This window comes from Neoarius graeffei, chromosome 6 (genome assembly GCF_027579695.1).
Source record: "Neoarius graeffei isolate fNeoGra1 chromosome 6, fNeoGra1.pri, whole genome shotgun sequence".
Classification (NCBI taxonomy): domain Eukaryota; kingdom Metazoa; phylum Chordata; class Actinopteri; order Siluriformes; family Ariidae; genus Neoarius; species Neoarius graeffei.
The window spans coordinates 1,732,900-1,804,420 of record NC_083574.1 but is presented as its reverse complement, the minus strand read 5'-3'; the positions used below and the strand labels follow the sequence as shown (position 1 = coordinate 1,804,420).

At 41.9% G+C, this 71,521-nt stretch overlaps 3 protein-coding genes across 7 annotated transcripts in view; 2 read left to right on the top strand and 1 right to left on the bottom strand.

The window, feature by feature from the left end:
- The window catches only part of b4galnt3b (beta-1,4-N-acetyl-galactosaminyl transferase 3b), a 65,271-nt gene extending 55,215 nt beyond the window's left edge, over positions 1-10,056 (top strand). The window contains exons 14-20 of one of the 2 annotated variants that reach the window (XM_060923176.1): positions 377-1,265; positions 1,974-2,215; positions 2,378-2,531; positions 2,623-2,695; positions 3,116-3,269; positions 6,290-6,416; positions 8,395-10,056. In XM_060923176.1, the coding sequence (XP_060779159.1) occupies positions 377-1,265; positions 1,974-2,215; positions 2,378-2,531; positions 2,623-2,695; positions 3,116-3,269; positions 6,290-6,416; positions 8,395-8,503 (1,748 nt within the window). In that variant the 3' untranslated portion in view covers positions 8,504-10,056. The other variant, XM_060923177.1, reaches the window with a different exon arrangement.
- Positions 10,057-13,724: 3,668 nt separating this feature from the next.
- On the bottom strand, positions 13,725-16,965 carry tnni1c (troponin I, skeletal, slow c). The gene is made up of 6 exons (XM_060923174.1): positions 16,919-16,965; positions 16,700-16,741; positions 15,895-16,026; positions 15,154-15,243; positions 14,857-15,039; positions 13,725-13,913 (listed from the first exon to the last, which is right to left on the bottom strand). Exons 1-6 carry the CDS (start codon positions 16,940-16,942, stop codon positions 13,812-13,814), a joined length of 573 nt encoding a protein of 190 aa, XP_060779157.1. The 5' UTR covers positions 16,943-16,965; the 3' UTR covers positions 13,725-13,811.
- A 5,018-nt stretch (positions 16,966-21,983) lies between these two features.
- On the top strand, positions 21,984-68,640 carry c2cd5 (C2 calcium dependent domain containing 5). Of its 4 annotated transcripts, XM_060923172.1 has the most exons (29): positions 21,984-22,324; positions 23,075-23,204; positions 27,566-27,675; positions 29,585-29,671; positions 29,781-29,952; positions 30,738-30,833; positions 30,999-31,154; positions 31,715-31,925; positions 36,519-36,692; positions 37,520-37,674; positions 40,399-40,487; positions 42,573-42,681; positions 49,724-49,838; positions 50,350-50,502; positions 51,006-51,197; positions 52,648-52,834; positions 53,163-53,327; positions 53,412-53,552; positions 56,729-56,792; positions 57,140-57,201; positions 57,284-57,382; positions 57,498-57,587; positions 57,868-57,955; positions 61,139-61,237; positions 62,332-62,370; positions 62,619-62,720; positions 63,927-64,120; positions 64,210-64,356; positions 67,081-68,640. In XM_060923172.1, exons 3-29 carry the CDS (start codon positions 27,586-27,588, stop codon positions 67,189-67,191), a joined length of 3,387 nt encoding a protein of 1,128 aa, XP_060779155.1. In that variant the 5' UTR covers positions 21,984-22,324; positions 23,075-23,204; positions 27,566-27,585; the 3' UTR covers positions 67,192-68,640. The 4 variants fall into 4 exon arrangements, with proteins under 4 accessions (XP_060779155.1, XP_060779156.1, XP_060779153.1 ...); XM_060923173.1 differs by lacking the exon at positions 36,519-36,692 and having other exon boundaries at positions 21,985-22,324; positions 50,350-50,439; positions 62,649-62,720; XM_060923170.1 differs by lacking the exons at positions 21,984-22,324; positions 36,519-36,692 and adding an exon at positions 22,695-22,909.
- The last annotated feature ends 2,881 nt before the right edge of the window (positions 68,641-71,521 follow it).

Sequence of the window (71,521 nt, the reverse complement as noted above, 5' to 3'; positions counted from 1 at the left end):
GAGGTTTGACAATTTATGTGAGTGTATTTATAACAATAGTATGTGGTTTGGGGTGTGTGTGCGTGTGTGTGTGTGTGTGTGTGTGTGTATGTGTGTGTGTGTGTGTGTGTGTGATCATGCTGTGTGTTGATTGGTCCAACAGGAACCAAATCACAGTAAACTATTTAAATAATTCTCCCATGCTGTAGATGAAGTCAGTGATTTTTAACACAGAGAGACTTTTGACTTTGCTTATGTTTATATTAGATTACAATGCACTGGATGATTTTATAGCAGAAAAAGTAGATTTCTTGACACAATATATACTTTTTTTTTTCGTCTGGTCCTCATTTGTCTCATAAAGTTCCTGACAGAGGTGTCACTCGTTCTCCTGCAGGTGATCCCAGAGCAGGATGGAATGACTTCAGAGTGATGGAGCGAGCAGGATGGGATAAAGAAATACGAGACAAGGAAGAAATTGACAACATTGATGAGTACAATCTGCACCAACAGAGGAAACTCTTATCTAACTCGCTGAAGAAGAAAAGCTCGAGGAGGAGAAGAAGGACAAATAAGCAAGATATGAACAGAAGAGAGCTGGTGCAGCAGGAGAACCTGGCACGAGATAATGACTTGGTACCAGAGAACAAGAACCGAGATAAACTGCAAAAACGAAACAAAATGGCTGACAAGAACCAGCAGATTGGATGGAAGGATGAAATTCCTGTTCAGAAAGAAGATAAAGAACCTGTTGGTCAGGTGAATTCTACGAAGCTAGAAGATAAAGCTCCAGTCCAGGATCAGAGGTCACGAGCAGAACTGCATGTTATTAACAGACTGAACAATGACACGGGAAATATTTTTCTTTCCACATCAAAGCACAAGAACCCTCATCCTCGTGAAGAACGTTTCATCAGTCAGAAACGTCCTCATGACATCGTTCATGACAAGATCCACCAGGACAAATCCGTCAACACTGATAAAGGCGGAGACTTTGTAAATAGGGGTGGAGCCATGACACATAAAAACCTGACTGACGCCGGCGCACAGCTGTGGGTGATGTACGGAGACTCGGAGACAGAGGCCGAGGTCACCAGCATGTCTGCGTACGACCCTGAGATCAGATGGAATCGGACGTTTCAGGTCGGTCAGATAGACTTTCAGATGCTGAGGGATGATTGGATAGACCTGAACTGTAACGTGAGTGGAAATCTGCTGATCAGCCAATCAGAAGCCACGGCTGTGGTGCAGGCTTTTATGGAGGAACTCGAGCTGAAGTATCCCAGGTACGATTCACTTCACACACGTTTTTAATCACGGCATGTAACCATGTGTCTGTAAGACACTATTATAAAGAAAATATTATTATTTGTTAGGAAATATTTTATATCAAAATAAAACTGGACACTTTTATTATTATAACTGATGGAAATAAAAACTACGGCATGGATGTTATTTGAAATAAAATTGACGCTGTTTTTCCATAACGAGTTGTAATGCTGATAAAATATCAAGGAATAAAAATAAATTTGAGCCTTATGTGATTTTTTTTAACAATTAGATTTTTTTGTTATAAAAAAAATAATAATTTAATTCCTAAATTAATTCTGTTAAAAACTTAATTTGGATAAAAATAAGAATTTGTACAATCATCTTTGAATTGTTACATAAAATTTACATCCTATTATTATTATTATTATTATTATTATTATTATGTAATTTATTTTTGCGTAACATTTTAATAAGGTCAGTTCCATTTATTTCAATTAAAACTACTTTTTATATTCTTCAATTTAAAAAATAAAATTTTTATAAAACATTACAATATCTACTATAAATTAATAATTAACTAAACAACAAAATTTATTCTTAGGGATTTTTTTACAATAAAATACTTTTAAAAAATGTTAAAAATATTAAAATATAGGTTAAATGCTGCATGTAATATTAATAATGATCAAAAAGGAAGTGTGTGTGTGTGTGTGTGTGTGTAGTCAGTTCTCTTTGCAGCGTATAATCAATGTCGAGAAGCGAATGGATCCGGGTCGGGGGAATCGATATCTCCTCGAGTTGGACCTGATGGAGTCTTCAGGACATCGAGTTCGTCTCGTTCACTACATTTACGTGCTGAAGTGGAGGAACGTCCAGCAGCCGAGTGTGAACAGTGAGCTGCTGCTGTGTAACCCACGCAACTTCCTGTGGAACCCTGACGCTACTATACACATCATCCTACCAGGTCTCATACACACACACACACACACACACACACACACACACACACACACACACACACACACACACACAAGCATTAGTGATGAACCTAGTTGAAACCTGGTTTCATTAAGTGTGTGTGTGTGTGTGTGTGTGTGTGTGTGTGTGTGTGTGTGTGTGTGTGTAGTGAAGAACCAGGCTCGTTGGGTGCAGAAGTTCATCACGGACATGGAGGAGCTTCACCGCGTCACAGGAGATGACAACGTTAACATCATCATCACCGATTACTCCAGCACTGATATGGATATAGAACAGGCTCTGAAGAACTCTCACCTCCCCAGGTACACACACACACACACACACACACACACACACACACACACACGGTCTGTTTATCTGATGTTATATAATCCTTCTCCACACTGTACTCAGGGCTCAGTACGTCAGACTGACGGGAGACTTTGAGAGATCAGCGGGTCTTCAGGCTGGAATCGACCTAGTCACCGTGAGTTTTACACACACACACACACACACACACACACACACACACACACACACACACACACACACCTTATACACTCACCAGCCACTTTATTAGGAACTTGTTCTTGTTTACCTGTGAACATAACTGTGAACACACAAGACTCGTTTATGATAAAAATGTCTCTCGTTATCGAATAAGTTCACTTTCCTTCAGCAGTCGGCAAATAAACAACCACAAGTGAGAGATGATTTTTTAAATATTTATGAATATTTATACTTTAGCTCCTATTGACACCCATGGCAGCGAACATCAGGGGGTTCCCCGGTCTCCCCTTTGAGACCCACGGCTCTAGTGCACTCCAGAGGTCTGACCCATGAACATGACGTTCTCTGGAGCAGGATGTGTTTATTCCCTGGAGCACATTGTGTTTGTTCTTCTCAGGATGATCACAGCATCGTGTTCCTGTGTGACCTGCACCTCCACTTCCCGCTGGGGTTATTCGACTCGGTGAGGAAACACTGTGTTGAAGGATACATGGCGTTCGCTCCTTTAGTGATGAGGCTTAACTGTGGAGCGACGCCTCAGGAACCTGATGGTACTCACACTCACGCTCGCGCAACACCGCTGCATTTCTGTCCTTCATTCTGTTTAATGAGGAAACACAGTTCAGAAATTATTATTATTATTATTATTATTATTATTATTATTATTATTATTATTAACACATGATTGTACTCAGAATCTCACACTGATTTCACTGATGAACAGCTTTCCTGGACATGTGGTTTAGATTTTTAGACGTAACATTGTGGAGGAGAATCAGAATAAAGACCAGTTATAACCTGGAATATCATCCGCCCTCCGGACAACAGAAAAAGTTCCTGATTCCTGAAGAATTTTAAACATAATTTTGTTTTCCATCTGAACCATCACAAGATGAATGAATTATTTTTACTGCATATTTATGATATTGCATCCAAAAACCTCATATTCACTCACATCACATCACTATGATGCTCTTTCAGAGATAAAGATCACAGAGTTGGTGTGTTGTTGTTGTGGTGGTGTTGTTGTGGTGGTGGTGGTGGTGGTGGTGGTGGTGGTGGTGGTGTTGATGTTGTTGTTGTGGTATTGTTGTGGTGGTGGTGTTGATGATGTTGTTGTGTTGTTGTTGTTGTTGTTGTTGTGGTGGTGGTGTTGATGTTGTTGTTGTGATGGTGTTGATGTTGTTGTGGTGGTGGTGGTGGTGGCGTTGATGTTGTTGTGGTGGTGGTGGTGTTGATGTTGTTGTTGTTGTGGTGGTGGTGGTGTTGTGGTGGTGGTGTTGATGTTGTTGTGGTGGTGGTGTTGATGATGTTGATGTTGTTGTTGTGTTGGTGGTGTTGATGTTGTTGTGGTGGTGGTGTTGATGTTGTTGTTGTGGTGGTGGTGTTGTGGTGGTGTTGTTGTTGGTGGTGGTGTTGATGTTGTGGTGGTGTTGATGTTGTTGTTGTTGATGTTGTTGTGGTGGTGGTGGTGGTGGTGGTGGTGTTGATGTTGTTGTTGTGGTATTGTTGTGGTAGTGGTGTTGATGATGTTGTTGTGTTGTTGTTGTTGTTGTTGTTGTTGTGGTGGTGGTGGTGTTGATGTTGTTGTTGTGATGGTGTTGATGTTGTTGTGGTGGTGGTGGTGGCGTTGATGTTGTTGTGGTGGTGGTGGTGTTGATGTTGTTGTTGTTGTGGTGGTGGTGGTGTTGTGGTGGTGGTGTTGATGTTGTTGTGGTGGTGGTGTTGATGATGTTGATGTTGTTGTTGTGTTGGTGGTGTTGATGTTGTTGTGGTGGTGGTGTTGATGTTGTTGTTGTGGTGGTGGTGTTGATGTTGTTGTGGTGGTGGTGTTGATGATGTTGATGTTGTTGTTGTGGTGGTGGTGTTGATGTTGTTGTTGTGGTGGTGGTGTTGATGTTGTTGTTGTGGTGGTGGTGTTGTGGTGGTGTTGTTGTTGTTGTTGGTGTTGATGTTGTGGTGGTGTTGATGTTGTTGTTGTTGTGGTGGTGGTGGTGGTGGTGGTGTTGATGTTGTTGTTGTGGTATTGTTGTGGTGGTGGTGTTGATGATGTTGTTGTGTTGTTGTTGTTGTTGTTGTTGTTGTTGTTGTTGTTGTTGTGGTGGTGGTGTTGATGTTGTTGTTGTGATGGTGTTGATGTTGTTGTGGTGGTGGTGGTGGCGTTGATGTTGTTGTGGTGGTGGTGGTGTTGATGTTGTTGTTGTTGTGGTGGTGGTGGTGTTGTGGTGGTGGTGTGATGTTGTTGTGGTGGTGGTGTTGATGATGTTGATGTTGTTGTTGTTGTGTTGGTGGTGTTGATGTTGTTGTGGCGGTGGTGTTGATGTTGTTGTTGTGGTGGTGGTGTTGATGATGTTGATGTTGTTGTTGTGTTGGTGGTGTTGATGTTGTTGTGGTGGTGGTGTTGATGTTGTTGTTGTGGTGGTGGTGTTGATGTTGTTGTTGTGGTGGTGGTGTTGATGATGTTGATGTTGTGGTGGTGTTGTTGTGGTGTTGTTGTTGTTGTTGTTGGTGGTGGTGGTGCTGTTGATGTTGTTGTTGTTGTGTTGTTGTTGTTGTTGTTGTGGGTGTGGTGGTGGTGATGTTGTTGTAGTGGTGGTGGTGTTAATGTTGTTGTTGTGGTGGTGGTGGTGGTGGTGGTGTTGATGTTGTTGGTGGTATTGTTGTTGTTGTTGTTGTGGGTGTGGTGGTGGTGATGTTGTTGTGGTGGTGGTGGTGATGTTGTTGTTGTAGTGGTGGTGGTGTTGATGTTGTTGTGGTGGTGTTGATCTTGTTGTTGTGGTGTTGGTGGTGGTGGTGTTGATGTTGTTGTTGGTGGTATTGTTGTTGTGGGTGTGGTGTTGTTGTTGTTGTTGTTGTTGTTGTGGTGGTGGTGGTGTTGATGTTGTAGTGGTGGTGGTGTTGATGTTGTTGTTGTGGTGTTGTTGTTGGTGGTATTGTTGTTGTGGGTGTGGTGGTGGTGATGTTGTTGTAGTGGTGTTGTTGTTGTTGTTGTGGTGGTGGTGGTGATGTTGTTGTTGTGGTGTTGGTGGTGGTGGTGTTGATGTTGTTGTTGTGGTGTTGTTGTTGTTGTTGTTGGTAGTGGTGTGTGAATAAAAAAATGATGAGTAATCCCATTATTTCTGAAGTTCGCTTTGAGGCTGCGTGATAAATGAACTTAAATGGCTTCATCAGTGGATTTTTTTAATTAATGTTTTATGCTATAAGTAAGTTTTATTTGTGTATTTGTTGTATTTTAATTTGCCTAAAGATTCAATGTACAATCTGATGGTCAGTTTATAATTTAAATAAAAGTATTTGTTGTGGGTTTTTTTGTCTGTTCTCATTATGGTGAGTTTATTTAATTAATGAATTAATTAATTTTGTGTGTTGTTACTACAGATTGGGTCTTAAACCAGATTTGAAAGAGTAATGAGAGAGTTTTATATGTAACATGATGATCTCGCTCTCTCTGTCTCTCACTCTCTCTCTCTGTCTGTCTCTCACTCTCTCTCTCTGTCTGTCTCTCACTCTCTCTGTCTGTCTCTCACTCTCTCTGTCTGTCTCTCACTCTCTGTGTTATTGCTCCGTACAGGTTACTGGGAGGTGAACGGTTTTGGTTTGCTGGCTATTTATAAATCTGACCTGGGCACTGTAGGAGGTATGAACACCAGAGAATTCACGAACCGCTGGGGAGGAGAGGACTGGGAGCTCCTGGACAGGTGAGACGCCGCACTGTGATGGACTTTAGTGACCTCAGTACTCGATATAGAACTAAACTTTTACACAGTCAGGAAAGTGCATCCTCAGGGCGAGACACCATCAGCCACTGAGGATAATGAACACGTAAGCAGGCGAGGTGTGTGTGCGTGCGTGTGTGTGTGTGTGTGTGTGTGTGTGTGTGTGTGTTGTGTGGGTTAAATGAGGAGAAAGTAAAGTGAATAATTTTTCAGTAAAGTAGATAACGTATGAAACATGAGTGTTTCAGTGTGCGGTGAGACGTCACCTGACTGTCCAGATCACACGCCTGTAAACAGGGTTACCAGGTTTGTGTGGCAAAAAGAAGCCCAGTGGACATTCCATATTAAATACTCAGAGTTTTCCTAAATATTCTTTTACCAAATTCCTAAAATGGTGCCACGTATTGGGCCTCATTTTTCAAGTGGATTCGAATGGATTTATTCATAAAAAAAATGTATAGGCATGATTACGCAAGAAGTTTGGTATTCCTGAAAATCCTGTAAATTATCAAACAGAAAAATGTTCGTAGTCTAACTCGTGCTCCTGAGGGTGTAAATTCACACAGAAGACGAACTAATGTAAACCTCGACTTGATCGACTGCAAATCGTATAATCTGCATGGATTTCATTCTGGAATATACTGTGGAGTTGGTGTGTAATGATTTATCCAATTCATGATTCGATTTGATTTACAATATTTTTGAATAATATTTTTGAGAATTTTATTCAGGGCGGCACGGTGGTGTAGTGGTTAGCGCTGTCACCTCACAGCAAGAAGGTCCGGGTTCGAGCCCCGTGGCCGGCGAGGGCCTTTCTGTGCGGAGTTTGCATGTTCTCCCCGTGTCCGCGTGGGTTTCCTCCGGGTGCTCCAGTTTCCCCCACAGTCCAAAGACATGCAGGTTAGGTTAACTGGTGACTCTAAATTGAGCGTAGGTGTGAATGTGAGTGTGAATGGTTGTCTGTGTCTATGTGTCAGCCCTGTGATGACCTGGCGACTTGTCCAGGGTGAACCCCGCCTTTCACCCGTAGTCAGCTGGGATAGGATCCAGCTCGCCTGCGACCCTGTAGGACAGGATAAAGCAGCTACAGATGATGAGATGAGATGAGAATTTTATTCAAAAATATGCAACATTTATTTTCCTTTTTTATCAACTTAAATATTCATTTTGTTAAGTTAAAAAACAACTTTTATTTCATTTTCTTTTGAACTAAATATAATTATTTCTCTACATTTGTAAATGGAGTAAAATATAATCGCCTATTAACTAAAATAGTCCTTTTAATAAAAATGTAAAAGTTAATTACAAATAGTCCTTTTCTTAATAAACTTATGAACATTTGTATTTCCTCCATTTGCTTCTCTTCTTTATCATTCAGCAGTCTGTAAAAAGAGAGAGAGCGATGATTTCTTGCTAAATCTGTTTGTACAGAACCACACGGCAGCTATTTCACATTTTACATCTGATTTTGTGTTTTGTGGTATTAGAGCTGTGCTACTTCTGTCGACAGTGAAGTCACATGTATTCCAGCTATTGCACATATATTGTACATCTCCCTTTACTGTCTAAACAATACAGTTACAGCCAGGAAAAATTAAGAGATTACGCAACCTGATGATAATCACACTTTGTTTTTTATTTCGTCAATTTGAGTTGTCATAATTTTGTACCACAATTTATAGTCACACAATATATCATTACATATAATTTACAATGTACTTCCATCTAGATGTTAAACTGTAGGAGGAACTAAAATGTAAAATCCTTCTGTAATTACATCATGCAAACTAAAACACTTCAGCGCTGCTTTCAGACTTGGTTTTTGTCATCAATCCTGCAAGAGAAAACTTGTACTGAACTTGTTCTTTGAACTTCATCATCATTCCAGCGTGGCCTGAAGCCGAGCTCAGCGCTGTACATTAACGCACTTGTGTCATGTTAATGATCTGACGTGTTATAGGATCGTGGAGGCGGGGTTAGAGGTGGAGCGTCTGCACTTGAGGAATTTCTTCCACTATCACCACTCCAGACGTGGCATGTGGAACCGCAAAACAGGACGGAACACGTAGATCTGGCAATCCTACTTCCTCTAAAACTGACACTCCCTGTGGGGTTTTAACCCACCTTCACCTTCAGCGGGTGTGTCGCAACTGTGGGTGGAGCTATGGGACAATGCTGAGGTTTGACTGGTTGATCTTCAGTGGTCATCACTCACAGGATTTACAACCCCACATCAGTGATTTCTAAATGCACTTTTAGAGTTACACCCATGGGGGCGGAGTTTGCCTATAATGGAGGCGTGTCTCAGTTACGCCTGATTCTGATCTTAAACTCAAGCATAATGTTCTTGCGTGATCTCTCGTGGCTCGAGTGCGGAGCAGGGTGCAGGGTTAAACCCAGGAGTTTGATGTCGCCACAAAACGTCACGCTGAAATGTATATTTTGGCTGTAAATCCACTCAGCGATCTTAAAGACAGACATCACAGTATCATCCCTTTAGAGTCCTGAGGACATCAGAGGAGATCTTACCTTCATCAGACACATGGACGAGTGTTTGGTGTTTTATCGTTGGTTGTGTGTTAAACTGTAAATGAAAGCATTATTACTATACAGGGAAAAGTTTACTCAGGAAAATTAAACCAAAACCATATCAGCTTTAAAGTGCCTTTAATTTTTAATTCTAAACAGGGAAAAGAAATGCAACAGGAACATTTGGATATTGGATAAACCGCTGATCTGAAGTTATTACCCAGGATGCAGTGTTTTTATGCCAATTATGCAAATTTAAATGCAATCTTTTTATATCTACGGGAAAAGTGTGATGTGGCGAATGTGCTGTAATTTACGGAAGCCGAGGATGGACGCACTTACAATATTCTTTTTCTTCTGTTTTTTTTATGACGTGATCACAAGTTAATTATTAATGAGCCATTTTATTTTTCTTTATTAATTATTTATTCATTTTGTTTAATGTAATTATGGCACTCCTGATCTCATGAACATAAATAGACCGAATAAAAGGAAACGACCTTTTGTTTTCTGGTGATAATGAAATAAATAATTAATAATATAATTAACTCCTGATCTTGAGAAACCGCGTTGTCCTTCTCAGCTTCCATAATAATCGATGTTTGTTTATGTGTGGAATATTTTTGACTCTGGGATTTGGAATTAAATTTTGAACGTGTATATAAAGTTGTGAAATTTGATTCAGCCAATTGAGTTACTCTGCTGTGTGATATTTGAATTTGCACTTAAAACATATTTTTAAATAAATAAAATCCATTTTAAAATTATTAAATAATTTGGAAGCACAATACATTTCAAATACAAGCAAATAAATTCATATTAAAAATCATATTCAACAATGTGAACACTTGTATTTCTATATTTCACTACATTTTAATGTAAATTTGATTTGAACCTTGAAAAAGGACAAGCAAGAAAAAAACACTTTAGGTTTGAGGGATTTTGCTGCTCTCGTCTCATAAATGACTTTTTTATTTTAATTTTATGGTAAATGTTTGTATGTATATATTTGTATATACCGTACTGTATGTATGGAGGTCTCTTGTAATTTTTTATTTAAATAAAGGCAATATCTGGTTAAATAAAACCATAACTTCTTGGTTGATTATGATTATTTTTGCATTTTTTATTTCTGGCAAAAAAAAAAACCCCAAAACATCACTTTATTTAAAAAACAAACAAACCACACGCACACATTCATCTTGTTACGTCATAAAGTTTGCATGCCAAAGACTTTGAATTATTTGAAATATTCTTCCCTGAGATGCTTTTGTAAAGTTTGGGGTTTTTGTTTTTCGTTTTTTTTTAAACTATGGTATAAAACCCCTGAGGATAAAACAAGCTGATTTTGGATGTCCCTTTAAATTTAAACATGTAAATAGCATTTGCTCTAATCGGCTCAGAGTAAAGCTATTTACATATTTAAAATCCATGCTAAAACAAAACATTACTTTGTGTTCACTATCATTTCCGGGGTGCCAATAATAGTGGCACATGTGTTTTTCTTGAAAATAATAATTTCTTGATGAGGGATTTATTTTTCTTTGAATAAATTTATTTCCACTAAAGGTTGGGGGCAGGTGTGTGTGTGTGTGTGTGAGTGAAATTAATTAAACAGTTAGTTAGTTAGTTAGTTAGTTAATTAATTCATTAATTAATTGAATTAAATGTATTCATCATAATGAAATAATAAATTCCTAATCAATCAGCTATTAATTAAAATTAGTACTAAATAAATAACCTGTGTATAGTGAGTTAAATTAATTTATATAAATTTGAAAAATGATAATTAAATAATGAATCATACATTGAATATCAAATATAGGATATGAATTAATCTACAGTGCATTATGTAAATTAGATGAATAATTAGATGACAAATGTATTCAGAAACTTTATGATTTGCATATAATTAATTAATGAATAAATAATGAGTAATTATTGTGGTTTATTACCGGGTTAAACCTGAACAGGAAGTACAGGATATCAGTTGGATATAAGTTTTTTGTCTTTGATTGATGTCCCTTTATTTTTGTCCTTTTCCAGGTACGTGTACATGTTTGACTTTTTTAGAAATAGATACAATCCTCTCTCTCTCTCACACACACACACACACACACACACACACACACACACACACACACCATCAATCAGAGCCTTTAACAGAGCACATGTCTGTGGCAGTAAATCACACTGCTGTGTTTCAGACAGGTGCGTTTTTATTTTTTATTCCTGTCCTTGAACAGAAGTGTTCACACACACACACACACACACTCTCTCTCTCTCACACACACACACACACACACACACACACACACACACACACACACACACACACAGTGACCCAATCAGATATGATATTTCACTGATCCTGTGTTAACACTGTCGAGTTCTTTGCCGGCTGATGGTTGAATATTTCTAGAAAGTTCTGTTGGGAGTGTGAAGGTTAAAGGGGCCCGTCGGGTTCCACAGGGAGCCGGGAAAGGACAAACAGGAGAACTCATTCAGGTGCTTTCTCTCAGGGTGTCTAAAGTCTAATCTGATATTCTGATTGTGTTTTGATCTTCTGGAAATAGTGAGTCACTTTTATTAGAAAGCACGCACGTGCACACACACACACACAAAATGATTGTACTTTAGACATAAAATCAAGTGATAAAAATTGAAGTGATTCATTGTGGCAACATGATGATGATCCATGGTGTGAAAAACAGGAACACAAACCACAGAACACTGAAAAGTCACAAATAGAACAGTGTAACGGAGGGAACAGTGTAGTAGGCAGAACAGTGTAACGGAGGGAACAGTGTAATAGGCAGAACAGTGTAACGGAGGGAACAGTGTAATAGGCGGAACAATGTAACGGAGGGAACAGTGTAATAGGCGGAACAATGTAACGGAGGGAACAGTGTAATAGGTGGAACAGTGTAACGGAGGGAACAGTGTAGTAGGCAGAACAGTGTAACGGAGGGAACAGTGTAATAGGCGGAACAGTGTAACAGAGGGAACAGTGTAATGGAGGGAACAGTGTAATAGGCGGAACAGTGTAACAGAAGGAACAGTGTAACAGAGGGAACAGTGTAATAGGCGGAACAGTGTAACGGAGGGAACAGTGTAATAGGCGGAACAGTGTAACAGAGGGAACAGTGCAATAGGCAGAACAGTGTAACAGAGGGAACAGTGTAATGGAGGGAACAGTGTAATAGGTGGAACAGTGTAACAGAGGGAACAGTGTAATAGGCGGAACAGTGTAATGGAGGGAACAGTGTAATGTAGGGAACAGTGTAATGGAGGGAACAGTGTAACAGAGGGAACAGTGTAATGGAGGGAACAGTGTAGTAGGCAGAACAGTGTAACAGAGGGAACAGTGTAATGGAGGGAACAGTGTAATAGGCAGAACACTATAACAGAGGGAACAGTGTAATAGGCGGAACAGTGTAACAGAGGGAACAGTGTAATAGGCGGAAGAGTGTAACGGAGGGAACAGTGTAATGGAGGGAACAGTGTAACAGAAGGAACAGTGTAACAGAGGGAACAGTGTAACAGAGGGACCAGTGTAATAGGCGGAACAGTGTAATGGAGGGAACAGTGTAATAGGCGGAACAGTGTAACAGAGGGAACAGTGTAATAGGCGGAACAGTGTAACAGAGGGAACAGTGTAATAGGCGGAAGAGTGTAACGGAGGGAACAGTGTAATGGAGGGAACAGTGTAACAGAAGGAACAGTGTAACAGAGGGACCAGTGTAATAGGCGGAACAGTGTAATGGAGGGAACAGTGTAATAGGCGGAACAGTGTAACAGAGGGAACAGTGTAATAGGCGGAACAGTGTAACAGAGGGAACAGTGTAATAGGTGGAACAGTGTAATGGAAGGAACAGTGTAATAGGCAGAACAGTGTAACGGAGGGAACAGTGTAATGGAGCGAACAGTGTAATAGGCGGAACAGTGTAACAGAGGGAACAGTGTAACAGAGGGAACAGTGTAATGGAGGGAACAGTGTAATAGGCAGAACAGTGTAACAGAGGGAACAGTGTAATGGAGGGAACAGTGTAATGGAGGGAACAGTGTAATAGGTGGAACAGTGTAACAGAGGGAACAGTGTAATAGGTGGAACAGTGTAATGGAGGGAACAGTGTAATAGGCGGAACAGTGTAACAGAGGGAACAGTGTAATGGAGCGAACAGTGTAATAGGCGGAACAGTGTAACAGAGGGAACAGTGTAACAGAGGGAACAGTGTAATGGAGGGAACAGTGTAATAGGCAGAACAGTGTAACAGAGGGAACAGTGTAATGGAGGGAACAGTGTAATAGGTGGAACAGTGTAACAGAGGGAACAGTGTAATAGGCGGAACAGTGTAATAGGTGGAACAGTGTAACAGAGGGAACAGTGTAATAGGCGGAACAGTGTAATAGAGGGAACAGTGTAATAGGCGGAACAGTGTAACGGAGGGAACAGTGTAATAGGCGGAACAGTGTAATGGAGGGAACAGTGTAATAGGCGGAACAGTGTAACAGAGGGAACAGTGTAACGGAGGGAACAGCGTAATAGGTGGAACAGTGTAATAGAGGGAACAGTGTAATAGGCGGAACAGTGTAACGGAGGGAACAGTGTAATAGGTGGAACAGTGTAATGGAGGGAACAGTGTAATAGGCAGAACAGTGTAATGGAGGGAACAGTGTAATGGAGGGAACAGTGTAATGGAGGGAACAGTGTATGGAGGGAACAGTGTAACACTGTTGTAAATATTACAGTGTAACAAATACTTTTCACTTTCTGTATTTATTTCTCAGTGTTACACACACAGACACACAGACACACACACTGTGTTATATACAGTAACATCCTGCTCACTGTCCTCCACCAGCAGCATCGAACATCTTCTTCCTGCCCTCCATCCCTGACATGGCCTCCACATTCTTACGCCAGTCTCCCACCTCGCTGGTCAGCACCTACACACACACACACACACACACACACACACACACACACACACACACACACAGAGGTATTGTTGTATATTTTTGCACATATTCCCCTTTTTTAATGTATTGACATTTAAATGAATGCATTTGTATTTATTGGTTTTTAATTAATTAATTAATTAATTAATTAATTAATTAATTAATTAATTAATGTTTTGTTTTATTCAAGCTATTTTGGGACCTGCTGCCACATAACATCATCACACAACAGTGGAATCAGGCCTAATGTCACTTTTCACATTAATAATTGTCGTTCTGAAAAGTTCTTGGGCTGTTTTTTTTTAAATCTTATTAAATAATTAATTAAGAAAATAGAAATAATGTCAATAAACAGCTACAGGTAGAAAGTCGATATTTTTTTCTGGGAGTTTATTAGACTTTCTGGGGTTTTTTTGTATTTAAAAAAATGTCTGTGGTTGTCATTTTGTGTCCGATTTATTCATATAAGGATGTTAAAATAAGTAAATACTTTAATGATATTAATTAAATAAATTATTTATGTAAGAGTACAAGTCACAATATTCCCACCTTCCTGTTTTTTTTTAAATATGCATATAGATATTTTTTCTGAGTGTAATTTCTAATATAATGAATAGTCTGGTTGTTTAGCAGGGCTTCTGCAATTTTTTTTATTTAATTATATACTTTTTATTTTATGTTTGGTTTTACTGTTTTGGTATAAAATGTTCTGTGACATTCAGTGTATTCCCAAATCAAATTCACTTTCTCAGCATCTTCTAAAGGAAGTAGAACATCATTCATGCAAAACAAACAAAAACTTTTGTTTCACTTTGGTTTTGATCATTTTTAAAAAATTCATTAAGTTTGTCAGTTATTTCAAATGAAAAAAAATGTCATTCATAATCGTGTGTGTGTGTGTGTGTGTGTGTGTGTGTGTGTGTGTGTGTACCTTCTCCTGTTTAATGTCCTCCTTCTTGACGGACTTGAGGTTTCCCCGGAGGTCCATGGAGCTTTTGTGTTTGGAGCCGAGTAAAGCTCTCATCATCTCATCAGCCGACACTCGAACCTTCCTCAGAGCCGGCTTCTTAAATTTACCCCCGAGATCCTGCACCTTCAGCTTCAACTCGTGAATCTGCATCACACACACACACACACACACACACACACACACACACACACACATATATTACTCCATGGAGCACCTCGATCCGTCTCAGCACTCGAGTTCATGGTGTGTGTTTCTCACGTCTTTATTGTTCTTGTTGACTTTAGCTTCAAAGTCGTATCTCTCTTCATCCACCACATCGATTTTAGCATGAAGCTGTCGACACAGTGTCTACACACACACACACACACACACACACACACACACACACACACACACACACACACATTACAGACCATTTCAGTGAAACTCTGTCTCTATCTATCTATCTATCTATCTATCTATCTATCTATCTATCTATCTATCTATCTATCTATCTATCTATCTATCTCTTATCAGCTGCTGAGAATTTTTCTTCTTTATCTTCATATCATCATATTATTTGTTTTTTTAATTTCCTGTACTTATTTGACTCACTGCAAATGTGTTGTTGTTGATTTTGTTTGTATTAATGGATCAGTGTGAAATTTTACTTCTCAACTAAAAGTATTTTTATTCTTTTTCTGATAAAACATTAATCACAACTAACTTTATAACTTCAGTTAATTATAACTGTTTTTTTTCTATAATTTGTTGCTCAATTTAGAGAAACAATGATATAGAGACTTGGGCGTGGTCATTGATTTATGGAATTCACTTTGCACATGAGAATATTTCTTTTTTATTTTATTACTAGTATACATTTCTATCTAATATCTCATTTTAATTTTTTTATCTTAATGTAATTGTGATTTTTTTTTCTTTTTTTTATTGTCTCACACAAGCTGCCACTAGAATTTCCTTTGTGATGATTGAAGCCGATCTTCTCGTCCCGTCACTCACCTGGAGATCTTCCATGGAGAGACTGGAAATCTGTAGTGGTGGGAGTTTCTCACCCAGGTAGCGCACCTTCTCCTCATCACGTGTCACCTTTTCCTGCTCCAAATCATCCATCGCCCTCTGCAGAAGCAGCATCTGAACACACACACACACCTTTAAACTATGCACAGGGTTTTAGACACGTCACATGTCCTGTTTCACGTATTAACACACGTGTTTTTTCTTATTCACATTTTTGCACATGAATTGTTTATTTTCAGGTGTTTTTTACATAAATCTTTATTCTCATGTTATTTTACATGCTGTTTATCTTGAATGAATGAATGAATGAATGAAACCTTTATTGCCCCGAGGGGAATTTATCTTGCACTTAGGAGCCATAAATTACATAAAACAAAACAACACTTAAACATGCAGACTTACACAATAATACATAGAATAACAAACATATCTAAAATATATATATATATATATATATATATATATATATATATATATATATATATATATATATAAAAGGTGCATACTTTAGAATGGTGTCAACCTGTCTGAATTCAACCTGTTTAGCAGCTGTTTATCTTAATTTTTTTACAATGATTTATTCATTTTCATGTGTTAATTTTTCACGTGTGGTTTGATTTATCACGTATTATTCTCACCAGGACACATGTGCAGCTTTTCCATATTTTTATCACATAAAAAATCATCATGCATGTGAATTCTTTTTCTGCAAGGGACAAACAACTTGACTTCTAAGGCAAATTAAAAAATAGATATATAGATCAGATTAGATCAGACTCACACTTACCTTCAGTGAGAGTTTCCTTGAGGCTGAGATCTTAGACTTGGGCTAGAAAGAAAATACATATATACATATACATAAATACATATATATATATATATATATATATATATATATATATATATATATATATATATATATATATATATATAGTAATTATTCTTCATCTCACACCGACTACTTTGTTGTTGATATTTTTAAGTGCACTTGAAAAAAGGAAAGTACCTTCACATTGGCCCGAGGGCGCATTGGCGAGGGAGCATTCTGAACACAACAAACAAACAACAAACAAACAAACAAATAAAACAATCCAGCATCATTACTGTTGGTGAACTTCATCCAAACCAAGTTTAAGATTCAGGCTCTAAAGATAATTTGTCTTTCTCAGAAATAGAAACTAAAATAAACTTTATTTACTCCTGATTTAAATATATTTAATACATTTTAAATAAGCAAATATATTTTTTGTCTAAATGTATTTGATGAAATTGAAAACACTTACACTATTGTAGAGGTTTCAGCAGAAAATTGGAGAGAAAAAAAATCAAAATTTTAATGTAATGTATAGACATGAATAAAATGAATAAAATCATATATTGGTGGAAAATACATTTTTTAAATGAATAAAAAAAATATTTTTAATGAATTCTACTCACTCATCAGCCATCGTGAGAATCTGTTATGCGACAGAAAACAGAAAGGAGTTGATTTAGATGTTTAAAAAGTGTACAAAGAGACTGAGTGAGTTATCTGGTTATTATTTTATTATATATATAAATTTTTTATTTTATGTGTGAAAAAAATCAGTTATCTTGGTATTATATATATATATATATATATATATATATATATATATATATATATATATATATTTGAGCTTTAGCTGTACAGTATGTATATAGTGAAGAAGAAAGTAAAAAAATATCATTAAGAACATCTTAGTGAGTGAAAATATACTGAAAGTAGTTAAATGATTGTGTTTCCTATAAAAGATAACAATAACGCTCATAAGTTTATTATTAACTCTATTTTGAGACAATTTATTTTTAAGCTTTAAATTTATTTTCTTGTTTTATATTTTTATGGATAATTTTGCTAATTTTAAATTCCATTTCTTGTAAGAAATATAATTAAAAATATCTGCCAATAGAAAAATTAAATTTAAAGCTTAAAATAGTGAAATATGTCTAGAAATAGCCTTAATAATAATAATAATAATAATAATAATAATAATAATAATAATAATAATAATAATAATCTTATATTTGGTTTATTGCAATCTTATTAGAGGAAACAGTAGATAAATGTGATGAGATTCAAGATATTGTAATAAAATGTTTTCTGCAGCGAGTAAAATGTGAAAGAATCTTACAGTCAGAGTAAAACAGACGTGTGTGTGTGTGTGTGTGTGTGTGTGTGTGTGTGTGTGTGTGTGTGTGTGTGTGTGTGTGTGTGTCCAGGTGACTTTAAACTGAAATAAATGATAGAAGGACGGTACCTGATGAAGAGAGATGCTGCCTGTGGAGACGGACGTGGACACTGAAACCTTGGGACACAGAGACAAAGACAAAGGGGTTTTATGTGTGTGACTGAGGGACAGACAGATGGCAACTAAATAATTATAGCACAGGAATTCTACTGAATAGACAGCTGTCTTTACCATGACAAAAGCCAACGTGTGTGTGTGTGTGTGTGTGTGTGTGTGTGTGTGTGTGTGTGTGTGTGTGTGTGTGTGTGTGTGTGTGTGTTGAAGAATAGACTTACCCGTCCTTGGACACAAGGACAAAGCAAAATAAATCTTCTTTAGTTCTCAAACTTTTTATGTTTAGAATACATTTTAAATTTTTTTTTATTTATCTATTAATTTATTTATCCCTGTGACCTCTCACACAACATTCAGCTAAAACAGTAAAGATCAGAAAGGTCATTTTGAGTCTCGATACTGATCTAAAGACACTGATCACCGAGTGCAGCTCCTTCATCAGGATTCAACTAAAAAAAGACATTAATTTGAATTCAATGCTGAGGCTGTAAAGTTCACACCTCATCGAGTGAAACACACAGTGCATACCAGTATACAGTGCAAACCTCAACAACATAAACACACAACACCGAACATTAGAAAGCATCTCAGTTGACTGGGGTTGATTAATTCTCTCTAACAGCAGCTCTGACAGTAGTGGAGCTGCACATCACAGGGTTATATCAATTACCTCATTCTAATTATAATACAATCTCGTTTCTATAGTAACAGCTCATTCACAGCATTTTGGGTTTATTAATGTTAAAAGAGAGAATAAAGAGATGCTGGTGAGAGAGCGAGTGTTTATCGCTGCTGTAGCGTAAGTGACAGCAGGAACTGAGTCCTTTCACAAATATTACCTGTAGGAATAAAAAGTATGATGTCATTCTTTAATAAATAAAATTTGCAATCGTTGGGAAGTTGCTGTGGTGTAAGAGGAATAAAACACTCAGGGATGTGCAGTGAGAGGAAATTAACTCCACCTCCAGGATAATCACAGCAACTCCACCTCATCACTCCATCACTCTGCGGATGAAACTCGAATCAATGAATTTCATGCTGGACATTTAAACAAAGTGTAAAGTTTATAAAGTTAAATCTCAGCTGTGCTCCAATCATCTGCATCTGTGGGTGTATTTATTTATGAATTAATCTCTTGGCCGAAACTCGTGTAGTTGATCGATTCCACAGACACAAAACTAGATTAAAAAAAAAACAAACTACACCCAAAATTAAAGCATTTATACACACTGTTAGAAAATTAAAGAAAAAACCCTCTGTCTAGAAACCAAAAGGGTTCTTTTTTCTGCTTGTGGAACCTTTAAAGGGTCTGTGTTGAAAAATTTGAACAGGGTTCTCTTTTCAGAACAGGTTCCAGGTAAAGGTTCCTGTCTGGAAAAACTGAATATTGTAAAGAACTCACAAGGGATTGGGAAACACCGGAATTCCCAGGATCTCGGAATTCAGAAACATCCATGCGCACGTGTGAAACGAAAACATCATCTCAGAACTTATAACAAACAAACTAACGGAATAAATAAATATCAAGTAAATAAATAAATATGATTTAAATAAAAAATACAATTTTAAACACGTAAGCAAATTAATCAATATGGACATAAACAAATAAATAAACCTACATTTGAGTAAATAAGTATTTGTGCATGAGAGTTTGTGTGAGAGATGAAAGAGCGCTGCGTCTCAGCCTCAACACTAAACCTGTATTTAGACTATTTAATCATCAACCTTTCCTCTGTCACAGGAGAGGCATGTGTGTTCCCAGAGTATGCACCACTGTGGCCATCCATCACACACACACACACACACACACACACACACACACACACACACACACAGTGATGAGAATGTCTCTGAGTGAATGTGCCAATATTAGCGCATTTCCACCAAAGGACACAAAAGAATGTGATACACAATCTGTGTGTGTGTGTGTGTGTGTGTGGCTGAGGTCATCCAACAATGTAATAATAGAATATAATTATAGGATTGATGGTGTTGTGTTGATCTTCAGTAGGGTTTTGTGGTTAAGTCTCAGACTTTATACTGTATCTGAGATCCTGTGAAATGTTCATGAGTGTAAATTCATCCACAGAGATTAGAGCTGTATAAACACCTTATACACTGCACTTACATATAACTTCTTCTTGTCTTCTTGGTGCCTTTTATGCCTCAATGGCATGTAGGGCAGCAACAAAAGTTTTCCACCTCTGTCTGTCCTGGGCAAGTTGTTGGATGGTGCCCCATGTGTGGTTCTTATATATCTCATCTCATTATCTGTAGCCGCTTTATCCTTCTACAGGGTCGCAGGCGAGCTGGATCCTATCCCAGCTGACTACGGGCGAAAGGCGGGGTACACCCTGGACAAGTCGCCAGGTCATCACAGGGCTGACACATAGACACAGACAACCATTCACACTCACATTCACACCTACGCTCAATTTAGAGTCACCAGTTAACCTAACCTGCATGTCTTTGGACTGTGGGGGAAACCGGAGCACCCGGAGGAAACCCACGCGGACACGGAGAGAACATGCAAACTCCGCACAGAAAGGCCCTCGCCGGCCACGGCGCTCGAACCCAGAACCTTCTTGCTGTGAGGTGACAGCGCTAACCACTACACCACCGTGCCGCCCTATATAATTTGTATATACTTATATATTTCACTCATTTTAGTGTTAAAATACACACATACACTCTCTGGTCACTTTAATAGGAACTTGTTGTTGATTCTAAGATTCCTGTTCTTGGCTGCAGGAGTGGAACCCAGTGTGTTCTTCTGCTGTTGCTGAGATGCTTTTCTGCTCACCACAGTTGGAAAGAGTGATTATACAAGTTACTATATCCTTCCTGGCAGCTTGGGTGGTACGGTGGTGTAGTGGTTATCACTGTCGCCTCACAGCAAGAAGGTTCTGGGTTCGAGCCCAGCAGCTGACGAGGGCCTTTCTGTGTGGAGTTTGCATGTTCTCCCCATGTCTGTGTGGGTTTCCTCCAGGTGCTCTGGTTTCCCCCACAGTCCAAAGACATGCTGGTTAGGATAACATGGGGCAGCCATACACCACCGTGCCGCCCATATATATATATACAAACTCACTGGCCACTGCTACATGCCATGGAGATGAAAATGCTACGCTGGTCTCAAGGACTCTCTCTATTAGACCATGTGGAAAATACAGAAATCTGTAGGAAAATGCAGGTGATTCCAATCACTACAAAGATGAGAGAGTGGCACCTCTGATGGTATGGCCATATCATGCGAAGGTCAGACGGAGCATTGGCTAAGTCTGCAACAGCACTGGACATTCCAGGCAAGCAGCCACATGGAAGACCCAGAAAGAGATGGGCTGACTCAATAATGGAGGACCTAAAGTCCATAAAAGCAAAACCAGAGGATGTCTTTGACTGGAGTGAGTGGAGACAGCTGAGTCGAGGGGTGGACCCTGCACCCATGTGGGACTAACGCGAAGAAGAAGAAGATATATGTATAAAATTTCAGTAGTTTTCCAGAACAAAATGAAATGTTCCAGAAAAATGTTTGTTTGTCATCGTCCAGCAATCACAATAATCACCTTTCACCGATTTGTGAAAGACGCAAACTAGCGACCTTTAGATATTTCAGAGAGACAATAGCAACTTCTGAAAAGAGTTTTGGCAGCGCTGTATGTGACGTATGCAAATTAGACGTGGTTACGCACTGTGATGTCATCACGCAATCTAGCGACTTTTAGTCACATTTCATGGAGTCGATTTTTTTTTCTTGCACTGTTTGTGAGGGATTTTGTGCACTTTGGCAACCCTGACTGCATGTCAGTGTTTGAGCTAAAGCTCTCTCAGCCTTCTGCACTGTTTATCTGCAACAAACTGCATTATTCATACATTACAGACACCCTCTAGCCCAGAAAACGCGAACACATGATCTTTAATAGGTCGGATATCATCTGAGCTTCACATTTAAAGCGCTTCTCCTCAGCGTTCTGTCAGGAATAACATTACACTCCGTGCTATGGGAGCTAAAGGGACGCCAGGCCGATGGACCGCCAGATTAAAATTAAAGTTTTGGTGTTTTTACAACTTTAATTAAACACTGATATCAGGTGAGTACTGAACCATTTTTTAAGTGAGAAAAATGAACAACCCCCGTTAGCTTTACTCGCTAACCTAGCCGTGTTAAGGGTCTTGTTAGCAGGCTGCTATAGTGGCTAACAGGGGGAGTCCGAAATGGCTTTCAATTGGACTTTAAGTGCACTAAGTAGGGTGTAAGACACCATTATACTGTGGATCCATGGAAGGGAGCACGCGCCGTTTGGAATTCAGCCAACCAGATGTGGGGTTCGAGAGAGAGTGCGCGCGCCCTGTTTTATGGTTACGTCCTAAACCACGTCCACTGTACTAAAAAGTGCGCCTAAACGATCCACTCTAGCGCACTATTGTAGTTTACGTTATAGTGCAGTAGTATGAGATTTAGAATACGGCCCCGTTAGTTCTCGCAATCTCGACAGCGATGTAGCTCATTAGCTCGCTGTGGCAGGTGAAAGAAGCTTCTGCGGAACTGACTTTTGTAGCTAATAAGTTTACATATTTAACTCATTATTTTCGAGTTTTTCTTCTAACTGTTTAAAGAAACAGAGCTAATTGAGTTAGATCGTCGGGTGACTAAAATATTAGCTGTAGAAGAGATGGTACGTCCAAAAATATGCCTGTGTAAAAAAAAAATATTATTAAAATATATATCGTTTAAAAAAACACGCCAATTGTGTGAGATTTGCTGAATTTTCTTAAAGATATTTATGGAAGTTAAATAAGTTACGCGTAATAATTATTGTTTATTATTGTGGGAGGTAAAGGAGAGCAACTGGACTTGCTTGAAGATTCTTGAAGGCGTTTCACCTCACAACCCAAAGGCTTCTTCAGTTCTGTCTGACTGATGGGGAGCATCAGCTATTTATCCTCTCATGGATGAAAAGCAATCCTAAGGTGAAGTTGAGTCATCCTGTTGGGGCGGGTCACTGGGGGCTGGGGGCGGGTCTCTGGGGGCTGGGTGTGGGTCACTGGGGGCTGGGTGTGGGTCACTGGGGGCGGGTCTCTGGGGGCTGGGTGTGGGTCACTGGGGGCGGGTCTCTGGGGGCTGGGTGTGGGTCACTGGGGGCGGGTCACTGGGGGCTGGGGGCGGGTCACTGGTGCGGGTCCCTGGGGGCTGGGGGCGGGTCTCTGGGGGGGGGTCCCTGGGGGCTGGGGGCGGGTCTCTGGGGGCTGGGGGCGGGTCTCTGGGGGGGGGTCCCTGGGGGCTGGGGGCGGGTCTCTGGGGGGGGGGTCCCTGGGGGCTGGGGGCGGGTCTCTGGGGGCGGGTTGCTGGGGGCTGGGTGTGGGTCACTGGGGGCTGGGTGTGAACAGCCTAGAGAGTCGTTGGGGCGATCAGTGGGTTGTTGGTTCTCTCTGTCCTCCTGTGAGTCACTGCAAACAGCTGGGTTTTGGTGTGCATTCAGTTGTGCCAAGGACTGCATTGTAGGTGGCTGATAAATGGTGTCTTAGACCCCCACCTCTGTTCAGTGATGGCCGTTCCAGGTTGACAAAAATGGCTTCTTTAACTCCTCGCTCATACCAACGATCCTCTCTGGCTAAAATGCGTACGTTGCAATCCTGAAATGAGTGTCCTTTATTGTTAAAGGGCACATCTTGGGTATATTTTTAGAAGCAAGATCAGTGTAATTCTCCTATTTTATATTAAACTTTGGTCAAATATCTGCCACACTGTGCATTTTGTGCAATTCTTTTACCTTGCGCAATACCAGAAAAATCCAGCTGAAATCAAGCCATTTGAGGCGAATTGGTCCGCCTCTGAAAAAACTTGCCATTTGCATTTCCTGGCAAACATTGATTTTCGTGACGTCGTGTGCGGGACACCTCCTTCTGAATCCTACATCAGCACTGGTTTGTTTATGAGAAAACGACCTGGTGGTTTTCTGCGAATTTCTTCAACGTTATCACGTAATTATTAAAATGGTTAACAGATGTATCGTAGGAGGGTGTTGCAACACCAATCTTGATGGGATTAGTACTCATCGTTTCCCAAAAGACCGGACAATGAGAGAGAAATGGGAGCACCTGGTCTACACAGGCTGTGCACTGAAACCGTGCAAAGCTCGCGCAGCCTGCTGGCGCTTCCGCAGGTGACGTCACGAATCCGGCTCCAGACTCGCTTGGGATTTTTTCAGACGTGTTTTGTTATTTTATTTTTTTCTGCTGTAGACAGATGGCCTTGTGCAAAATTACCCTTCTGGATGAGTGTGTAAAGGGACAGACTTTCATATAAAAAACCCATTAAATTGGTCCAGGATATGCACTTTAAGATGAAGATAGACAGCAGAGTCCTGGCCTGAGGAGCTGGCTCTCCTGTGTTGAGCCATGCGCCTGTGAAGCGGTTGTTTTGTTTCCACAGTATACGAGTCTGTGCATTCCTCACTGCACTGAAGCTCTGGATTGCATACACTACGCTGTCCTGTTTGTGTCTGGGTATTCTGTCCTTAGGATGGACCAGTTTCTGCTTCAGGGTGTTACTGGGTCTGAAATGTACCGGAATGTTGTGTTTGTAGAAGATCCTCCTGAGTTTCTCAGATAGAACAGAAATGTAGGGAATGACCATGTTCTTGCGTGTAATCCTGTTATCCTCCTTGTCTGTTCTGTTCCTTTTTTTGCTCTTGAAGAAAGCCCAGTTGGGATACCCGCAGTTCTGATACCCGCAGTTCTGAAGTGCTTTCTTGATGTGATTCTGCTCCTTCTCTTTTCCCTCTACCGTTGCAGGAATGTTCTGAGCCCTGTGTTGCAAGGTCCTAATGACCCCCAATTTGTGTTCCAGTGGGTGGTGAGAGTCGAAGAGTAGGTACTGGTCTGTGTGTGGGGTAGGGCTGTGCTCGTTTGCCATCAGTTGCTCACAATATCATACCATATATATCGAGTTAAACGATGTCTTTAATGTATTGTAAGCAGAGGGCGCGAATACGTTTGGCGCCAAAATTATTCAATCACTGAGTCTCGAGACGAGGCCATGGAGACATGGGGGACGTAATTAGTGGCTTGCAGCGTCTGTAGCAGAGCGCATTGAAACTTAACAATCTACTGATAACGACATACCGATTGAGCCACTTCCAGTTGATATTATCCAAGCAAACTTCAGATTTGGGTCACCAAATGTCTAAAGATGTTATGTACTTTGTCATTTGTTGTGTTTCAATAACAAAAGTCAGACAATAAAGGCACAAGTGACAGAGATATTGGATACTAATTAGACAACAAACAGCCATTACGGCATGCTGCTGCCTTAAGACACTGATTCTGATTGGCTGGCTCATAATACACCAGCCAATCAGAATGAGGGTTTCAAAAAGTAGTTTGGATGAAAAAAAGGCTCATTTCTATTGCGCATGCCCTGAGTAACTGGAAGCGCCATTTGTAAATAAAAACGTTTTTGGTTGGAACGGGTTGCAAGCATGAATTTCCGTCGATTTCTGGCATGAAACATGCTTTAAATAAAGTGAAAACTGATGACAGCCTGCTACAGAACCGGGAAATATGCATGAAATGTGTCATATATGGGATTTTCGATTTTCAAGTGAGTAAACGATATCGTATTGCACCCCTGAAAATCGTGCATGATCGAGTATCGCGAGCTGTGAGCACAGCCCTAGTGTGTGGGTTTCCGGTAGACCTCGATGCTAAGGCTTCTAATGTGTACATCACAATCCAAGAAGGCTAGATTATTCCCACTGACGTCCTCACAAGTGAAATTGATGTTGATATCCACTGCATTGATGTGCTTAGAGAAGGCTTCCACCTCATGGGTTTTGATTTTAACCCAGGTGTCATCCACATATCTGAACCAGTGGCTGGGAGCAACTCCTGAAAAAGTGGTCAAAGCTTCATGTATAGATCGGCCACAATAGGGGACACCGGTGAGCCCATGGCGCATCCATGCTTCTGTCTGTAGAAACTTTCATTAAACTGGAAATAGGTGGTGGTCGGGCACAGGTCAAGCAGGGTGCAAATCTGGTCCGTGGTGAGGTTCGTTCTATCCAGTAAGGTGCTGTCTTGAAGGAGTCGTTTTCTAACAGATTCGCCTGCTTCTGTGGTGGGAACGCAGGTCTTCAAGAATCTTCAAGCAAGTCCAGTTGCTCTCTTTTACCACCCACAGTTTACTATGACCTGGATGACTGAGAATCTTCACAGACATATTTTTCATCTCATCTCATTATCTGTAGCCGCTTTATCCTGTCCTACAGGGTCACAGGCGAGCTGGATCCTATCCCAGCTGACTACGGGCGAAAGGCGGGGTTCACCCTGGACAAGTCGCCAGGTCATCACAGGGCTGATACATAGACACAGACAACCATTCACACTCACATTCACACCTACGCTCAATTTAGAGTCACCAGTTAACCTAACCTGCATGTCTTTGGACTGTGGGGGAAACTGGAGCACCCGGAGGAAACCCACGCGGACACAGGGAGAACATGCAAACTCCACACAGAAAGGCCCTCGCCGGCCCCGGGGCTCGAACCCAGACCTTGCTGTGAGGCAACAGCGCTAACCACTACACCACCGTGCCGCCCGGACATGTTTTTATTATTATTTATTTTTTTACATGTTGGTTTCATATTTGGTATATGAACGTGTTAAATGGTGGCTTAGTCGTATTTACTAAAACAATTCAGGATTGACAAATTGTCAGTTTTTACACGTATAATTTTGGTTGCTCTGTATGAATTATTGTGTTGTCCATAAACAAGTCGGCTCTTTTTACGTGAGCGTTCAGAGCCGACTCGTAAATATGATTCGTTTTTAAAACGTGTTTTCTCTTTTGTATTTTAATGAAAACATCAGTCACTGCTATAAAATAGTAATAAAATAACTCAAAATGCTTCTGTATTGTAGAAACTTTCTTTTAAACGTCTGAGCTGTTTGTTTGCATGGATTCATTCCTCTTCAGTAAGCGCATTATTGTGGAAAGGTTTAAGGTTTCTTTCATTTATTAAATCAAATAAAACTTTCAGTAGCGCACGAATGTCCTTGTGGATGAAACATGTGACTGCATGATCGTTTATTAATTCTCACTCTTTAACCGTTTGGGAGCTGAAGGAGTCGACTCTTCTTGGTGAGCAGAGCCAGTTGATCTGACTCACTGAAAAGAGCTGAAATTCCCATCATTAGGGAGTGGTGTCTGTCAGAACCACCTGTTGTGGTCACGTGCTCCTTCTCACCTCTCTCCAGCATCTCTACGTCATCTTACGGCCCATTAAATCGAAAACTAACATTAAGCACTCGTTTGTGTTCTGTTCATTCAGGTTTGTTCTGAATCCGCACCATGCCGGGGAAGCTGAAGGTGAAGATCATGGCGGGCCGACACCTGCCTGTCATGGACCGCGCCAGTGACCTCACTGACGCTTTCGTGGAGGTGAGATCAGCCTTATCCTCACCCAGAGGGGTTTTATTCAATTCTGCACAGGATTTGTGTTTCTTTTTTTTAAATCTCTAATCAGTTTATGTTTGTCTTTTCATGATACAGTTAAAGACCTTACTTCTTTCTTTATTCGTTTATGAAGGAAACTATCACTACGTTCAGACTGCAACCTGAAACGACCCATATCCGATTTGTTGTGAAATCTGATTTTTTTTGTTAGGCCGTTCACATTACCAATTATATGAGACTTGTATGCGATCTCCAATATGAACGGAAAACGACCCAAAAGTGTCCCGCATGCGCAAATTGACATGTAAAAAGCACATCTACGTAATACGTAAAAAAAAAAAAAAAGTGCACTCAAGTAAAGCATGGAGATGAGGCGAGACCTGGCGATGTGGTTTTTGTGGCGGCGGCAGAACTCGCACAATAATCTGATTAATGTGGGCAGCAGACTAATGAGACCGAAGGTGTCAAATTACTGGAAATTTCCAGAACAATCTTATAATCTTGTAATACAGGACGGTTTAAGTTATAAATCAGTTATAGAAACTGTTTTATTTAATCAGGCTAACAGATCAACATCCAGGTCCCTACCAAATCCACCATTAGCTTGATCAATTCTATAAAAGTCTATTTAAATTCTGAAAACTGTACAAATGTTGTTGTTTTCCACCAAAGAGGCGGGATTAGCCAACGCAGAATGGTGACGTTTATCTCTTGTTGATGACGTGTAGGTTGCATGAATGTGACCTGTCCGGTCAGACTGCAGTCGCATGTGAAAATATCGGATATGCATTGGAATTAGGACCACATATCCAAGAGGCCTGGGTCGCATGTGAAAAAAATCGGATCTGTGTCGTTCAGATTGTCAATAACAAATCGGATACAGGGCGGCACGGTGGTGTAGTGGTTAGCGCTGTCGCCTCACAGCAAGAAGGTCCGGGTTCGAGCCCCGGGGCCGGCGAGGGCCTTTCTGTGTGGAGTTTGCATGTTCTCCCCGTGTTCGCGTGGGTTTCCTCCGGGTGCTCCGGTTTCCCCCACAGTCCAAAGACATGCAGGTTAGGTTAACTGGTGACTCTAAATTGAGCGTAGGTGTGAATGTGAGTGTGAATGGTTGTCTGTGTCTATGTGTCAGCCCTGTGATGACCTGGCGACTTGTCCAGGGTGAACCCCGCCTTTCGCCCGTAGTCAGCTGGGATAGGCTCCAGCTCGCCTGCGACCCTGTAGAACAGGATAAAGCGGCTATAGATAATGAGATGAGATGAAATCGGATACAGGTCGCATATGGGCAAAAAAATCGGATATGATGCAGGGTGCAGTCTGAACGTAGTCTAAATGTAGGAAGTCTTTGATGCATGAAAGGATAAAAAACAGTGGAAAGATATTAGAAAGTGCTGGATTTTTTTGACTGATACACTTTTTTTTTTTTTTAAGTGTTTTTCCCGCTTGTAACACACACACACGTAACTCAACTCATCTATCAGTTAACGGGTTGTTAATGATGAGAGTCATGGATTGTAAAGCAGAAATTACACTTAAAATAATTAACATCTCTTAAAATTGTACATTTGAACCAATCACATCTGATATGCAAATCGTCAGAGGATGACGCAGAACTGGGAAGTAATTAGCTACCGACTAGCGATGTTAGAGAATATTGTTGAACGGGTGATGGTTGTCATGGTAATGATGTATTGTGATGGAGAGGAAATGAGTGTTAATCGACTCTGACAGTGTAAGTAGCTGAGGCTGTTCAGAATGGAGTTGTTTCTAATTTGCATGTCATACATATTCATAGATGCTGTCTTTTTGAATGTTCTTATGATATTTTAAAAAAAAATGTATTTATTGCTTTGGGCGTAAGTCCTGTAAAAGACGCTGACCTCATTACGTTCCCCAGGTGAAGTTTGGAAACACGACTTTTAAAACAGACGTGTGCCCGAAGTCACTAAATCCTCAGTGGAATTCCGAGTGGTTTAAGTTTGAGGTAAAGCAGCTCTGGTGTGTGGTTTATTTATTATTTTTTAATTAAATTGTGATTTTGTTCAGCTTAACATGCCATATCCTGTGTGTGGTGTATTTTTCTCTCTCACTAGGTGGATGATGAGGATTTGCAGGACGAGCCGTTACAGATCACGGTACTGGATCATGACACGTACAGTGCGAACGATGCCATAGGGAAGGTGTACATCGACATCGACCCGCTGCTCTGCAGTGAAGCTGCCACCGTCATCTCCGGCTGGTTTCCCATCTACGACACCATCCATGGTGCGTCCAGATTCACGGTTCTTTCACGTATGCAGTGTTTGCACTGAACCCTGTACCTGGTATGTTCTCCATCTAGAGAGCATCCGGGCGAGTCAACGCTAGTGAAAGTGATTCGACTCGGAATCGATTCACTGCAGAAAGCGAATCAAATATGACGTGTGTGCTTTGGAAACACTTGATGCGACACAAAACATTATAAATGGTTATTTTTACAGCGACCTGATCAGAGTTTTAGATTTTTATCCCTTTTTCTTTTTTTGCTTTGTTTAATTCATGGACAGTTTGAAAAGAAACAAAACCAAAAACACCAGGAGTTCACTGGGATAAACAGATGCCAGAGATGTTGTTTAAACTCTTTACACAGAAATGAACCCTTAAGTGGTTTCCTGAATTATTTAACGCTGATGTTAATTATTAATAATTGTCAGAGACAGAAATATAAAGAACTGCATAAAACAAGACTTCAGTATATTTAATGATCTCATCATTTGGTCATTTTCTAAAACATACAGACCAGCAGGTGAGTTACACGTGCATGCTATAGTTTACACTGTGCTTATTAAAGTTTAATTTAATTTTTTTTTTAAAATATTACCTCGCCTTACTTCAAATAATTTTCACGATGTACAGTTTGTATATTACAGTAACAAAAACAATATATTTATAATGGTTTTGATGGCAGTCTTATTGAACTTCTGTAAAACAGGAAGTGTATAGTGAATGTGGATATTTCTGTTTAATTACACTGTGTGTGTGTGTGTGTGTGTGTGTGTGTGTGTGTGTAGGTATAAGAGGAGAGATCAATGTCCTCGTTAAAGTCGACCTGTTCAATGACCTGAACCGTTTCAGACAGTCTTCCTGCGGAGTGAAGTTCTTCTGTAGTGAGTTGTAATACGGTTCTGCCTGACTCCCGTCTGATCCTCTGTTCGCTCGTCACGTCACTCTGCTCCGTTTCCTCTCCCTGTGTGTTAGTCTGACTCCTGCTCTGTGTGAGTTCTGCTTTATTCAGCGCTGGGTTTCTCTCTCTCTCTCTCTCACTCCCTCAGCCACGTCCATCCCGCGATGCTACCGTGCTGTGATGGTCCACGGCTTCGTGGAGGAGCTGGTGGTTAACGAAGACCCCGAGTACCAGTGGATCGACCGCATACGAACCCCGCGAGCGTCCAACGAGGCCCGGCAAAGACTCATCTCTCTCATGTCAGGTACACACGCTCACGCTGGGCTGAGGACGTGTGTTTACAGTCACGCCATCGTCTTTAGATCATCTGAGTAATTTCTTTTTTTTTTCCTCGATCTTGTTTAACTTTCTGGTAAATAAGTGCTCAGGTTATTTGAATTTTTGACACATCAGACCATACAAATGTGAACATGACCAAACAGTGAGGCTTGGTGTGACGTACAAAAGCATCTTTCGAGCAGAACTTCAGCTTATGAATAATAATCCTACTTCACATTTAGCTCCGATGTATCATCTCAGAGGTGTGAGATGGAAAAGACCAAAAATGAATATGTGAAACCCTCCATCATGCCTTCCAATCTGTCTGTGCTTTGAACTCCTTGGTATTAACTAGCACTCCCTGGAAGCTCCGCCCCCTTCTTCCGTTCCATGCGAGTCATTGCTGTCATGTGGGGAAAATGGTTCAAATACATCTGCATTACATCACCGTCATCCAGACTGCAGGATGATTAACTGCAGAAGTGCAGTGTGAGTGTCTGAGGTGTGTGTGTGTGTGTGTGTGTGTGTGTGTGTGTGTGTGTGCAGGTGAGCTCCAGAGGAAGATTGGGCTCAAGGTGCTGGAGATGGGCGGGAACACCGTGGTTGGCTACCTGCAGTGTTTTGACCTGGAAGGAGAATCTGGCTTGGTTGTGCGTGCCATCGGTACCGCCTGCACCCTCGACAAAATCAGCAACACACACGCACCTACAGGGGCCACCAACCCCTCGAACTCCTCTCCGTCAAAGGATATAAAAGAGTGAGTAATGTCACATTTGTGTAAAAAAATAAAATAAAATAAATAAATAAATAAATAAAAAAAACACACACACACCAAGAACTCCTGCACGAGTGCATGAGCTGAGAATTTCTTGCACTGTTTACACTGTGTTCACACGTGGTGGTGGTTTATTTTTTTATTTGTTTGTTTGTTTGTTTGTTTGTTTGTTTGTTTATTTATTTTTGTTCTGATGAGTAACCTTACCATCTACACAGACACACACACACACACACACACAGTATATAAAACAATGAAACGGCAGATGAACCAATCAACATATGAATCTGGATGATTAGATATTTAGATCTGTCTGCTGGTGCGTTCATGTGCTATGGGAATTATGGTAAATACCAAACGCCGACATGGAAAGCACACATGAACACCCCCTCTTGTGGTATTTTCCACTGGGCAACTCGTAGAAAATTTTGATACACGAGTTGCCGAGATGAGATGAACTTTAACCTTTTCAACATGGCGGCGAGCGGTACAAGACACTTGAATGGTAAGCATTGCACGCTACTAAAGTTTTTTTTTTACTAGTACTAGTGGGTAGTTTTTGGTGTCTATGCAATGTTGCGTCATTAACAAGTGTAGTATAATACGTTAGAAGTCCGTTTCCTTTAAAAATGTGTTGTTATGGTTTGTTTTTACCTATCCAGAACAGACGCTATTGCTAACGATAGCTAACTAACTATTGCTAACTAGCAGTCCGCGTCCTTTGTCAACAACAACAAAAGCATGTGAACACAACACACTGGTAAATACCACTTCCCAACTGGAAAATATCATCTTCCCATAGCACATGAACGCAGCATAACTGAGCCCTGGAAGCCACGCCTACTTTCCCCTCAACTCAAATGAGTAATCTGTCATCTCCCCTTGATTTTTCACCTGCAAGATGCACATTTTTTCCCCCCAAAGTTTTCACTTTCTTTCACTGTAAATGGACAATCAATCAATCAATCAATCAATCAATCAATCAGTGGTCTATAATTAAATAAGATAAATATACATATCTTATTGTACACGGCAAAGCAGAAGACAAACAAATATATAATAACAAACACTAAAAATTCATCGATATCAAGAAACACTTAGCAAATTCTATACGCTGGCAATTAAATGGCTAGTGATTCCGTCATTCTCTATGAAATGTGTAGAATTCTATTCTGTCTGTAGAATGTTTGTTTCGAGTTTGTTGATGTAAAATAAATTCTATTAATGTGTTTGATCGGCTCACATTTGACCAGCGTACAGTATATCGAACATCATGTGGTTAAATTTCCCAAGCTAAGCCAACACTTTTTTTTTTTTCAACACTTTGTTATTAATTATTATTAATTAGAGTCTGAAACATGTTGTATGTAAACAGGAAGAAAGTAAGAGTTTGTGTAAGTTCGGTCACGTTGTTACTCCAAGCTTGTGTGAAAAGTTTAAACATGTTAAACACCTCGTGTGAACACGTCTACAAGAGAATATATCTGAGATGGACTGGTTAGGATTAATCAGGCTTGTAGTACTCGAGTCCGACTCGTGACTCGACTCGGACTCGTTCATTAACCGCATTCGGACTCGTAAATTGGAGACGAGGACTCGGATTTTTTCTTTTTGTAACATGCCATAATAATTTGGCATAAGATTTTTATTAATTTTTGTACTAATTTTGTGTAAACGTCACACCTGCGCGCCTTGGCTCATGCATCAGATCGACTCTCAGGTGCGCTCCGGACAGCGTGCGCGCCAAGCGGAGACTCTCATGCCATAAACGACTCGCACCTGCACAGGATTAAGGTGCAATCAGCGCGCCAGTGTAAAAACTGTGAAAACACACTTACTGTGCGAAGTATTGAGTTGCGTTGCTGACACATTATCGAGCCTTATTTCCTTGTTTGGTTTCCTGATCCCTGATTTCCTGTTTCTCGTCTTTGATTCTGCCGAGTCTACGATTGTGTCTCGCTCGACCTAACAGGCTGTCGCCTGGTTTACGATTTAGCCTGCCGTTCTGGATTGTTTAGCGTCTTCACTGGTATTAATAAACACACCTTCTGCACTTGCATCCATCTCCCAACCATCTCTGACAGAATACTTCACACTCCCTGATAAAGAGAAGCACATTCACCTGTTCATACGGCATGTTCAGGAACAAACTAATGTTAACGGGGCTGAAACAGCCGCCATCACATGGTGCAGATGGAGTCTTTTCTTGGACTCGACTTGAAATGTATTTTTTTTTAATGACTTGGACTTGAGACTGGACTCGGACTCGAGGTTTAGTGACTCAGCTACAGCACTGGGATTAATAACCTGCTGTCCCTGTTCAACTAATATTCCTCATCCTTTACAGTATATTTCTTTACACTGTGTTTATCATCACGGATCTTCATATACAAGCTGTAACAGCAGTGCATTAGTTAAACAGGGATGTGCAGTAGCTTGGTGTGTGTGAGGTTCGTTTGTTTTATGAGTATATTCTACCTGAATACACCCTCAGCACACAAACACATCTCACACAACCTCGTTTTCCTCTGCATGTTCTTCCTCCCTCTCTCTCTCTCTCTCTCTCTCTCTCTGTTTAGTTTTCCCGTCTCTGTCCTGCGTCTGCATGCTTACATTTATTTGCTTTCAGGAAGGATCGCAGGTCCTGATGTATGGAGCTGTCATGCTTATTGTGCAGCGTTGTGTGTGTTTATGGCAGTGTTGTTTTATCTGTGCGTGCTTGTTTAATTATTGTTTGTACATTTTGATGTGACTTGCTTTTTTGGTCTCTGCTTGCTGGGATATGCTTGTTGTTGGTGTGTGTGTGAGCGAGTGAGAGAATGAATCTGCAGGTCTGTAACAGAAGTTAAAAATGATTTTTTAAATTTATTTATATTTTTTTAAATGAAGTCTTCAAATCCCTTGAAAAGTCAAAACACTCCACTTTGAAAGTGTGTTCCTGTATCTGAAGTGTTTGTTATCGAGTCGTTTAGTAGAACCCAGTCTTGATGTGTTTTATACACTTTTCTGGCCACGAGCTTCAGAATCCCGAAAGCTGTAATCCGACTGGCTCTCTGCACCGATTTCTGAAGGAAAAACAAACTCCTGGACACCGCGATACGCAGCGCAAGCCTTTCAGAGCCTGATTTTATTCAGAGGATTGAAACGTTAAACATAAGGCCAGGTTTACTAACGCTCGCTTTGTGCCCTTGCAAATGCTCTCTTTTGGCATTTTAAAAAAAACTTGATGCAGGTAAAGTCGTTATGTATTTGTAGGAGTTTCTCTTTGCGGGGAGGAGAATATGTAAATTAATCATGCAGTGTAATTTACTAAGATTTGCTGGAGTCAGTCGGCTGCTAATTGCATCATTATTTAATGTGGAAACAAAGCATGTCTTAATTTTGTGCTTGATATTGAGGTGTAAGGAGAGCGAGAGGAACACCGACTGCGCGGGAGGGAGGGAGAGAGGGAGGGAGGCCGACTGCGCGGGAGGGAGGGAGGGAGGCCGACTGCGCGGGAGGGAGGGAGAGAGGGAGGCCGACTGCGCGGGAGGGAGGGAGGGAGGGAGGCCGACTGCGCGGGAGGGAGGGAGGCCGACTGCGCGGGAGGGAGGGAGGCCGACTGCGCGGGAGGGAGGGAGGCCGACTGCGCGGGAGGGAGGGAGGCCGACTGCGCGGGAGGGAGGGAGGCCGACTGCGCGGGAGGGAGGGAGGCCGACTGCGCGGGAGGGAGGGAGGCCGACTGCGCGGGAGGGAGGGAGGCCGACTGCGCGGGAGGGAGGGAGGCCGACTGCGCGGGAGGGAGGGAGGCCGACTGCGCGGGAGGGAGGGAGGGAGGGAGGGAGGCCGACTGCGCGGGAGGGAGGGAGGGAGGCCGACTGCGCGGGAGGGAGAGAGGCTGATTGGGTGGGAGGGTTGTCCAGGTGTCTGTCAGAGAAGATTTTTGTTTGTTCAGATTAATATTTTCAAAATGTAATTTATTTGCTCGTGAAAGTCCCAGTGTGTACTCAGGAATGAGGCACGTAAAAGTGTGTGTGATAGAAGGTAAAGAATGTTCTCCACTTGTTAATTTATTTGGAGCGTCAGTGGAAGATGTCATCAGAACACATCAATTATTATTCTGTCCCTGTTTGCGACTCGACATTAATTTGCGCCGGTCTTCGTAGATTATGTTGGTCATTATTAAAATTAACTGACTGCATCTGTGTTTGGTGATTTGTGCATTGTTAGCAGACCACCTGCAGAATTGGCCACGCCCATCGGTGCTTTTTATATTGCGGCCTCATGCTAATTTGCTCTGCTAAGTTAATCTGGCCCTTAATGTTTGGTGTTTTACAAAAAAAAAAATCCAACTAGTTCTCAATATGGCTACATCACAATGTCATGGTCTAACTATAATAAATTAAAAAGCAATAATTTTTTTTGTAGCCTTAACTAAGCATATTAATGTCTTAACTTGTGAATGCCTCTTATCTGCAGATAGCCTGATCTAAATCAGTGTGTTTATTTGCCCTGTTGTGAGTGTACATGTGTGTCAGCGTGTGTACATGTACGTGCCGCGTGTGTGTGTGTGTGTGTGTGTGTGTGTGTGTGTAGCTCTCCGCAGGCTGCGCCTTCTGCTCTTGGATGTCGCTCCACTCACAGCAGTCCGGTTCACAGCGCAAGCAGCCGCCTCTCTCAGGGCTTCTCCGTTTCCGTGCCGACGCTGCTCTTCGCCGGTATGAAACACAGACACAGGAGCGCAGAGGGTCCCAGAGCCAGGCAGTGTAGGCAGGTGACCCCCTCAACCCCATGACCCCACCACAACCTCGCTCCCATTGGACCAGATGGCTGTGACATCACCAGGCCTCCTTTCTTCAGCTGCCAAAGCAACCTGTTCTGCAGCTATGCCCCGCCCCCATCACATGTCAATGACCAATTAGAAGGCTGCGTTCAGCTCACGTTCACGCAGTGTAGCTAGTCAGGCGGTTAGCGTGTCCCTGATTTGTTTTTGGTAGATTGCGGAGTTGTTAGATTTCTCAGGAAGTTCGTGTGAGCCGTGTTATTAGAGGGTTGTGCTTTGGTTAGCTGAAACAAATGCTTTTTCTCATCTCATTGCTTTTTGTCATATTGTGTGTGTGTGTGTGTGTTTTTGTTTGCCTGGCTCTCTGTGCATTGCTGTTTCATCCCCATGGCCTTTCTCTTGTTAAATGCCCATCTCCTCACCCCTCCTCCCTTTCAGTTTTCTTTCTTGCTTCCATGAAGGAACCTTCCAAGGAATGACCATTTTATATAAAGTGTAAACGTTGTGCTTTGAAATTAAACACGCTTTGTTGATTGCTTCTGAGTGTAAAATGCCAGAGTAGAAGGTTGGTTATTCAAATCAGCTCCGTTTAGGCTGTCCGTCTCCGCCTCAAGAGTTCCTGGTCTACAGAAATGTACCAACTGTACAGCAGGAACGAAAACTGTTCCAAAAAAGGTTCCTGCAGTGGAAGCGCACCTCATTATTCCTCTTTTTATATATATACACACACACACGCACACACATGCGCACACGCTTGCACTCCCTCTGTGCACACGTGGTGTGAGATTGAGTCTGTTCCTCCTTGCTCTGACAGGGCGGGTTTTGGGGAGGAGGTCCCTGGCGTTCCGTTGTGCTCAGGACCCCCCACCCCACTGAGAGCCCAAACCTTCTCTTCCTTCTCCCCCTCCAAGTCCTACAGCCGCCAGTCCTCCTCCTCCGACACTGAGCTGAGCCTCACCCCCAAAACCGGTAAGAGCACCCTTACCCTGGGATCAGCCTGCTACTTCACGCTCTCTACAGACCTGCTGCAGGGAAACTCAGCCGAGAGAACACGCACCGCATCAGCAGTGAGACACCCAGCGGTACAGAAATAGCAAACAGGAGCTCAGCTATCAGAGATCTGGCCACAAGAGATCAGTTATTGAATATTAGCCCATTAGATACTGTGAGAGATCACTAGCTATTGGAGAGCAAACCACTAGAGATCATCTCCTGATGATCAGTCTATTAAAGATCAGCTTGCTGCAGGTTAGATCTTGGAGTTCAGTCTTTTCACAGAGAGCGTGCAGTAGCCTGCTTTCCCTCCATTGTTATTGGTTTCCTTTTGTATTTTGATTGTTTGTTTATTTCATTTTCATATCCATGCTGCTTCTTTAGTGTGTGAGTGGGGAAAAAATTAATTATTAACAAAATATATGGATAAGGAGTACTTTAATTTATTTAATAGGGGGACAAACTGCCAAAAATGAGTGTGTTGTGCAGTGGAGAGTGAATTTCAACACTAAATCTACTATTATTATTATTATTATTATTGGATGTTTTCAATTATAGCACGTCCCAGATTTTGTGGCTTTTCTCAGTCACAAAGATTCATTCTAGAAAATAAAAACAACGAAATCATTGTTCTCTTCAATCTTTGTCTGTCTCTCTCTCTCTCTCTCTCTCTCTCTCTCTCTCTCTCTCTCTCTTTGCCTGTGTGATTTTCATATTTCATTTCTGCCTTATTTTTGCTTCATTCTCATCAATCTCTTCATTCCTTATACACCTCTCTCCACCTCTTCTCTTCTCTTCTCCGTTTCTCTCAGCGAGGATTTGTCTGTCTCCCAGTTCTCCTCTCCTTCAGTCTAAATCTTCACCCTTTCCCACTGTCAAAGCCCCAAGGAGTACAACTCCTCCCCCTTTCCATGTGAGCCAATCAGACACAGCCATGCTGAGAAAGAGCGTGTCATTCAGTGAGGACCTGCTACTGGCGGCCTCCGGTAGGACACACCCACTTCCTGTTGGACTTCGACTCCACAGAACGCATGCAATATGGCCGCCCCTTATTAATCAACCCTTTAACAGAAGATGACGTTGCTGTTTGGGGGGAAATAATTAACGAGCATTAGTCAGTGGGTGTGACCTTGAGTGTGATTTGTTGTGGAGTGTCATTTAAAAGCATTTGTTTTAATTAACGAGCGCTCACTCGCACGTATTTCTTTCCATAACCCACTCAGCTGATGGTAGAGTAGTCTAGATTTCAGAAATCTCTGAATTTGTTGTGAAATCTGCATGAAATGCGAGGACACTGCACACACACACGCGCCTTGCATTTCACTCCTGTTTTCAACCCTCCTCTTTGGTTTCTTGTTGTATTTAAAACAGGGCTTTGAACCAGAATTTTTTTCCTATTGGTTCGTTCCGAACAGAAACGGAATTTTAACGTTTTCGGTTTTGGGTTCCACCATTAAATAGACGTTCCCGAACCGGTTAGAACAAAAAAATTTCGTTCCCGGAACGGTTAATTACGTTTCCTGTCAGCTGTTTAACGAATGGCTATAAAATTATGTCTCTGTCTCATCCAGCTTAAGCCAAATGTAGGCTAATTCTATTACAACCTTCATTAAATAAGAAAAGAAATAATTCAAAACAATTATTATTTCAAATGTTGGCGATTTGGATTCTCAGTATGTCTTCCCATCTACACAAACAGAAAAAGTCCCAAAAATGAAAGAGAATTCGTTTAGTGTGTTACCAAAGGCTAGTCAGGCCCTATGCACTGATAGGCTAACAGAGGTTAACGTCATTTAATGTTCGCGAGCCTCTCATTAACGTGGACAGATATATTGATATCGTGTTTGAAATTGACGTTTTTGAATAACGACAGACTGCAATATTTACCTCTTATTTAAGATGTGGAGACGTGATAGTAGTCCACCCTCCCGCTCTCTCCATTCAGTCAGCGAACGTCACACAGGAAGTGAACCCAAGCGGGTCATAGAAACTTGCGCAGGAGAAGAATGACTTTTTTATTTGTAGGCTACGGAAACTTTGAGGAACGAAATAAAAACCGGTATTAACCGGTTACCATTATTTTTAATAAGCGTTTCTGTTCCGGAACATAAAAAATAATAAAGTTTCTGGTTTCGTTTCTGTTCCATGTGAAATAGAAAAAGTTCCCGGTTTTTGTTTTCGTTCCTTGAACCGGTTCAAAGCCCTGATTTAAAATATACATCACATGATGTCACGTTCAGCCCTCGGGCACGAAACGTACGAGCCCAATATCCATGAAGCACTGTTGATCACGTCTTATTTGTAATTTAAAGCTAATAAAGGTTATGGGTGGGGGGAGAGTAGTTCTATCTTCAGACTGAAAAATTAATAACTTTACAGTCTGATTTGTATTAATAATGCTCAGTCAGTTACCTGATGATACCTGCGGTACTCTCAGAAACGATCTTGTATTGTGAGGTCATTTATTGGTGTGTTAATATTAAATCGTCTAATAAGACGTTAAAGTGTTGGAATGATTAAGATGGCACTGAGGGTGTGTCTGAGGAGATGGATGTGCTGCACATTTCCAAACCTGGAGTATAAATTTCTAAACACACGTTGAACCTGCATGGCTGTCAAACCGTATAATTAACCATTAAGTCCTTTCTGAAGTGATGGACTTCACCTTGTGTTGGATTTCTCTTCCTACTTCCTGTGCAGGGATGGGCAGCGGGGGCAGTGCCGGCAAGGAGGCGGGACCTTTTAAAGCACTTCTGAGACAACAGACACAGTCGGCTTTGGAGCAGAGGGTACGAACGAGCGCTCACAGTATCATCAATTTCAATATCATCAAAAGTTTGTGCACCCCTGACCTTCCCCACAACGTTTAAAGCACACAGTTGTAGAATGTCTCTGTGTTCTGGAGCGTTACGTTTTACCTCGAGTGGAACGAAGAGGCCCAAACCTGTCCCAGCGTGGCAGTGCTGCTGTGCACAAGAGCTTGATGAAGACATGGTGTGTGTGTGAAGGTTGGAGTGAAGAACTCGAGTGTCCTGCACAGAGCCCTGACTGAACTCAACCCCTCTGAACACCTTTTTGCATATGTTTAAAAGTTTATTCCTCTTCGTCTGCACAGTGCTGCACATCACAGGTTTATATTAGTGCACTCGTTGTAGTACTGTGTCATTGCTATAGTAACAGCCCATTCATGGGGGCGTGTACAGCGGACACTCCACTGATAATAAAGGAAAGCTCAGTAATAACTGTAGCATGTTTAAGCATAAAAACATGAATATGTATACTGTAATGTACCTGATTTGTACCGTGCCTGTATTGGGGCGGATCTTCAGAAAGAAACCTGTGAGTTGTGATCTGTGTCCCAGTTCTTATACGCCCCTTTTCCACCAAAGCAGTTCCAGGGCTGGTTCGGGGCCAGTGCTTAGTTTGGAACCAGGTTTTCTGTTTCCACTGACAAAGAACTGGCTCTGGGCCAGAAAAACCGGTTCCAGGCTAGCACCAACTCTCTCTGCTGGGCCAGAGGAAAGAACCGCTTACGTCAGCGGGGGGCGGAGTTGTTAAAGGAACAGTCCACCGTACTTCCATAATGAAATATGTTCTTATCTGAATTGAGACGAGCTGCTCTGTACCTCTCCGAGCTTTGTGCGACCTCCCAGTCAGTCAGACGCGCTGTTACTCCTGTTAGCAATGTAGCTAGGCTCAGCATGGCCAATGGTATTTTTTGGGGCTGTAGTTAGATGCAACCAAACTCTTCCGCGTTTTTCCTCTTTACATAGGTTTATATGAGCAGTGATATGAAACAAAGTTCAGTTACACAAATTGAAATGTGGCGATTTTCTATGCTATGGAAAGTCCGCACTATAATGACAGGCGTACTAACACCTTCTGCGCGCTTCGGCAGCGCATTGATACCTTCACTCCTGTTTTCCCCGTCTCCCCCCTCTCCCCCGCCCCCTGACTTCTGTCAATACACAGCCAATGTGACTGGAAACATCAGTGCTGTGGTCAGTAATAGTCAGAGGTTAGTCGAGGGGCGGGGGAGAGAAAAAAAAACAGGAGTGAAGGTATCAATGCGCTGCCGAAGCGCGCAGAAGGTGTTAGTACGCCTGTCATTATAGTGCGGACTTTCCATAGCATAGAAAATCGCCACGTTTCAATTTGTGTAACTGAACTTGTTTCATGTCACTGGTCATATAAACCTATGTAAACAGGAAAAACGTGGAAGAGTTTGGTCGCATCTAACTACAGCCCCAAAAAATACCATTGGTCATGCTGAGCCTAGCTACATTGCTAACAGGAGTGACAGCGCGTCTGACTGACTGGGAGGTCGCACAAAGCTCGGAGAGGTACGGAGCAGCTCGTCTCAATTCAGATAAGAACATATTTCATTATGGAAGTACGGTGGACTGTTCCTTTAAGACCAACAACAATAACAAGACCGTGAAAGATCGCCATTTTTAAGCGACAAGAAGCAGCAGCTGTACAAACGAGAAGTCATTTATTATTATTATTGTTGTTGTTGCTGCTGCTTCTCCGTGTTGTTGTTGCTTCGATGTTCGCGCCAAGGTTTATGCAAACGCAGTGACGTAACTGACGTATACAGCGACGTAATGATGTGGCTCCCCTTAGCACCGCGAGCTATGGAAAAGCAAACTGGTCCTCAGCTGGCTCGCAAGTTGAATGGCACCAACACTGGCCCCGAACCAGCCCTGGAACTGATTTGGTGGAAAAGGGGTAACAGAGAGTGAGTTTCCCAAACAGCTTATTTCCCAGGAATAGCTGATATTATTATAAAGAGATTTGCTCCGGGTGTATGACCGTCAGTGTAAAGTGTGTGTGTGTGTGTGTGTGTGTGTGTGTGTGTGTGTGTTTCTCAGGAGTTCCCCTTCTTTACACTGACCAGTTTCCCTCCTGGATTTCTGCTTCATGTGGGAGGAGTGGTGAGCGCACGGTCAGTCAAACTTCTGGACCGAATCCACAACCCTGGTAAGAAACTCCAGGACACACAAACTACCACATACATACATCTCTCTCTCTCTCTCTCTCTCTCTCTCTCTCTCTCTCTCTCTCTCTCTCTCTCTCTCTCACTCACTCTCTCACTCACTCTCACACACACTCACAGGTTGCTGCAGTTAAATTAAACATTTGAAACAGTACGGTATCATTCTACAAATTTCAGTAGTTAGCGTTACTGCATTTCGCTATTTTTCTTTTTTCCACTTCACTTTGAATTTTAATAGTTCGCTCGCTGTTTAAGACTAATCCTCGCAGGCGTGGTGTAACTCTTCCTCTGACCAGTGACCTGCCACACCAGTCCCAGTTATCTCACTACATTTGTAAAGACGCTGTGGATTCGCCGACTGCTGAATGAACTCGTGACGTTAGATTCCTGAAACTTGTGGAGAAACGAAGCTCTGAGTGAGATCTGGAGATCTTCTGCTTTTAGGGCGAATGATCGTGAAGAGGCGGAGTCTCCTTCTACACCTGTGTGCAAACGGTGCCTCAGGTCATGTGATGGGTGGAGACGATATGTCTAACCTGATGAAACAGGTAGACATAGATACACGTACAGTACATCCCAGTTTATACACAGAATCCCAGGAATGGAAGGTGCACATCACACGATGAGCATATAAACTGAAAATAAGATTGTTTGTTTGTTTGTTTAAATGATGGGAACTGAACTTAATCCGTGGTTCGCTTATTCACGGTATTCCCCATCCTGAATCGAGCTGGTGTACGTGAATGGTCATGTGGTCAGGTGTGTTAGCGGGGACGGAGATTATTTCTGATACAGACCTAAAACACTCGTCTGGATGGAGATCGTTTTCATTTTAAAACTAAAACGTATTAGTGTGGACGGAGCCCTTGCATATTTTACCCGCCTTAGGGGTGAACAGTTAGCGACTGATAAATCCTTCTTCTGCACCTGACACGCACACAAGTCAGAGTTTTCACTCGTTTAATGTGGCATTTAAACAGTGCAACTTCTGATGGTTATTAAGTTCATCAATGTGTATGAATATGTAGTTTTTGTTTATTTTTTTTCATTGGTACTAATCTAGTACCATTTACTGTTCTACCATGCCAGGTAGTATCTTGAACCAGCCCACACACACACAGGGAACGCACCTGGACACACACACAGTGCATACCACTCCAAAAGTAAACAAAATACACACCTACCTTACTGTGTGTGTGTGTGTGTGTGTGTGTGTGTGTGTAATGTGAGGCATGGGTTGACTGAAAGAGCTGCTCACATAATCTTAACTGTAGATGTGCTGATGTAGTGCCACTAAACTAGTGACATAGTGCTGCTGCATGCTTTTCTCTCTCTCTCTCTCTCTCTCTCTCTCTCTCTCTCTCTCTCTCTTTTTCTGGCTCTTTCTCTCTCTCTCTCTCTCTCCCCTGACGATAACTCTCTTGTCTGTCTTTGCAGTTCCTGTGGAGTGGTGTTGTCCAGTGTTGTGCTCTTGTTTGTAGTCTGTGTTTGATTTTTTTTTTATTACTTTTCCTCTCTCTCTTTTCCTTCTGTTTTTCTCTTGGCTCCTTTAACTGATCTACTAATGTGGCGTTTTGACTCAGCCTTGGGTAACACCAGATCATACAAACTGCTAGACTGGAATAGTTTCACCGCAGGTACTACCTTACCCCCAGTCCTGCATTTACACACACACACAGCCCTTGGCAGCTCAGTTTGAAACACACACATGCACACACACACACACACACACACACACAGTATTTGGCTGACTGATGGGCGAGTAGTTGACTAATTAAGAGTTGCGCTATCACTTGTGTACTGCTAAGGGTGCCAATACTTTAATCTTAAAGACAGTCGAAAGAATCTCGAGTGCACACTTCGTCAGAAGGCATCAAAATCACCGTCACACACTGTAGCTGAATCTCATGACCTTACTGGACGTTTTGTGCAGTATGTCGGGTCCCTCGTGCTGTCCCCTATCTCGTGAACGGCGAATATGAGGAAATGTATTCAAGATGGCAGATGTTTATCACTTAAAAATGACAAAATCATCTGCCGAGTTCTGGACTCTGATTGGTCAGAATAGTAGGTGTTGATTAATTCTCTCTAGCAGCAGCCCTGACTGTAGTGCAGCTGCACATCACAGGTTTATTCAGAATTAATACGCTCATTCTAATCCGTTCTCGTTTCTATAGTAACGGCTCAATCACAGGGGCGTGTACAGCGGGTGATGCACTAATAATAAATGGTCATAACAGACGCAGCTTCACATCAGGCTGCATCACATGACCCCTTTGTGGATTGTTTTCCTACGACAGCACATCCCGAAGTGTTTTTATTCCTCACACAGTGCTTGAAGTAGCCGAATTTATTATTATTATTATTATTATTATTGCTGCTGTTCTGACTGTTTCTTTTCAACCTTGATTTATAGAATTTTGTTGGTTTTTAATTGTTTAAGTTGCTTGATGACAAAATTACTCAATCAGTGATCAGGAGCCGGTTCCATCTCTGGTTTAAATGATGTATATGTTTTATTTACTGAATCCATTAAGACGTGGCTCGTTCACATTTTAATAAATCTGCAGTAAACTCTGATGAAGAAAAGTAATTGTAAATATTTACATCTAATATTTAAATCTCTAAACAGCTGTAAAGTTTCACATTATCAAAAAATAAATAAATCTCTGCACACTCTTGGTTTTTCGCAGTAGTGTGTGTTGCATGAGCTGCCATGTGGCGTGTGTGTGAGGCAGCTGCAGCATGCTCGGGCTGGTTATGTTCCTTGTTCTTTGCTCTGGCTGGTTGTTTCTGAACCTGCTTTGGCTGTTTCTCACCAGACCCCCGCCATACTGTGCTCCGCCCTCTTACCCAGCATTCATTGCTCCCTGATTGCACTGTCACATGACCAATGATGCAGTGAGAGGGACATGTGCATCGTCCTGCTTTTCTTGATGTGGGCTGTAATAATGATAATAATAATAATAATAATAATAATAATAAAGTAGTAATGATGATGATGACTGTGACCTGTCATACTTCATGATTAGTGTGTGTGTGTTGGTGTGTGTGTGTGTGCGCACCATTCTAGAGTTTGTTTTGGAGGAATATACCCTGAGCGACCGCCTTATTAAAAACATCCGCACCCCTGCTCATTCATGCAGTTAGCCAATCACGTGTCAGCAGCACAGTGTATAAAACCATACAGCTAAAATTCACATCAAACACCAGAATGTGGAAAAAATGTGATCTGAGTGACGTTGACCATAGTGGTGTCTCTGGAGTTTAAACCGTATGGTGCGAAGATCGAAAACCATCCAGTGAGCATCAGTTTTTGAGAAGGAAACGCCTTTTTGATGAGACAGGATCAGAGGAGAGTCACTCTGTACAACCGTGGTGAGCAGAAAAGCATCTCGGCACATCAAACCTTGAGGCCGACACCCAGTGTGAGTGAGTCCGTGCCTCACAGGAGCCGAGTTCTTTGCTAGCAGGAGTGGAACCTGATGTGTTCTGCTGTTGTAGCTCATTCACCTCAGTGTTTTAATGTGTTGAGATGCGTTTCAGCTCATTATGATTGTAATAAGTGGTTATTTAAGTTACTCTAGCCTTCCTGTCCATGCTATTGTGATGCACAGAGTAAAAATAGTTATGTTTCTTTTCACTATAAGATAATGTGTAGAACAGACCACAGATTACAGCGTTTCCCTTACCATTATATTGCCCCCACCCCACACACACCTTTTAAAGTCCGGGGGGAAAAGGACCATGCAGAAATATCCCCCACCCAGCCTGCGCTCTCCTCTCATGTGCCCAGAAACAATTCAAACGATGGTTAGCAATGTCAGAACCCCTCAAGTGACAAAAGACGGAGGAAATACAACATTTTTTTTTTTTCAAAAAAAAAAAAAAGAGCGTGAGTGACGTGTTCAGACACACTCTGTGTTAAGTTAGCGAAAGTTATGTTATGAATATTCACAGTGCGATCATGCTGGAATCTGATATCACTTTGTAAACGTTCAAATTAGCGAGCTGTCGAAAATGACTTATTTTTCAAACAAGCGGTCAGTGTAGTACTGTACTACTTCACTAAACACATAAATCAGAGTAGTGGTGGACAGTGGAGAGGGGAGTGAACACACATTACAGAGAGAAGAAATAAGCTCTCCGACTTTCGAATTACAATTATAAATCAATTAGAGCTATAGATGGTTCATTTTCCATTTTAACCTGTAAATCACGACAATATAACACTTTCATTCATGAAAGTATTTTTATTTGGAAATAGTTTCTTGTGTCTGTAACTCAGCAGGGACAGCTGCCCCAGGTGAGAGGCAGGGAGCAGGGAGCAGCTGCCCCAGGTGAGAGGCAGGGAGCAGGGAGCAGCTGCCCCAGGCAAGAGGCAGGGAGCAGGGACGGCTGCCCCAGGCGAGAGGCAGGGAGCAGCTGCCCCAGGCGAGAGGCAGGGAGCAGCTGCCCCAGGCGAGAGGCAGGGAGCAGCTGCCCCAGGCGAGAGGCAGGGAGCAGCTGCCCCAGGCGAGAGGCAGGGAGCAGCTGCCCCAGGCGAGAGGCAGGGAGCAGCTGCCCCAGGCAAGAGGCAGGGAGCAGGGACGGCTGCCCCAGGCAAGAGGCAGGGAGCGGCTGCCCCAGGCGAGAGGCAGGGAGCAGCTGCCCCAGGCGAGAGGCAGGGAGCAGCTGCCCCAGGCCAGAGGCAGGGAGCAGCTGCCCCAGGCGAGAGGCAGGGAGCAGCTGCCCCAGGCCAGAGGCAGGGAGCAGCTGCCCCAGGCCAGAGGCAGGGAGCAGCTGCCCCAGGCCAGAGGCAGGGAGCAGCTGCCCCAGGCGAGAGGCAGGGAGCAGGGACGGCATGTAGAGAGTGGAGAGGTGAGCGAGTTACAAATGACAATGGAGCAGTAAGGTGCGAGAGACTGTGGTACAGATGGGTGACAAATTAAAACCAAGATGAAGTGTCTCAGTCGTGACGCCACCACGAGTCTCCAGAATATCTTCAGTGCTCCTTGCCAAGTCTGTGGAAGTGTACTGGAGGGATGAACTTTCCTCCAAGATATTCCCTCATTTATATAGAACCTTTATTTAATCAGGGAATTTAAATGGGATCAAGATTCCTTTTGTTAGAGAGACGTGAGTCCAGCAGGTCGACCTCAGGGAGGGGAATCTGAAAAACTTAAGCCCTTTGGAGTATTTGTGCCTGTACTTTGCTCCCCACCACCTTTGAAATCAAAATTCTGCCCGAATAGGACATGACCAGTTCTCCTGCTGAACCTGTATCCCCTCAGCACAGGATCAGTGGCTCTGACCCAACTTGGATTTAAAAAAAAAAAGTTCCATAGTAAAAATTGTTCTAAAATAAATGTGAAGACTTAAATATGACTCCTTTAACTGTTTGATCAGGTCCAAATGCTCTGTAATAGGAGCCGTGGGGAGGGGTCCTGCAGGTGACCATCCTCATCCAGCCCCCCCAAGCCAGTAAACTCGGAGGAAACACTGGATTATCTTTTTTTTTTTCCTTTCCCCCCCGTACAAAATATCAGAGTTATGGTTACAGGAGACGAGCTCAAGTACATAGTTCACAATGGAATTTGCATAAAAATGTGCTGCTTCTGGGCTGTGAACAAACAACGCTGAGGTACGAAGTCAAAGAGTTTGTTCATCGTAGTGTGTAGCAAAGAAGAAATCCCTCCATTTCTATTCTTTCATGCTGCGTTTTCCTTTATTAGTGATCAAGCAGTGAGGTCATATGGAAATATTATGAAGTACAATTATATTACTCCTGGAATTTTTTTTTAATATAAAGTTTTTTAAATGATTCAGATCCTCTTGGGTGACACTTGTGTGCCACTGATTTGGGATGGGACTACGTACGAGCTCAGCTTGTGATGTCACTGAATAAGCTTCACAGCTTTGTACCAGTGACATCCGACATTCGAGGACGATGTTGTGGTACCGTCAGAGTTTACGCTGCGTGCTAATGTAGCTAACTAAGTTAGTTAATGTTAGTGATGAAATGTGGTTGTCATGGTAACGCTGAACTTTGAACATGAGTGTAATTTGAGGCTCTGATCCTGAAATCTAACGTTTGTCTCAAACGTGAGCTAATTCGATATCTGACTAATGATGGTAGTGAACGCTAGCGATATTATAGAAATAGGCTTCTAATTAACATATTTTTGCGTATTTATAAAATCTGGTAAAGGTGTAGAGATGTTCTGAGGACATTTTTAGTTGTTTCCTGTGCATTAAAAAAGCAGAAATTATTTTTTTGTTTATGAAAATAAAATAGAATGAATTAAGTTTGGATCATAAGTAAAGTCCCATAGCAGTGTGCATTAAAAAAAACCCCGCTTTTCTGTTCTTCAGTCGAAACGCAGACAAGCTGAGACGAGTCGAGAGGTGAACGCTGAATTCCTTTCATTCCTCAAACATCTCAGCCAAAGAATGACCAAAAACCTGTGCAAAGATCTAAAGGTGTCGTCATAACCTGAAGCGGAAGCATTAAAGCTCATTTGAATATTTAATTAATGTAATGTTAATTATATACATTTTAAAAAACATGATTAATAAAGCATTTTTTCTAACCTGCACTCATCTTATTTTTTGTTTACTGTTTTAAGTATTGTCCCCCCCCCCCCTTTACTCTTCTGCCATTGGTGGAACCCAGAAAAGGGGCGGAGATTTTCCATTAGAAATTTTGAATGCATGTTTTACGAAACTGTGTTTAATGGGAATGTTTGATCATGTGGTTGTTGCGCTCATCACTGACCTTAGAGGATGAGCAGGATTTGATGGTGACAAGCTAACAATCACACCTTCATCATCGTCATCCTCATCGTCGTCATCATTGTGAGCTGCGTTCTCCTCCTGGCCTGTTGGGGTTAATTTGCTTGCTCTCAAGAGCATACGTTTAAAATAAATAAATAAATAAATAAAAGCCCTCATTCTCAAACACGGAGTGTGTGTGTGTGTGTAAGTGAGAAATTTGTCCCTCGTGTATCAAGCAGGTGTGTGAGTTTGTGCTCATGTGTGTTTTAGACGAACCGGAGACGCGAGACGCCTGGTGGGAGGAGATTCGACAGGAGATAAAGTCTCACGCTAAAGCTCTGGGCTGCCATGCAGTGGTGGGATACAGCGAGTCGACCAGCATCTGGTAAAACACACACACACCCTCCCTCTCACTCAGTCTCTCTCCTTCCTTAAAATAACTTAATGTATTATAGTTACATTTCTCGGGTGGCTCAGTATCCATACGGTAAAAACATCTTCATATCATCTTTCATGATTTTTAAAAAATTTATTTAAACCTTCAAAATTCCAAAATCTATAATCTCACTACAAAAGAAATGACATAAAGGTAGTACAGACCGAGCATAGTGCACTATACGCCATCATTTATCATCCAGGAAAAAAATGGAAGGGGGCAAAAAAAACAAAGGTGATTTTTAAATATTAAATTTATAAATCAGAATAGAATTAAAAAGCCAAGAAAATGAAGTGTTGTTATTTTTATTTATTATTGAATTATGTTGTTAATCATGAAGTACGTATCTTTTTACTATTTTATTTACATTTTTATATTTGTTTTATCATTGTTTATTTAGAGCCTTAACTGACCTTTGATTATATTTATTTATTTATTTATTTATCGTGTGTGCGTGTAGCGAGGAGGTGTGTATTCTGTCGGCGTCGGGCACCGCGGCGATCCTCAGCTCCCGCTTCATGCAGGATGGCACGCTGGACACCGAGCACAGGTTGTCACGGCAACACGGCACAGAGAGGGGCGAGGGTGAGATGGGTAGTTCAGCCTCGTTAGGGTAGGTTAATCACATGACCCACGCTGACGGACCCCTAACCTCACTAAAACTTTACTAATGAGGCTGGTGTGTGTGGGAGGGTGGACTTCACACACACACTAACACATTTAAAATCAGGCAGGACAAAGGTGTGTGTGTGTGTGTGAGAGATTATTGTAGTCATTTGTGAGGCCAGTCTTGGTTATTTTAATTAATTGAAATATAATTAGATTAATGACTTTGTATAATGAATATAATTAATTATTTAACAAAAATTTAATGTACATTAAAATGTGTATGCAAGGATACAGTGTAATTCATTTAAGTACTTAATTATAAATATATTAATTAAATGATAACTCTTTTCATTAATCATTTAAATGCAGTCAAAGTGATCAAAATATTTTAGTTTTATGTATTAAAAATATATTTAGCTGAGACATGACAGAACAGTGAGGTCACTGAGGTGTGTGTTACCCTGTATATGTAGTGGTGTGTTAATTATCTCTGCGTGTGTGTGTCAGATTTGATGATGTTGTTCCTCCTGCCTGTGGGTTTTGTCACATCCCGTATGATGAGTTGAACATGCCGTTTCCAGCTCAGCTCACATACTGTCACTGCTGCCGCCGCCATAAAGTCCCTGATGTGCTCTTCACCACGATAGACGTGCCGTCTGAAGCCCATGTCACTGGCAAAGGCTGCCTTATACAGGCCAGGTGCAGCACACGGAGACACACACACACACACACGACTCTGTAATCAGCATCATCTTTGATCTGACATATTACATGTTTGAAAACTTCTGTTTCTTGCTCTGTAAACATTGTTTTAGAGAGAGAGAGAGAGAGAGAGAGAGTTTTGAGAATCGGTTGATGTTACTGGGTGGTTGCTATGATGCACTTAGTTGCTAGGTGGATGCTATAATCCTGCATTTGGTTGCTTGGGTGTTATTAGTTGGTTACGAATACTTTATTGTCCACAATGTGGAAATTTGTCTTCAGTTTCACCACAAACATTTAAACAATTAAACATTAAAATCACAATATACAAATCAAGCATTCAAGCACTACATTTTGTAAAAACAGAAGAAGAGAAAACCAAGTTATTATAAAAATACATTAGCACTCAAAAGAGTGTTTAAAAGAATGAAATACCTGAAAAGTAATAAATATCATATATAATAATAAATAAGTAATCAGACCAATAAAAAGGACTGGGGTGAATTAAGAAAGAATCCCTGTATTATTTATCGCCCTTATTCCTTTTGAGACGAAGGAGTTTTTAAAGATGTTCTTATTAGCGTTGGGCACTCTAAAACGCCTCCCAGAGGGTAGAAGCTCGAATTCACAGTGGAGCGGGTGCGAAAGGTCATTTATGATTTTCCTGGTTTTGTTTAAAATCTGTTCCTCATACATTATACTTAAGTGCTTTTGTGGCTTTCCTATTATCTTTGTGGCCATATTCACTATTCTCTGTAGCTTATTTTTTCTCTGCATGTTCAAGTTACCATACCACATGATCATATTAAATGATAGAATGCTTTCAACAAGGTTTTTATACACTGTTTGTAAGATGTCCTTGTTCACACCAAAGTTTTTGAGTGTATGGAGTAGGTAAAGACGTTGTGAGCACTTTTTAAAAATAAAATCTGTGTTTTCTTTAAAAATGAGTTTACTATCTATAAAAGTGCCAAGATATTTAAAATCATTCACGACTTCCCCTGTCTGTCCCTTGATGATTATTGGAGATAACAGGTCCTTATCATGCCATGCTAGCTTAGTTGGTTGCTAGGGTGTTGCTAGGTGGCTGCTGTGTTCCTCCAGATGGTTACTGATGTCTTGCTCAGTGGCTCTTATGGGGTCCCAGGTGGTTGCCATGTGTTTCTAGGAGGTTTTAATATAACCCCAAATGTTTGTTAGGTTGTAAATAGGTGGTTGCTATGGAATCTCAGCTGGTTGCTAGAGTGTTAATTGGCTGCAATCATAGTTCCAGGTTTTAGTGGGTGGAGCAATGCAGTGTTAATTATTTTCAGTATATCTGAATTAAGAAAGACTCAAATCACTCAATCTTAGATTTATATGTACATATAGTGTATACTCTCAGTAAAGGTCACTCTTAGTCATGTTAATGAGGTTGTTTTTGGTGAAAGCCTGTCTCCGTCTTCAGGCTGTGTCGCACTAAGAAGAAGGCTCAGGGCGAGGGAAACGCCATGGCCATAAGTAACCTGCTGCCGTTCCTGGAGTACGAGCTGCACACCCAGCTAATGAACAAGCTGAAGCTGCGCAACATGAACGCTCTGTTCGGCCTGCGCATCCAGATCAGCGTGGGAGAGAACATGCTGCTCGGCCTGGCTGTGAGTACAGCGCCAACACGTGGTCGTCCATCTTTGGGTGAACCTTGCACTCATGAGCACGTTTGTGAGGTCGTTGTGGGCGTCGCTATTCATGTAAAACTCTAATCACAGCATATTGAACATGACTTCAGCATGCTGTTTATATCAAAACATAAAACTGAACTACACACAGCCTTATTGCATAATTTGCATCTGTATAATTTGAGTAATTTGCATATAACAAGCGAGAAAACCCACACCGCTATATAGCATGGGCTCCAGTTCAGTTATTATTTGACATAAAACCATATTATCATCCTGTTTGATGGTGTACATGTGTGTGTTGTAGTCAGCGACAGGTGTGTATCTGACAGCGCTTCCAAGTCCAGGAGGAATCCAGATCGCGGGAAAGACCCCCAGTGACATCACATATGAACAACATCTCTCAAACATGCAAAAAAAAATTAATGATACTATTGCCAAAAACAAAGAGCTGTACGAGATTAACCCCCCGGTACGTTCTCTCTCTCTCTCTCTCTCTCTCTCTCACACGTACACACAACTGAGTCTTCTCTGAATGGCTTGTGTCTTTATGTAGGAGTTTGTTGAGGAGCTGATTGGCTCACCGATCCCTGAGCCCCGGCAGAGATCCCGCCTCTTTCGCTCGCACTCGGAGAGCTCAGACGAAGTGTCAGAGTTAGACCTGTCTCACGGGAAGAAGGATGCTTTTGTTCTGGAGGTGAGACAGACAGACATTGAGAGAGTTAGTCAGTAAGATGGTCAGTGATGCATTCAGACAGGTTGATGGTCAGACAGACAGAGAGATGATCAGAGAGGAAGTTGGACAGAGTCAGTCAGTCAAGAAGAAGAACAGACAAAGTCAGTGAGACAGTCAGACTGATGATCAGACGGTCAGTGAGTCGGTCAATGAAACAGTCCGTGAGACGGTCAGACTGACGATCAGACGGTCAGACTGACGATCAGACGGTCAGACTGACGATCAGACGGTCAGACTGACGATCAGACGGTCAGTGAGTCGGTCAATGAAACAGTCCGTGAGATGGTCAGACTGATGATCAGACGGTCAGACTGATGATCAGACGGTCAGACTGACGATCAGACGGTCAGTGAGACGGTCAGACTGACAATCAGACGGTCAGACTGACGATCAGACGGTCAGTGAGTCGGTCAATGAAACAGTCCGTGAGATGGTCAGACTGATGATCAGACAGTCAGACTGACGATCAGACGGTCCGTGAGACGGTCAGACTGATGATCAGACGGTCAGTGAGTCGGTCAATGAAACAGTCCATGAGATGGTCAGACTGACGATCAGACGGTCAGACTGACGATCAGACGGTCAGTGAGATGGTCAGACTGACGATCAGACGGTCAGTGAGACGGTCAGACTGACGATCAGACGGTCAGACTGACGATCAGACGGTCAGTGAGTCGGTCAATGAAACAGTCCGTGAGATGGTCAGACTGATGATCAGACGGTCAGACTGACGATCAGACGGTCAGTGAGACGGTCAGACTGACAATCAGACGGTCAGACTGACGATCAGACGGTCAGTGAGTCGGTCAATGAAACAGTCCGTGAGATGGTCAGACTGATGATCAGACAGTCAGACTGACGATCAGACGGTCCGTGAGACGGTCAGACTGATGATCAGACGGTCAGTGAGTCGGTCAATGAAACAGTCCATGAGATGGTCAGACTGACGATCAGACGGTCAGACTGACGATCAGACGGTCAGTGAGATGGTCAGACTGACGATCAGACGGTCAGTGAGACGGTCAGACTGACGATCAGACGGTCAGTGAGACGGTCAGACTGACGATCAGACGGTCAGTGAGACGGTCAGACTGACGATCAGACGGTCAGTGAGACGGTCAGACTGACGATCAGACGGTCAGTGAGACGGTCAGACTGACGATCAGACGGTCAGTGAGACGGTCAGACTGACGATCAGACGGTCAGTGAGACGGTCAGACTGACGATCAGACGGTCAGTGAGACGGTCAGACTGACGATCAGACGGTCAGTGAGACGGTCAGACTGACGATCAGACGGTCAGTGAGACGGTCAGACTGACGATCAGTCGGTCAGTGAGACGGTCAGACTGACGATCAGACGGTCAGTGAGACGGTCAATGAAACAGTCCGTGAGACGGTCAGACTGATGATCAGACAGTCAGACTGACGATCAGACGGTCAGTGAGACGGTCAGACTGACGATCAGACGGTCAGTGAGACGGTCAATGAAACAGTCCGTGAGACGGTCAGACTGACGATCAGACGGTCAGTGAGTCGGTCAATGAAACAGTCTGTGAGATGGTCAGACTGATGATCAGACGGTCAGTGAGTCGGTCAATGAAACAGTCCGTGAGATGGTCAGACTGATGATCAGACGGTCAGACTGATGATCAGACGGTCAGACTGATGATCAGACGGTCAGACTGACGATCAGACGGTCAGTGAGACGGTCAGACTGACAATCAGACGGTCAGACTGACGATCAGACGGTCAGTGAGTCGGTCAATGAAACAGTCCGTGAGATGGTCAGACTGATGATCAGACAGTCAGACTGACGATCAGACGGTCAGTGAGATGGTCAGACTGACGGTCAGTGAGACGGTCAATGAAACAGTCCATGAGACGGTCAGACTGATGATTAGACGGTCAGTGAGTCAGTCAATGAAACATTCCATGAGATGGTCAGACTGACGATCAGACGGTCAGACTGACGATCAGACGGTCAGTGAGATGGTCAGACTGACGATCAGACGGTCAGTGAGACGGTCAGACTGACGATCAGACGGTCAGTGAGACGGTCAGACTGACGATCAGACGGTCAGTGAGACGGTCAATGAAACAGTCCATGAGACGGTCAGACTGATGATCAGACAGTCAGACTGACGATCAGACGGTCAGTGAGTCGGTCAATGAAACAGTCCGTGAGATGGTCAGACTGATGATCAGACAGTCAGACTGACGATCAGACGGTCAGTGAGATGGTCAGACTGACGATCAGACGGTCAGTGAGACGGTCAATGAAACAGTCCGTGAGACGGTCAGACTGATGATCAGACGGTCAGTGAGTCGGTCAATGAAACAGTCCATGAGATGGTCAGACTGACGATCAGACGGTCAGACTGACGATCAGACGGTCAGACTGACGATCAGACGGTCAGTGAGGTGGTCAGACTGACGATCAGACGGTCAGTGAGACGGTCAGACTGACGATCAGACGGTCAGTGAGACGGTCAGACTGACGATCAGACGGTCAGTGAGACGGTCAGACTGACGATCAGACGGTCAGTGAGATGGTCAATGAAACAGTCCGTGAGACGGTCAGACTGATGATCAGACAGTCAGACTGACGATCAGACGGTCAGTGAGACGGTCAGACTGACGATCAGACGGTCAGTGAGACGGTCAATGAAACAGTCCGTGAGACGGTCTGACTGACGATCAGACGGTCAGACTGACGATCAGAAGGTCAGTCAGACGGTCAATGAAACAGTCCGTGAAACGGTCAGACTGATGATCAGACGGTCAGACTGACGATCAGATGGCCAGTGAGATGGTCAATGAAAGTCACTGTTTCATTGACCGTTTCACTGGCCATCTGATCGTCAGTCTGACCGTCTGATAGTCAGTCTGACGGTCTCACGGACTATCAGACGGTCAGACTGACGATCGGACGGTCAGTGAGACGGTCAGACTGACGATCGGACGGTCAGTGAGATGGTCAGTGACACAGTCCATGAGACGGTCAGTGAGACTGTCCTACAGTCAGTGATACGATCAGACAGTCAGTGATGAGTTTCTGTCCTTGGTGGTGTCGTTGTATTCATGGTGTGCGTTCTGACGGTTATTCATTATAATGTTTGTATAATTCCTGACTCAGATCGATGATACAGATGCTTTTGAAGACATCCATTCCCTCCTGACCGACGCCCCGACACCGTCAGGTGCCCCTCCCTCCTCTTCTCCTTTTAAACATCTTTAAATGTTTATTATTCAGATGCACTTGGATATTCATGAGTTTATACTGTAATGTTCTTGTGCCACAGAGACGTCACTGTGTTTATATCTAAGCATTTATATAAAACCACAGGAAGTGGAAAATGTCACTGCATTAAGCAAAAAAAGTCACAAGAAGGAACTCTTACTGCAGACATGACTGTTTTAGATTAATCTCAGATTTACCTTTTCTTCGACTCTGTGTGATCCACATCTACACAGCACACTCTGCTGCAGGCCCAGTATTTTACATCCTTTGGGTTTATTTCCATGTTTCCGTGTTCCTCCTTGTTAGGGTTCTACAGCTGCAACACTGAGAACATGCCTGGGATTTATAACTGGACTTCAGGATTACAGGTGCGGCAGGTTCCTTTGTAACGTCTCGATGCGCGTTTAATGAGAAGTTGTTTATAACAGGATTGGTCTGAATCGTTTCTAGATGTTTACGTCTGTGAGGGTGTTCCGACTCAGCAATGCAACTTTGACCAATCAGGGCCTGAATAAGATCTTCAGTGATCTGTGTGAGAACCTGCTCAAGGTGAGAACTCTCTCTCTCTCTCTCTCTTCTTTCCTTCCCACTGTGCGATAGTGCACTGATAGGGGACTGTGATGCCATACTGGGTTATTTTAAAGTGTGTGTGTGTTTTATATAGAGTCTGTACTTCAAATTGCGCTCCATGGTGCCCTGCTGTCTCTGCCATGTGAACTTCACCGTTGCTGTGCCTGAGGATGAACTCATCCAGGTAACGACACACTCCCTGAAGCAGTCAAGGCTACTGAAAGAAAGGTTGTGAGTTCAGATCCCCCGAGTATGCCCCATCACCTTCAGTTGTATCCCGTCTCAATTATAAGCGGCTTTGTGTTTCAAGCATCAGTCAAATGTAAAGTACATTTTTAAGAAAGGATGCTAGTTTGTACTTTTTGAGCTAATCTTTTCAGACTGTTAGCTTGTTACATGGAACAGTAGCAGGTTAATTAATGTGGTCTCTGACGTGCGCGTTCATCCTGTGTTCTGTGTGTCAGGTGGCGGTGACAGCAGTGGCCATGAGCTTTGATAAAGATCAGACGCAGGAGAACGGCCCACGAAGTGGAGAGAAAACACTTCTCAAAGGTGTGTGTGTGTGTGTCTGTGAGAGAGAGAGAGAGAGAGAGAGTGAGTGAGGGTTCACCTTTAACTGTGGATCCCTGGTGTGCTTTCACACTAATACCCCTTTTCCACCAAATCAGTTCCAGTGCCGGTGCTGGTTCACAACTCGTTCAACTTGCGAGCCAGCTGAGAACCAGTTTGCTTTTCCATAGCTCGCGGTGCTAAGGGAAGCCATCTCATTACGTCGCTGTATACATCAGTTACGTCGCTGCGTTTGCATAAACCTTGGCGTGAACATCGAAGCAACAACAACACGGAAGAAGCAGCAGCAACAACAATAATAATGGCTGACTTCGCGTTTGTACAGCTGCGGCTTCTCGTCGCTTAAAAATGGCGATCTTTCGCGGTCTTGTTATTGTTGTTGGTCTTAACAACTCCGCCCCCCGCTGCCGTAAGCGGTTCTTTCCTCTGGCCCAGCAGAGAGTTGGTGCTAGCCCGGAACCGGTTTTTCTGGCCCCAGAGCCAGTTCTTTGTCAGTGGAAACAGAAAACCCGGTTCCAAACTAAGCCCTGGCCCCGAACCAGCCCTGGAACTGCTTTGGTGGAAAAGGGGCATCAGAGTAAATTTCAGGGTGTTTGCATGAAGGCTTCAGTCGTCCAAAATTACATTTGCAGAGATGCCTACTAGTACGGATTGGCCGTATTTTGTACGGAAAAGTTACGTAAATACGATGTTACTGCAAACAGTGTTATTCTGTACGGAATTATTATAAAGTCTTAAAAAAATTCCAGTGAGTTGTTTTTAAATGTCCAAGCGACTTTTTCAATCCATGCGCGATTCACGGCTAGGCTATTTATTTTTATGACAACTGCGCATGCTGTGTGTGACATGCGCAGATTCCGCACATTTGTTCGCGCTATTTTCGATACGGTAGAATGGCCGTGTGTTACACCCAGTCAAAAGGGCAATGGATACGCGCACTGCAAACTGTGTAGAACTGACATTAACATCACTCATGGTGGTCGCGATGACTGCACGCGGCATGTCAACTACAAAAAACATATGGAGTATGCTGAAATGGCGAGTCAGGCAGAAAGTAAGCCTACGTTTACATTAGACCGTATCTGTCTCGTTTTCTTCGCGGATGCACTGTCCGTTTACATTAAACTGCCTGGAAACGCCGGGAAACGGGAATCCGCCAGCGTCCACGTATTCAATCCAGATCGTGTCAGCTCCGGTGCTGTGTAAACATTGAGAATACGCGGATACGCTGTGCTGAGCTCTAGCTGGCGTCTCATTGGACAACGTCACTGTGACCACCTTCCTGATTCGCTGGCGTTGGTCATGTGACGCGACTGCTGAAAAACGGCGTGGACTTCCGCCTTGTATCACCTTTCATTAAAGAGTATAAAAGTATGAAAATACTGCAAATACTGATGCAAATACTGCCCATTGTGTAGTTATGATTGTCTTTAGGCTTGCCATCCTTCCACTTGCAAGTAGTAAGTGATCTGCGCTGGGATCACACACACAGCGGCTCAGTCCCGAATCACTGCTTGTGCACTTCACTCGCGTGCTCTGTGAGCTGCGCATGGCTGGAGTGCGCACCCTCCAGAGGGCACTCGCTGTTCAGGGCGGAGTGATTTGGAGCGCAGGATGCCTGCGGAGCCGAGCGTATCCGTGTATTGGTGTTGCTGTGTGCACGCAAATCGTTTTAAAAACGTTAATCTGATGATCCGCTGATACGGTCTAATGTAAACATGGGCTAAATCTGGGGGTATCCAGCAGTTTTTTACGAAGTCTGTGGATGAAAAGACACGGAACGTGACACGTGCTGAAGCGGTGATGGTTGACCTGTGCTTGGAGTTGAACTTGCCGATTAGTGCCATGAAATGTGAGTTAAACTTATTCAGTTTCTTTTTACATGTCTGATTTTTATTCACTGAAATATCAAACACTGGCTGGACTTCTTTAATTCAAAGTCTTTTCAGTGTTGCAAGTGCAAATGTACATGTAGTCTGATCAAAAACAGAATTTTATGATTAGTGCTGTTGGGATTGTGGCAAAAAATGGATCATTCCACTGTTTTAAATACAATTATAAATGTCATTTTATTCAATGTCTCTTCTGAAGCATTATGCTGAAGTATTTATATATTGGGACATTAAGATAACAATGTCGGACTCTCTTTGGCATGAAATAAGAAATTTTTTTTAAATTTTATTAGAATCCGTTAACAGGTAGAACATTTTGCCAGGCAATATAATATAATACTTTTGAGGAGTTACATTCAATACCAATGATTGGTAGTCAACCGTAATGTCTGCAAACAGGGAACACTATTGTATTTATAAAAATGTGATATATTGTATGCTCTAGAAATTTGTTGAGTGGAAATTCAGTTGAGATGGCTGCTCGCATTTTGTTTATTCAGTTCACACAAAACAGTACTTTTTAATAATTTAAATGTTAAACATATTGGTATATACACCTCTTTATAATGGAAATGCGCATAAATTAATGTTACTGAAAGTCATTCCAAAATACTGAAAAATGTTTTCAAGAATACTGAAATTCAAAATTTGGGGTCGGCATCTCTGCATTTGTACAAGTTGCGTTATGATTTTTGACTCATTGGTACCAGAGCCTACTAAAAATTAAAAAAAAATTTAAAAAGTGATTTCTCGAGCTAAACAGCAATCAAATAAAGTTCACAAATAAGTCAATTCACTGAACGTGAACACACGAGAGACCAGAATTCCTAACGGTCATGGGACGGCCCACATGTTATTTCTTTCACTTTATTAAAAAGTCACTGCTTGTTATTGTGGAGATTAACACCAGAATTTTGCCTCACTTTCTTACAATTTCCTAAAATTGCCATCTTTTCCATCAACATCCGCTAGGGTTTTTTTTGTTTTGTGTGTGAAAGGTTTATTTTTTCCGTTTCCTGCAAGGAATTTCTTGTTAACGTTGTTTCCGCTTCCATTCGTATGTATTATATTCAAATCTGGTTTTAGAATTTATAGTTAGGTTTTTTTTTCTTATTCCATATTAAATTGGAAATTAAAGATGTGTGTTTGGTGTGTATTAATAATATTAGTATTAAATACTTTCACACAGCATGTTGGTTGGTTTTGTCCCTGAATTAACTCGTTAGCCGAAGCTAACCCGAGGCCTCGGTGCTGCACGTTTTTTCATCGTCAGTTACAGAAAATGAAGAGCAGCTTCAGTTCCCTTTAGAGCTCCCTGCTGAATCCTCCTCTTCCTCCTCCTCTTCCTCCAACCCTCTGAGCTCTGCCAAAGGTAAACCTTCACCTCTCACCTTTACCCTTTGGTCCCTTGTTCACCCTACTGAAAGCACGTTTCCACTGAGGTACCAGAACCTGTAGAAAAAATTAGGCACTGTTTACACGTACCCGGGTATTTTTAAAAACGCAGACCTTTGCCTTCGTTTGTGCCTTTCGTTTATACACAAACGGAGTTTTTTCCTCTGAAAACAATTCTTTCTAAAAACCCCGGCAAAAGTGGAGATTTTTTGAAAACTCCGTTTTGCGTTTGTGTGTAAAGAGACCAAAACGGAGTTTTAGGCAATCTTCGCGCCACAAAAGAGCGACCATTGTACATATGACAAGCATGGAAACACTCAGAGTAGCAGCATTTCTGTTATTAAGAGCTATATTCGCCTGTTTGCTTTTGAGAATAAAGCTCATAAAGCTCATTGACCAGCAGAGACGCATTAGGGCTCGGAGGGCAGCAATTGCGGAGCTTCTGGTGACCAAAAGAGCCCGACCGTACCACCGCCAGCGTCGGCGATTTTGGGTTCGACCTGGACGGACTGCTATCTGGTGGGAGAATTTCGAGAATGGCGTTGTCGTCCCGGAGGAATGGCAGGAAAATTTCAGAATGTCGCGATCCTCACTCCTGTCACTCGCAGAGTTGGTACGTCCGTACATACAGGGTGAGCGTACTCACATGCGCGCTTCTGTCGATGTCGTCAAAAAAGGTGCCTGCACACTCTGGCGTAGTTTAACAGTGTATTTATGCGGATCAGTATAAACGTAATTTTAAAAAAAAACGCAGCTGTGTGCACGAAGTTATTTTGGAAAATGGAGTTTAGAAAATATGCATTTTTAAAAATACCCGGGTATGTGTAAACGGCGCCTTATAGAACTGATGTGTATAACTGATAAAGTGCTTGTTTAGTAAACGAATGAGTTACCTCTAACCAATGAGTGAAGGTAATGCAGCAGGCTCCGCCCTTATCTTTAGAAAAGTACCAACTGTGGAGCAGGAACTAAATTGGTTTCGATGGTGGACACGTGCAACCTCCGTTTACTCAGCCATCAGTTTTAAGGTGTGTGTGTGTGTGTGTGTGTGTGTGTGTGTGTGTGTGTTAGGTTTGGCCGAGGTTTCAGGGGCTCTCCCGAGTGCTCGAGGTGAGTATTTTGTTCTCTGGATTTTTCTTTTCTGCTCCTTTTGTGTGAAACTGTTTTCAGTTCTGCAGAACACACTCCAGCGTCAGCCATTTTATGCCTCTGGTTTTTATTTTTCTTTCTTTCTCTCCCTCTCTCTGTGTATCCCTCTGTGTGTTTGCGTGATGTGGTGTGATGGCATGCGCTTGTTTGTGTTTGTGTGCTTTATGTATTTTGTGTGTGTGTGTGTGTGTGTGTGTGTGCGCGCCCAGCCCCCTCAGTTGATTACAGTTCCTTTACAGACAGATGCAGTTCCTGGATAGAGCAGCTTAGACTGAAAGCTCACACCATAAGACGAGGATCAATTAAAACAAGTAGGAGCGCATTCATCCACCCCTCGACCCGGACGAACGGTGGTGTTACGTTTTGTTTTCTAATTTGGCCTGAATGACGCACTTCACAGCATGCACTGATGGAGGCTTCATAACAGAACATCATGAGCATTAACTTAAAGCTGCTGTAAGCATTTTTTCTCAAACGCACGTTCGCTAGATTCTGATAACTATCACTACAGTATATATTCAGACAAAAAAAAAAGGTTCTGTGACTGTCACAGGCTTTAATAATCAGTACTTAAAGGTGCTATAAGAGATTTTTCTAAAGCTCACTTTGGCTAAAATGTGCTTATGTTCTCATAGCCATCACTAAAATAAATGCTCTGAGGAAATAGTGTCTGTGACCCACCTTGACTTTTTATAATCGGCATTTAAACCTTACATAAACTGTGCTAATAATCTGATACCCATCACTAACATAAATGCTCCGAGGGAATAAAAAAATCATGCTGTGGCCATTCTGTGCTTTGTAGTCAGTGCTTCAACAACCTAAAGCTGCTTCCTGATTGGTTGGGTGGTTTATATTTAAAAATAAAAGTGCTTGATGTCACATGGCACTTTTCTGAATAACAAAAAAAAAAATAACAGCCACTTCCTGTAGAATTATGTGTAAAATATGCACTGGTGATTGAGGGGAGACTCCCAGCATTTAGCTGTGTGGGGGGGTTTCATTTACAACATGGTCGAAACTGCTTACAGCCGCTTTAATGGAGGACTGAATGATGTTCGAGTGTCATAGCTGCATGAACTTTAACATGTGTGTGTTAATGTGGAACGTGTGATGATTACGATGCAGCGTAAAGGCTTTCTGTCCGAGCTGAACAGCTTGTAATGATTTATATTTAACATGAAACATTTCTAATAATTTTTTGTTTTATTTTATTTACATTGTGTTATTGTTTTTTTTTTTATTCTTTTTTTTAATATCATGATCATAAATCCTGATAAAAGCTTTCATTATTGAGATGAAATCTGAATATTGGTGCATGTCTAACGCTGCATGGGACATCATGCACACGCTTGAAAAATCCCAGCTACACACACACACACACGCGTCCTCTCTTCTTGGTGGCTGTCTGTCTTGTATCTGTTCAAAATTTATGCCTTTTTGTTAAGTGGACCTCTGAGAGCGCTCTCTCTCTCTCTCTCTCTCTCTCTCTCTCTCTCTCTCTCTCTCTCTCTCAGCGTCCTCTCTGGAGAAATCCAGTCCGTTACCAGAAGGTCGTTCTCGGTCTCTGAGGTCGAGTCGTTGTTACCCCGGAGGTTCCGTCACTGTGGTTAAAATGACGCCGCTCTCTTTTATTCCTGGAACCAAAATAATAAAATACCTCGGCATCATCAACATGTTCTTCATCAGAGAGACCACCTCACTACGAGAGGTAAAGCACTGATACACACATTTACACAATACACGTGTTATTTTCAATCCAAGTTCAAAGCAGATTTTGTGTGTGTGTGTGTGTGTTAGGAGGGTGGTGTGAGCGGGTTCCTGCACTCGTTTATAGCTGAGGTGTTCGCTATGGTACGCGCACATGTTGCTGCTCTGGGTGGAAACGCTGTCGTCTCCTACAGCATGAAGGAGTGTGTGTTTATGGAGAATCCTAACAAGAATCAGGTGGGTGTGTGTATGAGAGAGAGAGAGAGAGAGAGAGCAAGCACACGTTTTTATTAGTGCTGTCAAGCGATTAAAATATTTAATCGCGATTAATGTCGCGACAGTCATAGTTAACTCCCGATTAATCGCAATTTAATCGCACATTTTTGTCACATAAACTATTGTAATTCTCTTATCAGCATAAAAAAGTGAATGGGCTTGCTTTGTACCAATGTTTTTTTTTTTTTTATTGCAAAGCATAACACGTCTTGACACAGCCACTGCAAAGTGAAACCTAAGCCGAGCACCGGCGCGGGGCTAGCAAGAGAACCATGAGTGAAATGATCTACTATTTGAGTTAGTCTACAACTCTAATCAGAGAGATACGTAGGTTACACAGTGCCGGTAGGCTTGACATGCTTGATTATAATATAAAGTACACTATTATATTAACTTTAAGTTGTTTGTTGATAAATATTGCATCGAATCTGATCTTTACTGTTTCAGCTCACTTAACACATTTTGTACTTTTACACTTTCTGCCTGTTGATGCGTTGCGCTGTCCAATCAGAGGCGGCCAAATTTGCATATTACAGGAAGGATTTCTGGGATAGCATTAAGTTTACAGTTCAGAGGGATCTGGCTTCTTTAGACGCTGTCTTCTTAAAACTGAATAAATATTTAAAAAGAGCCGAATGAGCCAGTCTTTTGAACGGCTCTTTTCAAAGAACGGATCACAAAGATGCGGATCCCATCAAAGAGCCATAAATCCCATCTCTACTAGCGCGCCCTGCCCGCGCTGGTTCTTTGGGGGAGGAGGGCAGAGGACTCTGGCTGTGCGGGGCGTGGCATTACAGTCTAGCTGCTATCGGTTTTCTAAGCAAAGTCTCTGTTCCAAGTTCCTGGCAGTTTCAAAAGCTTATGAAAAACCTACATCATGTCACAGAGCGTTAATCTCGCGATAAAAAAATTATCGCCGTTAAAATTGAGTCAAGTTAACGCGTTAATAACGCGACATTTTTGACAGCACTAGTTTTTATATACTGCTGAGGACAAAATGTCCCCACAAGGATAGTAAAATACGACAATTCTGACCTTGTGGGGTGTTCCCACCCCCAACCCAAATAAATAAATAAATATTGAGTGGGGGCGGCACGGTGGTGTAGTGGTTAGCGCTGTCGCCTCACAGCAAGAAGGTCTGGGTTCGAGCCCCGTGGCCGGCGAGGGCCTTTCTGTGTGGAGTTTGCATGTTCTCCCCGTGTCCGCATGGGTTTCCTCCGGGTGCTCCGGTTTCCCCCACAGTCCAAAGACATGCAGGTTAGGTTAACTGGTGACTCTAAATTGAGCGTAGGTGTGAATGTGAGTGTGAATGGTTGTCTGTGTCTATGTGTCAGCCCTGTGATGACCTGGCGACTTGTCCAGGGTGAACCCCGCTTTCGCCCGTAGTCAGCTGGGATAGGATCCAGCTCGCCTGCGACCCTGTAGGACAGGATAAAGCAGCTAGAGATAATGAGATGAGAATATTGAGTGGGGTGTACAGACTTTTGACTGGTACGGTACATATTACAAATCAATGATACTGTATAACTCACTTAAGGACTTAATTTGTACTGTAAAACTCCACCTCTTCCCTTTGTTCATTACATATCTTGTATTCACTGTCTAGGCACGACTGTCCTTGTCTGTTGTCTTTGTGTTGTTTTATTGTACAGCCTTTGTGTTTGGTAGAATAGAAAGAGAAAGAAAGAAATGGATGGATGGAAAGTTTCCTTTCCCTTCCTGAGGTGAGGGTGGGGTTTAGGTGCAGGCGCAGCATTTAATTAACTGCATTAATTGTCAATGGAAGGTCCTTATAAGGATAATGAGACAAACGTGTGTGTGTGTGTTATGAATGTGTGCAGCTGTATGCATTCATTTGTGAGAACATGAAGTGTGTATTTGTTTATGTGCATGTATGTACGTGTGAATGTATGCATTGTTTTCTCACTCAGTGCGTTTACATGCACATAGAGAAAATCGAATTTCTGCCGTAGCTCGACTGAAATCGAAGTTCTAAATGGCATGGAAACACCTTAGCTCGGCTGAAATCGAACCAAACTGGATTTCTCGTAATCGAGCTACGTGACCTAGATTATGCGATTGTAGCCGAGCTACTTAGTGCATGTAAACCCTATCGAGCTACGGAGTCGAGCTACTTACTTCAGCACTGCCCCTTCCGGAAGTGACGAGTGACGAGACCACAAGCGGGAAACACAACAGCCTCGGTCGGCATGACAACAGTAGTAGTAGCGAGCAGCAGAAGAGGTCAGGAGGAACAAGGAGACAAAAAACAAAAACAATTGAACTTTTTGTGTGTTTATTAAGACATAAGTTAAATTGTAAGCAAAAAACAGACTTTAGAAAAATATACAATTGTGCAAAATAAGTTGTCTTACAAAACAGTGGTCTGCGCAGGACAGTTTGTAGCCATACAGGTGGCAATGACATGTGGTGTGAATGTAAAGTGGAAATCACTCCTCTTCTTCATGACGACAACCGGAAGTGTACCAACACGATGGGGCGTGTAGCGCCACCTGTGGCTCGGGTGCACAATGCACCTCACACAATAGCTCGATTTCCTTGTGTGCATGTAGGATTGGATTTCTCTGGCACCCCTGCTGGGACCCTTAGCTCGATTACCGACAGCAGCTCGATTTGGATGTGCATGTAAACGCTCTGATTGTGTGTATGTGTGTGTTTTTGCAGGCTCAGTGTCTCATCAACGTGAGCGGAGATGCTGTGATTTTCAGCAGAGAGTCTGAACTTGAGGCAACACCTCCGCAACCACAACCATCCTTCAGTGGAGAGGGGACATGAACACACACACGTTTTATTTACTGTAACAAGCCAAGAAATGAGTTCCAAAGAAAACTATGAACCAAACACACGTCGAGTTTTACAGCCAATCTGCAGCACAAACGCAGACAAGAGAACTAACTTAGTTTATACGCGCAACCTGAAAAACTTCTGTCCGTCTGTCAGCCATTTTACACACATTCCAATCATGCTGAGGCAGCTAAGAGCTTAAAGCTAAACTGATAGTGTGTGTGTGTGTGTGTGTGTGTGTGTGTGTGTGTGTGTGTGTGTGTGTGTGGCATAAAGAATGTCTAACAGTGTCAACACTGAGCGCCATGTTTTATTTCTCTCCTGTTTGCTGTGTCATTATTAAAGGGGCAGTTTGTAAGGTTTAGTGCCCTCTGCCACCCATCGGAGTAACTGCAGCTGCTGTTTAAACTGCACATGCTTTATGAGTCACCTTTTAGGAGAAAAAATTGGTAGCTGCGTTTTCACCTAGGGGTAAAGCTTATTTCAGGGCCAGAAAAATGTCAAATATATACAAAAGCTTGAAACAATAAAATGAATAATGTAGCAGTATCCCAAAAGGTTTTTATGAATCCTTCAAATTATTAGAATTGCAAATTAAGAAACATTTCATAGGAAAAACTGCAGCTGAGGGCGGAGCTTATTTCAGGGCCAGAAAAATTTTATAATTCATACGAAAGCCTAAAAGAAAAACATGAGTCACATTGCCTAATGTTGCAATACTGCAGTTAGGTGGAATATATTTAAAATATTTACAGTTGAACATGTAGAAACAGTCCAATAGCACCTTTTCATCGGGGGAGTTCTTCTGGGGCGGAGCTTAATTAAGGACCAGAAAATAAATTGTACAAAAGACGCAAACAATAAGAATGATTGATTGATTGATTGATTAACTGTTTACTGTAGATGAAACTTATTATTTCACATTTAGAAACATTTTTTTTAAATTATAATCTATTGGGCGGAAAGTTTCATCTGGGGTGGAGCTTCTTTCAGGGCTGGGAAATTTTGATACAAAATCCTGAAATGTAAACAGTAAGATGAATTGCACACTGATGATGCAACACTTTTTAAACTTTACAAACTGCCCCTTTAACGTCTCCTGTACGAATCAGTACTACTGACCTGATCATATTGTGATCTTTGTTTTTTCTAAAAATGCTGGAATTTCTTCTTTTAAAAATTCTTACAGTCGATATTTTTCCTGCATGTGCAATGCCAGCTTCTCCTTTCAGTCCTGTGACGTTTGGGTGAAAGAAAGCCAAAAGCTGACACCCAGAGACGACTTGAATGTACAGAATGGGAGGGAAAAAGGGACGCTGATTTAATCTGATGGACAGCACGATGAATCCGATGCTGATGTTTAGACTTTGCAGCGCATGTGTGTTTGAGGACGAATCAAATGTTGCATGATGATTAAATTATCCATGTTTAACATCCGAATGTGGTGTGTGGATTTTTGGTAATGTTCAGAAATCATCATACTGATCACTCGTTGAGTCCTTAATGGAAGTTTTAATGAGAGGACGATGTGATAAAAAGAATAAAACACTGTGTTGTGCTGTTACAGGAAAATAACCAGTGACAGCGTAGTGTGATGAGGCGGAGTTACCGTTACCATCTCAAAGCTGATCATTTTCCAAGTGTTTTATTCCTCTTATACCACAGCACTCTGCCAGCTGTTACAATTTATATTTCTTAAAGAAGGACTCCTCCTATATTTTTCTCTCTTTATGGTTACTTTTAACATTGTGGAACTTACAGGGGAAAAAATTATTATTCTCACATCAGAATTAAACAGTTATTTATCACCAAAGACATCTGATGAAGTATCTATCAGTGTGAGAAATGTTTTGATTAAAATCTCTGTCTGAGTGCAGCAAAATCCACCAGTAAGAGGACAGCACATGGTGACTGCTCGAGTCACCAGGAGGACGTGAGGTCAAATACCACACATTTTAAACACAACTTTTCATCTAAGGAATCCCTTCAAGATGACATTGTATTTATCGCTGGAGTGTTGATTCATACATGTCATTCAACGCTTCCAAATGCAAAGTCGTCAGCATGTCTAAGAAAAGAACCCAAACTGTTAATTACCAGTACCATCTTGGTAATCAGGGCAGCACGGTGGTGTAGTGCTTAGTGCTGTCACCTCACAGCAAGAAGGTTCTGGGTTCGAGCCCCGTGGCCGGCGAGGGCCTTTCTGTGCGGAGTTTGCATGTTCTCCCCGTGTCCGCGTGGGTTTCCTCCGGGTGCTCCGGTTTCCCCCACAGTCCAAAGACATGCAGGTTAGGTTAACTGGTGACTCTAAATTGAGCGTAGGTGTGAATGTGAGTGTGAATGGTTGTCTGTGTCTATGTGTCAGCCCTGTGATGACCTGGCGACTTGTCCAGGGTGAACCCCGCCTTTCACCCGTAGTCAGCTGGGATAGGCTCCAGCTCACCCGCGACCCTGTAGAACAGGATAAAGCGGCTACAGATAATGAGATGAGATGAGATCTTGGTAATCAGGTCCTTGAATATGCAACTGAAACAAAAGACCTTGGTGTTACTGTGTCAAGTGACCTAACATGGAACAAGCACATCGAGGATAGGTGTGCGAAGGCAAACAAGATCTTAGGACTGGTGAAGAGAACTTGAGGAAGACTTTATATTGCTCGCTGGTAAGACCGCAGCTTGAGTACGCCTCCAGTGTATGGTCACCATACACTGTGAAACACATCAAGCTAATTGAAGATATTCAACGTAGGGCAACAAAGTTTATTCTGAACTATCCAGAAGACATGTGCTACACTGAAAGACTCCGCGTACTCGAGCTCCAACCATTGGAGCATAGAAGGAACATCACTGACCTTATTCTCCTACACAAAATAAAAAACAACTTAATTGACACTGACCTCAAACAGCACCTCCTACCTTCTGCATCCTCCTACAACACAAGGAACTTTGACAGAAATAACTATATTCAGCCTCACAAGCAAACCTACTACAGAGCCACCTTCCTCCCAAGAACAGTTGGTCTCTGGAATAAGCTTCCGACTGAAGCTAAGTCAACGGAACTGAAACCATCACAATTTAAGAAATATGTAATTAGCTATTATCATAATCAACTGTCACAGTATAAACCTCATTAATTCTTTACTTGACTATTGAACCCTATTTTGTAGCCCATAAACTCTGATAATTTAAACAAGATTAAATTATATAAAGATTTATTAACATATGTATATTTTTTTTAATAGGAGAAGTCCTGTAGCTTCTACCTGTCACAAAATTTATTTTAGAAATTTTATTATTACTTGATTCTCGTTTCATTTTATCTTTAACTGTATTTATATACATTGTGACAAATAAAAAAAAATCTGGTTCAGTTGTGTCATTCCGGGTAAAAGCTGTACACTGTGGGTCTATATTAAAAATATATATTTTGTGAAGAAAGTGTTCCTTTTGATAAAATTAAAGTCATCCAGACCCAAAATAGATTAAACAATAATATAATTCAGAATAATAGCTGATGGTCTGAATTCTGTTGTTGTTGTTGTTGTTGTTGTTGTGGCCAATGTTTGTAAACAACACCAGGTCTGAATTTATTTTAATATTACTGTGATACGATTATCATCATCACTGTGTAGATGTTATAGTTGTTACTGTTGTTGTTATTAATCACTGTAGTTATAAATCTGGTCGTTTATTGGAATTTAAATGCTTTAATCTAAAGCTCAGTTGAACTCATTCCAATTTAAAAAAAACCTGCCTTTAATGTGAAGATTGAATTATAAAATTTAATTATTTTAAATATGTTTTCGGGACAGACAGGATATAGATTAGACTGGATTAGATTTCTGTGGATAAAAACTACACGTTAATACATTTTGTTTATTTTCATAAAATAAAACTAGTGCCACGTCCTTCCAAGTAGATATCAGTTGTTAAGTCTCATGGTAAATCTTCATCTTCACTAGTTATTCTAGTATTTTGTTATGGAATGAATTACCGAGTCATATTCAAGGTGCCACCAGCAAGTCTCAGTTTAAACGTCCAGTCAAACAATTTTTATTCCAAAATCTTAGTAATCAGGAATCTAGTGTTTTTATTTTTTTGTGATATTGTTGCATTTATTTTTTATACTTATATAACCTGTTAATTATTTATTAGTTTATTTTTCTATTGTTAAGTTTACATTATGTTCTTCTTTGATATTGTCAGGGTTTTTTTTTTAAGGGACCACAATGGAAATGTGTTTACACTTTCTTGTGTTATCCCAATATTTTAATGTTTTTTGTACTTGTATTTTATATATTATGTACAAGATCATTTTTATA

Bases quoted from the DNA above. Each gene is read 5' to 3' on its own strand.
- tnni1c (XM_060923174.1), bottom strand. From the start codon at position 16,942: ATGCGCCCTCGGGCCAATGTGAAG. The intron at 15,244-15,894 runs GTGAGTGACGGG...GTGTGTGTGTAG, and splicing joins TCTCCATGGAAGATCTCCAG to ACACTGTGTCGACAGCTTCA. The intron at 15,040-15,153 runs GTGAGAAACACA...TGTGTGATGCAG, and splicing joins TCAACAAGAACAATAAAGAC to ATTCACGAGTTGAAGCTGAA.
- c2cd5 (XM_060923172.1), top strand. From the start codon at position 27,586: ATGCCGGGGAAGCTGAAGGTGAAGATCATGGCGGGCCGACACCTGCCT. The intron at 30,834-30,998 runs GTGAGTTGTAAT...TCACTCCCTCAG, and splicing joins CGGAGTGAAGTTCTTCTGTA to CCACGTCCATCCCGCGATGC. The intron at 52,835-53,162 runs GTGAGTACAGCG...TGTGTGTTGTAG, and splicing joins ACATGCTGCTCGGCCTGGCT to TCAGCGACAGGTGTGTATCT.